The sequence below is a fragment of the Bufo gargarizans genome, chromosome 11 (assembly GCF_014858855.1).
Source record: "Bufo gargarizans isolate SCDJY-AF-19 chromosome 11, ASM1485885v1, whole genome shotgun sequence".
NCBI lineage: Eukaryota > Metazoa > Chordata > Amphibia > Anura > Bufonidae > Bufo > Bufo gargarizans.
In genome coordinates this window covers 19,707,301-19,779,389 of record NC_058090.1, presented here as the reverse complement: position 1 = coordinate 19,779,389, position 72,089 = coordinate 19,707,301, and the positions used below count along the sequence as shown (strand labels likewise).

Sequence of the window (72,089 nt, the reverse complement as noted above, 5' to 3'; positions counted from 1 at the left end):
TTAGTGTAATACAGGCATGCTCAATCTGCGGCCCTCCAGCTGTTGTAAAACTACAACTCCCACAATGCCCTGCAGTAGGCTGTTCGGGCATGCTGGGAGTTGAAGGTTGAGCATGCCTGGTGTAATACCTCAGTCTGCCACTAGCAGCCCTGGACTCTGACGGACCTTCTCCCCCACTTTGCCCCCAGGATCCGCAGCTACCAGGGGGTTCTGTTACTCAGCCTCTGTAACAATCCAGATTTTGGACCTGGTTTCAGTAAAAACTGTCTCCCAGGTGAATATTTCAGTAACAGGAATCTGAGTTTGGGACACATGGTTTGGTGCGGGGCTCCGACATGGAGGTCTACCCCCAAGACCCTAATAATTCTTGCACACCTCTGTAATTCAGCAGGTGCAGTGAATATATCAGTGACATCTAGAGGCGACGCCAGGAACTACACCCTGTCAAAATAAATCATAGTTATTCCTGCCTCCTTCAGGGGAGGCTGTGAAACATGTAGGGATCCAAACGATTACTCCACGTAACATGGCAGCTTGGAGAGAGCAGAGCGGGCTCCGACTTCTAAGCCGCCACATAATGGCTTGTTTTTAATTGAGGAAGCCTGGAAAAAAGCAAAAAAAACTCATCAGCGCAATATGTTGATGTTTATGTCTCTCCAGAAAGGCAGCGACATTTCCCTCTCGCTTCCATTCAGACGCCATTTGACAATCTGCAACGTATTACAGAGCGGAGGACGCGAGGAGCATTAATGCCTTCGCTGCCTCTCCACCAATTTAGGTAATTCATTATAGCAGGATGGAACAATAAACGGCGATGACGTCACCGCCGAGACGCAGAACGCCTCTTTGATCTGAGCTAATTGTCACCAGAGTCTCCGGCTGCATTGAACTTGTCACTGGGGACGTTTCTAGAAGGTTTGGAGTCTTGAAGAATTAGTAAAATTCCAGACCTAAGACATTATAATGGAACATTTCTAAAATGCTTCAATATTTTCAAGATCTCTGCTTGCTGTTAGTGATTCAAAGCATTCCTGTTTGCATCCAAATCTCTCTCCTGTCCTGATAGTTTGGTACAGTGTATCAGTGCAGGCAAAATTTATCAATCTGGAATCTGGGTAAACATTTGTATCACTGAAACCTAAACACTACTACAAAGTTTCAAAATGTCTCTTATTAAATGATTACATTTTATTTACATAAGACTGGACACCGGCCCTTTAAATATTTGGGAATTAGGGGTATGCATCCACATGGAAAATATGTTGGAACAAAAATTAAAACAAAACAATAAAAACTCTTCAGCTTCAGGGGGTAAAGTCTGGTCCCTGCGCCTCTATTGTTCTCTATGACGACATCTAAGAAATGTTCTGGTTTTGTAGATTTGTTCGGTGACTATATATGGAAATCCCGTCCCTTTAATTCATATTTGCTGTACGTGCACCATGTCTTAGAGGGAGCAGACATGCAGCACGAGGACTGAGCACAATCTCCCCAAAGAGGCGACCACTTAGCTTATTGATGTCATTTTCTGTATTTGTTTTAGATTCTGTCTCTCACATTTGAAGTGAACCTACGGTAAAAATCACAGAGCTCTCCATTCTATGTAGGTGGACAACTTGCAAAATCGCCAGTGTATCAATTACGTATTTTCCCAACTGAAAGGGGCTCTTTTGTTCTGGTTTCGCTGCCTGCACAATAGCTACGCCAGGGGTCAGCAGACTCAGCAACCTTCGGCACTCCTGATGCTGTGAAACTACAACTCCCAGCATTCCCACTTGTTCAGCTGTTCTTGTAACTTCCATAGAATGAAGCATTCTGGGAATTGTAGTTTGAGCATAGCTGCAGTGCCAGAGGTTGCCGATCCCTGAGCGGTGCCACTGCATGTGCATCACATCTGGTAATTAAGACTCCACTGCATCTACTATAAAAAAAATGAAGCAAGTTCGTAAATAGTCTTCAAATTCTATTAATTTGGGTACACAGCTCCTGTGCAGACCTATGTGTCATCATGGTCACATAGTACAAGCAAACCCTGTGTAGTCTGATCCAGCAGCCTGAACCCCTCCAGGTACACAAAGCAGCCTGAACATTCCCAGATACATAGAGCAGCCTGAACCCCTCCAAATACAGAAAGCATCCTGAACCTCTCCAGATACATAGAGAAGCCTGAACTCCTCCAGATACATAGAGCAGCCTGAACCCCTCCAAATACACAGAGCAGCCTGAACCCCTCCAGATACGAAGGGCAGCCTGAACCCCTCCAGATACAAAGGGCAGCCTGAACCTCTCTAGATACAAATAATAGCCTGAACCCCTCCAGATACAAATAATAGCCTGAACATCTCCAGATACATAGAATAGCCTGAACCCCTCCAGATATATAAAGCAGCCTGGACCTCTCCAGATACACAGAGCAGCCTGGACCTCTCCAGATACAAAGAGCAGCCTAAACCCCTCCAGATACACGGAGCATCCTGAACCTCTTCAGATACACAGAGCAGCCTGAACCTCTCCATATACAAAAATACGCCTGAACCCCTTCAGATACACAGAGCAGCCTGAACCCCTCCAGATAGATGGAGCATCATGAACCTCTCCAGATACACAGAGGAGCCTGAGCCCCTCCAAATACACAGAGCAGTCTGATTCCCTCCAGATATAAAGAGCAGCATGAACATCTCCAGATACATAGAATAGCCAGAACCCCTCCAGCCTGAACTCCTCCAGATATATAGAGCAGCCTGAATCCCTCTAGATACACAGAACAGCTTGAACCTCTCCAGATACATAGAGCAGCCTTAACCCCTCTGAATACAAAGAGCAGCCTGAACCCCTCCAGATACACAGAGCAGCCTGAACCTCTCCAGATACACGGAGCAGCCTGAACCCCTCCAAATACACAGACCAGCCTGAACTCCTCCAGATACACAGAGCAGACTGAACCCCTCCAGATACACGGAGCAGCCTGAACCTCTCCAGATACACGGAGCAGCCTGAACCTCTCCAGATACACGGAGCAGCCTGAACCTCTCCAGATACACGGAGCAGCCTGAACCCCTCCAAATACACAGACCAGCCTGAACCTCTCCAGATACACGGAGCAGCCTGAACCCCTCCAGATACACAGAGCAGCCTGAACCTCTCCAGATACACAGAACAGCCTGAACCCCTCCAGATACACGGAGCAGCCTGAACCCCTCCAAATACACAGACCAGCCTGAACCTCTCCAGATACACAGAGCAGCCTGAACCCCTCCAGATACACGGAGCAGCCTGAACCCCTCCAGATACACAGACCAGCCTGAACCTCTCCAGATACACGGAGCAGCCTGAACCCCTCCAGATACACAGACCAGCCTGAACCTCTCCAGATACACGGAGCAGCCTGAACCCCTCCAGATACACAGACCAGCCTGAACCTCTCCAGATACACGGAGCAGCCTGAACCCCTCCAGATACACAGAGCATCCTGAACCCCTCCAAATACACAGACCAGCCTGAACCTCTCCAGATACACAGAACAGCCTGAACCCCTCCAGATACACGGAGCAGCCTGAACCCCTCCAGATACACAGAGCATCCTGAACCTCTCCAGATATATAGAGCAGCCTGAATCTCTCCAGGTATAAATACTGTATATGCAGGCTGGGGTTGCTTAGAGAGCCATTATTATGTGTTATCTGTGGTGTTACATGGGACTGCGGGCAGCCTCTTCTGCATTCTGCATATATGTCCTTGGGTCAGGCTTGACCTTCAGTTGGGACTCTGTATCCACACTGGTATTTTGGGCCTTTATTACATGAATATCTGGATGCGAATCGCTGGAACAGACCGCAGCTCCGCAGCATACCTGCCGCACACACAGCTGCACACGTGAAAGTGACCTCATCCATCCAGACAGGAGCCGTTAGTGAAACATATCATTAGCTGCTCTCCTTCCCCATGACCCCCCCTCAGGTCACAAGTAATTTAAATCCAGCCTGGTGACCCCTGTACTCCCTGCAGCTTACACCTGTGCCCAGAAAACACTGAGCAGCGCAGGATTATACACAGCTGCTGGATGGCTTGTAACTGCCGGCAATGTTCTGCATGTTTTATCTGGTGCAATGCTCTGCAGATTCGGTGTATGTGGTGCAATGTTTTGCAAGCTCAATATATCTGATTTAATCTTCTGCAGATTTTGTATATGTGGTGCAATGCTCTTCAGATGCACTTAAACAATACTCTGCAGATTCTGTGTTTGTGGTGCAATGTTCTTCATGTTCTGTATATCATTGCGTTCTGCATGTTTTATATATCTGGTGCAATGCTCTGCAAATTCTTTGTATGTGGTGCAATGTTCTACATGTACAATATATCTGATCAATGTTCTGCAGATTTTGTATATGTGGTGCAATGTTCTTCATGTTCTGTATATCGGATGCAATGTTCTGAAGATTCTGTATATCTGGTGCAATGTTCTGCATGTTCTTTATCTGTGGAGCAATGTTCTGCAAATGTGTATCTCATGCAGTTATCTGCAGCTCTGTATATCTGATGCAATGTTCTGCAGGTCCTGTATTTATGTTCTCTTACAGATTAACACTTTGTCTTGATTGATACTTTGTTGCTCTTTGTTCCTGTAGTTGGTGATGAATCTCTTCTTCATGTCACTTGATAATATCTCAGCAGTATGCGGCAGCAGGAACCAAGCGTCCGGGGCTCCCAGCGCCAACCTCCCGGGGAATGGTGGAAGAAGCAGGAGGCATTGAATGCGGCAGAGGGAGGAGGCATCGGGGTTCATGATGGTCCCCGAATACTCTATGATTGCCAGAAGAGCTGCGGCTCCTGTCCCTCTATGAGCTTTATCTGCAGCTGGCAAGAAGAGATGGCGCTCGGCTACGCGCTTCAATCCCCTCATCTTAGAAACTGATGGGGGTCTCAGTACTCGGATCTCCAACTATTGAAACTTCTGATGTCTCTATGAAATGTCAAAGGTGTCTTCATTGTGCAATCACATATTAAAATCAATCAGTAGCGCTACAATAACTCTGAGTACCCTTAAAGGGGTCGTCTGACTTCAGCAAATGGCATTTATCATGTAGAGAAAGTTTCTGCAAGGCCCTTACTAATGTATTGGGGTTCTCCAAGAATGAATCCAGCAAGGGAGGCAATATAAAGAATCATAATACATTAGTAAGGGCCTTGTATAAACGGTCTCTACATGATAAATGCCATTTGCTGCAGTCAGATGACCCCTTTAAACCGGCAATGCAGTTAGATTCAGGTCAGGCAAACTGGAAGATGTCTAGGAGACTACAACCATCTAATGGGTCTGAGGCCTTCCTGACTCTGCCTCAAGGTGAAGAATCAGCCACTTGGATTTTAAATTTCAGCATGTATGATCTTTCTGTTTGCCATCACCGCCAGAGGTGTCTGTAGGGGACAGAATAGTATGGTGGGGGGGGGGGGGGCAGTGGGGTCTGGAGGGAGGCAGTGGGGTCTGGAGGAGGGCAGAGGGGTCTGAGGGAGGGCAGAGGAGTCTGGAGGAGGGCAGAGGGGTCTGGAGGAGGGCAGAGGGGTCTGAGGGAGGGCAGAGGAGTCTGGAGGAGGGCAGAGGGGTCTGGAGGAGGGCAGAGGGGTCTGGAGGAGGGCAAAGGGGTCTGGAGGAGGGCAGAGGGGTCTGGAGGAGGGCAGAGGGGTCTGGAGGAGGCAAGGGTCTGGAGGATGGCAGAGGGGTCTGGAGGAGGGCAGAGGGGTCTGGAGGAGGGCAGAGGGGTCTGGAGGAGGACAGAGGGGTCTGGAGGAGGACAGAGGGGTCTGGAGGAGGACAGAGGGGTCTGGAGGAGGGCAAAGGGGTCTGGAGGAGGGCAGTGGGGTCTGGAGGAGGGCAAAGGGGTCTGGAGGAGGACAGAGGGGTCTGGAGGAGGACAGAGGGGTCTGGAGGAGGGCAGAGGGGTCTGGAGGAGGGCAGAGGGGTCTGGAGGAGGACAGAGGGGTCTGGAGGAGGGCAGAGGAGTCTGGAGGAGGGCAAAGGGGTCTGGAGGAGGGCAGAGGGGATCAATGGAGTCTGGAGGAGGGCAGAGGTGTCTGTAAGAGGGCAGTGGAGTATGGAGGGAGGCAGAGTAGTCTGAGGGAGGGCAGAGGGGTCTGGAGGAGGGCAGAGGGGTCTGGAGGAGGGCAGAGGGGTCTGGAGGAGGGCAGAGGGGTCTGGAGAGGGCAGAGGGGTCAGTGGAGTCTGGAGGAGGTCAGAGGGGTCTGTAAGTGGGCAGTGGAGTATGGAAGGGGGCAGAGTAGTCTGAGGGAGGGCAGAGGGGTCTGGAGAGGGCAGAGGGGTCAGTGGAGTCTGGAGGGGGGCAGAGGGGTCTGGAGGAGGACAGTGCAGTCCGGAGGAGGGTAGAGGAGTCTCTAGGAGGGCAGATGAGGACAGTGGGATCTGGAGGAGGGCAGAGGAGTCTGGCGGAGGGCAGAGGAGGTCAATGGAGTCTGGAGGAGATGAAGAGGCCTGGAAGAAACAGAAAAGTCTGGAGGGGACAGAATAGTCTGGTAGGGTACAGAGGAGTGTGGAAGGGAAAAGTCTTGAGGAGAAGGCAGAGAAGTCTGGAGGCTACAGCACTGACCTAACCTCCTATCTGACTGATATGAGCCTCTCCAGTGCTACAAGATACAGCTCGGGACGGGTTACTGGCCCTTTAAGATATTCTGCTGTATCGCGCACTTACCTCCTGATAAGTCTGCACCACATTTATATCATTTACACTTTGCTGTTACTTGATAATTTTTACACAAGAGGAAACTTTTAATAACCTGTAAAGAAATGGAAGAGACGGTAGACGCGGTGTCCGGGGGGCGATCCTCTAATTGGATGTAATTTATCTGGGAGTATAGAGAGCAGACGGCTTCTCGGAGGGACGGACGCCCCCACCCCCATCATCTCGCTGCTCTTTTGTCGGGGTTAACCTCACGCCTCCTCTGGATGGAGCGCTGCAATTCTCTGCTGCACAATTATAAGTAAAGCCGCCGCCACGTCCAATATTACACTCCAAGGCCCCTTATTAACGATGACTTGGAGAAATTCAGGGACAAGGAGCAACTCATTAGAAAGTTTCCATTTTGTATCTTCACATTAAATTTGAAGGCCGAAGTGTAAAAAGGATCGGCGGCTACGAGCACGCCGATCAATACCCTGTTTATAGGGCTGCGGAGGAGATTTCAAGAGCAGCGGTCACCTCTCCCGACATGTCCGTTATAATAACTACTGGCATTCCCCATATAATAATCACGGTAAAGTATTTTCATGACTATCTTGCCTTATTCCTCTATTATTCCTAATAGAAGTTATGAATGAATTGCCAGCAGTCTGCCGTACAGTCCCAGTTGGAAGTGTGTTCCTGCCCAGTCTGACACCATCCGGTCAGTGCTCCCAGTATGCTGGGACTCCCCCCGACTGGGAACACCCAGACGGATCTGTATTGCTGACAATTCTTTTAGTAGGAATAACCAAGGAATGGCTGAACATAGGAGTCATAATACTGTATGCTCCAGACCTGTTAGTACATAGGGGATGCAAGCAGCTACCTAAACAGACATGTCAGGAATGACGACGGCTGAATTAATGATCACCCAGCTTTTCCGGAATCGGATAGCACGAAGACGCACTCCTTTTCTTGGCGTGACTTTCTTTTCTTGCTCTGGGAGTAATTTGAGAGCGTCTGGAAAGCTGGATGATTTAGGCGGCATCTCCCGGGAGCGCAGTCGCCGCACGACGTGATTTGTTGCTGCAGCAAAGTCTTTCCATTTTATATCAGCAATTATAACAGTTTAGGGAAGTGAGAGGAGAAGAGACTCGTAGACCGTACGCAGCCCCCATCCTGCAACCGTCCCCGCTCGCTGCGTATGCCAGATGGTGGATTACCCGGCTGTATGCACGGCGGTACAGAAACGGAATTAAAACAATACATCCTGATACAGCTGCTTCATACAGGACCTCCTGGAGCGTCGGGGGAGCTGCACGTGCCTTATACTGATGAGGGGCGCAGATTATTAGTCAAGTACCCCCCCCCCCCCCAATAATGCAGAAGGCATCAGATGATTGGTTCAGAGCCCAGAATGCAAATCACTACAGCAAACTGTGCAGATAACAGACAAGCAGGAAATACTGGGGGATTTCAGCTCTGAAGCTGCAGTATTATGTATGTGACTCTAAGGTATAATACAGGATGTAACTCAGGATCAGTACAGGATAAGTAATGTAATGTATGTACACAGTGACTGCACCAGCAGAATAGTGAGTGCAGCTCTGGAGTATAATACAGGATGTAACTCAGGGTCAGTACAGGATAAGTAATGTATGTACACAGTGACTGCACCAGCAGAATAGTGAGTGCAGCTCTGGAGTATAATACAGGATGTAACTCAGGATCAGTACAGGATATGTAATGTATGTACACAGTGACTGCACCAGCAGAATAGTGAGTGCAGCTCTGGAGTATAATACAGGATGTAACTCAGGATCAGTACAGGATAAGTAATGTATGTACACAGTGACTGCACCAGCAGAATAGTGAGTGCAGCTCTGGAGTATAATACAGGATGTAACTCAGGATCAGTACAGGATAAGTAATGTATGTACACAGTGACTGCACCAGCAGAATAGTGAGTGCAGCTCTGGAGTCTAATACAGGATGTAACTCAGGATCAGTACAGGATAAGTAATGTATGTACACAGTGACTGCACCAGCAGAATAGTGAGTGCAGCTCTGGAGTATAATACAGGATGTAACTCAGGATCAGTACAGGATATGTAATGTATGTACACAGTGACTGCACCAGCAGAATAGTGAGTGCAGCTCTGGAGTATAATACAGGATGTAACTCAGGATCAGTACAGGATATGTAATGTATGTACACAGTGACTGCACCAGCAGAATAGTGAGTGCAGCTCTGGAGTATAATACAGGATGTAACTCAGGATCAGTACAGGATAAGTAATGTATGTACACAGTGACTCCACCAGCAGAATAGTGAGTGCAGCTCTGGAGTATAATACAGGATGTAACTCAGGATCAGTACAGGATAAGTAATGTATGTACACAGTGACTGCACCAGCAGAATAGTGAGTGCAGCTCTGGAGTATAAAACAGGATGTAACTCAGGATCAGTACAGGATAAGTAATGTATGTACACAGTGACTGCACCAGCAGAATAGTGAGTGCAGCTCTGGAGTCTAATACAGGATGTAACTCAGGATCAGTACAGGATAAGTAATGTATGTACACAGTGACTGCACCAGCAGAATAGTGAGTGCAGCTCTGGAGTCTAATACAGGATGTAACTCAGGATCAGTACAGGATAAGTAATGTATGTACACAGTGACTACACCAGCAGAATAGTGAGTGCAGCTCTGGAGTATAATACAGGATGTAACTCAGGATCAGTACAGGATAAGTAATGTATGTACACAGTGACTGCACCAGCAGAATAGTGAGTGCAGCTCTGGAGTATAATACAGGATATAACTCAGGATCAGTACAGGATAAGTAATGTATGTACACAGTGACTGCACCAGCAGAATAGTGAGTGCAGCTCTGGAGTATAATACAGGATGTAACTCAGGATCAGTACAGGATAAGTAATGTATGTACACAGTGACTGCACCAGCAGAATAGTGAGTGCAGCTCTGGAGTATAATACAGGATGTAACTCAGGATCAGTACAGGATAAGTAATGTATGTACACAGTGACTGCACCAGCAGAATAGTGAGTGCAGCTCTGGAGTATAATACAGGATGTAACTCGGGGTCAGTACAGGATAAGTAATGTATGTACACAGTGACTCCACCAGCAGAATAGTGAGTGCAGCTCTGGAGTATAATACAGGATGTAACTCGGGGTCAGTACAGGATAAGTAATGTATGTACACCGTGACTGCACCAGCAGAATAGTGAGTGCAGCTCTGGAGTATAATACAGGATGTAACTCGGGGTCAGTACAAGATAAGTAATGCATGCACACAGTGACTGCACCAGCAGAATAGTGAGTGCAGCTCTGGAGTATAATACAGGATCAGTACAGGATAAGTAATGTAATGTATGTACACAGTGACTGCACCAGCAGAATAGTGAGTGCAGCTCTGGAGTATAACACAGGATGTAACTCAGGATCAGTACAGGGCACCCTAAGGCTACATGTACATGACAGTTAAAAATGGCTGTCTGACGGACATTTTTAGTCTATGGGGCTATTCACATTGACGTTTTTTTTTTTTTTAACAGCCAGTGAATAGCGTCCGTCAATAAATAGGACATGTCTTATTTTTGGCTGTTTCCATGGCCAGACGGACTCAATAGAAACCAATTAGACAGTTTTTAACGGCCGCTAAACGGGTACAATATAACAATATGGCCTTTTAGGGGTTACATCTTAATTTTTTAAATGCTCACCTCATCCACCTGCAGCGGCAGTCACTCCTCTCTTGACTGAAATGGATCTGCGCTTAGCGTGATGACATCACCACGCGCTCATGCTGGGAGCGACTGCCTCTGTGCGTGCAGGTGGATGAGGTATTTTTTATTTTGGCTCAAGCAAAACATTATAGCTGGGGGCCACTATGGGGGCCATTATTGCAAATGGGGGTCACTATGAGGAACAGTACTACTGGGGGGCCATTATGTGTACGGAGGGCACTGCGGGGGTTTGGGATCTTTATTAAAATAAAAAATATGAAATTCATCAGGTTTTCATGGCCATTAAGAAATTAGACAAATGGTTGAAAAATGGCTATGAAAAAAACTGTGTCCCCGTTTCTAACAGATGTCAGTAATGTTTTTGTTCCTGGTCTAACTGATGAAACCTACGGCACGGGTGCCAGAAGCAGCACTCTGAACCCTCTCTGTGGGCACCCGCACCGTGGAGTCTGTGGTGTGCCAATATGCCTTAGGCCTCATGCACACAAACTTTTTTTCTTACTGTTTTTTTTTGCAGACCGTATGTGGAACCATTCATTTCAATGGGTCCTCCAAAAAAAAACAGAAGTTACTCCGTGTGCATTCCATTTCCATATGTCCGTATTTCCGTTCCGAAAAAAAAAATAGAACAGGTCCTATTTTTTCCGCATTATGGACAAGGATAGTGCTGTTCTATTAGGGGCCAGCTGTTCTGTTCCGCAAAATACGGAATGCACATGGACATCATCCATATTTTTTGCACATTTTCTAACCACAAAATACATACGGTCTTGTGCACGAGGCTTTAGACTTTTCCTGCCATTCATTGGCACAGGCGGTGCACCATGTACGGCACAGGCGGCGCACCATGTACGGCACAGGCGGCGCACCATGTACGGCACAGGCGGCGCACCATGTACGGCACAGGCGGCGCACCATGTACGGCACAGGCAGCGAACTGAATGTAGGCAGTCTATTACAGCTAAATGATAAGGTACATAGAAGGTATACTATACTGGACTGTAGTATTCAGGTTACATGGCCGTGTTGGCACTTTGCGATAAATAAGTGGGTATTGGTTGCAGTTTGGGCACTCGGCCTCTAATGGTTTGTCACCACTGCCCTGGGGAGAATAAGGTAAACGCAGTCCAGCCGTTGGCCGGGATTCCGCAGGAGGGGGGCTCAGCCTGCAGCTCTGTTTATTTACATTCATGTCTGTGATACATTTTGTGGGGATTTTTGTTTACTGTTATGAAACGTTACATTAGTAACATTCTAAAGCAAATCCTTCCTTCAGTGATAGATACTTTGTATAGCGCCATCTACAGGGAAGGCTTTATACGTTATCACTCTGCGCAGGACACGCAGCCTGTGGACAGGTCTGGCCACGTTTTCTGATCCTGGAGTTAAATCCATTTGCTGTTTTTGTCTTCGGAGTCTGCCATGGGTCTTTTTTTACTTCAATATGATGGGCGCCTCATAGAACCTGAAGGACCCCGTTAAAGGTTAATGGACTCCATACTGGTGTCAGTCGTGGGGCAGATGTGAACAGATCAGGTATCAGCACAATCCTCGCAGATGGGAACGGAGATCCTCCCCGAGTCACATCCGATATTTCTTCACAGAAAATACAATAATCTGTGAGTGACGCAGAATTCCCTGCAGGCAAAAGCATTGAATGTGACCACAGAAATCTCCCTCGTCTCTAATGTAAACCGTGCAGCAAGAAATCACGTAACGCCTGTGGCCTCGTATGAACGCCGCCATATCCACTGCGATCTACCTGCACAGGAAGAACCGGAGGAGACACGAAGAGGGCAGAACACACAAGGTCAGGTACAATACAAGCGAGCAGTTCTGCATCGCTGTCAACCCCAAATATCCAGTGATCAGCAGCCTTGTACACCCTTTATTATCCTGAACTATGCCTATATTAGGCTTATTTCAGGCGCAGATTGCGGCGCAATGGTTGATTTATACTCTAGTCCCATCCAAAGCTGCAGGTACTATTCTGGGGTTACTTCCCCCACTCCACTTACATCCAGAGTGACACACACACTTCTGGTGCTTCATCATCTCGTAGTGCAGTCGTTTCCAGAGCTGCATTCATAATTCTTCTGTAACATGAAGTCACATTCAGAGCTGAAATCATAATTCTCCTGACATATGTCTTGCAGTCCAGTAACATTCAGAGCAGCATTCATAATTCTTCTGTTACATAATCTCATTCTCCTGCTGATGACAGCCTGTGATCAGAAATGCCGCTCTATATCAGTGCAGCCGAGCTCCTGTAATGAACTGGTCACTGGTATGATGCATTATGGGAGATTTCTACACCAAACACTACATCTCTCACAATGTATTAAAGCAGAGCATGCTCTGTACAGATATGGAGCTGGGATCTGTGAGGTCCTGCAGCTGAGAGGAAACTACAGGAATTCTGACTGCAGCTCTGGATGTGACTGGAGAATAACTCAAGACTAGTGAAATTCGATCTCCATTTCAGGGAAAACTTGATTCTCTGTGAAGCTGAATTTTCTCATGCTTCATGGTAATGAATCAATTTTACCTGAAATGGTGTAAGAAACTAAATACATCATACTTCCCTCATCCATTTGAGTGTGAAGAGCCGTCTGCCACCATCTTGACTGAAGATCCTGCATGAAATCCCGTGCGCGGTGACGTATGACATGATGAAGTCGTCACGGGCCACGCCAGATTTTGTGCTAGATCTTCAATCAAGATGGCAGCGGCCGACTCTTTGTGATCAGATGGATGGGGGTAAGTATGATTTTATAAATGGTTTTATTTGTTTTTCACTGGATTGTGGCCATTGCACCCACTGCTTACAAAGAAATGCGCTTCGTCACAAAGCTAATTTCTAAATTTTTTAGTAAAATTTGGCGAAGCAGCCAAATCGAATTTTCCAATACTTCACTCATCTCTAGTCAAGACCAGTAAAGTATTAAAGTGACTCCTTATTATATAGAATTTGGGATGCTATGGGGGGGGTATCACCCCTTGCTGCATGTACAATGACTTGACCCCTGACATCCGTAAGTAGTAATGTGCGCCGCCATCAACAAAATCAAAGACAAGCGCTGCGGTGATATCATGGCAAACGGGTTCTTATTGTACAACCCTGTACAGTACTTCAGCAAATTGAAAGATTTAAAAAGCAAAGAGTTACAAAACTGTTTGCAATGAACTGGAAATAGAAAAGATAGCACTTTGTTATATAGTACACCGTATAAATTACACAGCATCCGATGCCCAAACGCACCGCGCTAACATTTATCAAATGTAAATGGGGCTTCTGGGTCTGCCTTCTGTTTTACGAGTGCGTCCATCCGGTCCGGCGACTGGGCCGTAGCCCCGGGCGTCGCGCTATCACGTGTGGCAGTGCTCCAGATCTGGAACGCTGCTGTTGTTGCAGTACCTCAGGTTATTGGGGATGTGACAGTCTGTGTAAGTGATGCCCCCATTTGGGGCGTAAATGGGCTGCAGTCTGAAACCTCCTTTAAGGAGCTGGTCATTGTTTAAGGAGACGATCTGGAAGCTGGTTTCCGTCATCTCCAGGATTGAGTTGTCCTTCTTTGTCCCCGCCTCGCAGTAGTCGTCTTTCCGGCGCCCGCGGTTGTATTTCCATTTCTGAGATGTGTAGCGACCCTTTTTGTGCATATGCCAGCAGAAGATGCTGAGGAGAACTACAAGTACAAAAATGACTGCCCCCCCAATGAGCCCGGCCAGCAGAAATGGCGAGCCCATGCCCTGGGTGGTGGTCTGCTCGTGGCTGGCGGGACTGTTGCTGCCATTGTTGAGCAGGGAAGCTTTGGTGGTGGCCTCAGCACAGACAGTCTCTTCTCCTGCTTGGTAGTTATTAAAAGCGTCCAAGGGAACCAAACAAATCCTGTAGGTGGACTTGGGTTCTAGGTTCAATAAACTCAAGTGTTGCTTCTCCCCGCTCACTATGCGCTCATGCACAACCCCCTCCACCAAGCTGTGCCCCATCTTGACCCACGTCAGCTTGTAGGACACCACACTAACAAAGTACAACCAGCTGACCTGGACGCTCGTGTCATTTATAAAACGGATGGAGAGCTGGATGGGTGAGCGTTCTTGGATGGGTGGGGTGACCTTCTCTAGGACCACTATTTTTGGCTCAGGCACGGTCGTGGGTACTAGTGATGGGGTCGGTGTTGGGACTGTAGGAGCTGTAGTAGTTGGGGTAGGCATGAAGACAGTTGGGGGAAGGGTGGTCAGAGCCATAGTCGGAGGAGGTTGGGTAACAGGAAGTAAGCCAGGAGTGGTGGTTGGACAAGAGAGAAGATTGACATTGAGCTCTCTGACGGCCATCCCCCGGAAATACTCTGGGCCCTGGCACATGAAAGCACGGACATTAATAGCAGCTGGAAGAGCTTTAAGCCACTCGGTCACCCATCGGATGCTGCAGTCACAGAACCAGGGGTTGTTTCGTGCAGTCAACTGTTTCAAGTTCGTTAAGTTATCAAAGACTCCCTTGACCAACACTTGGAGCCGGTTGTTTGAAATATCCAATCTCTCGAGCTTGTGCAGTTTGGCAAACGCTGACACGGGTATGTGGTTGATTTGGTTGTCCTGGAGGTTCAACTTTACCAAATAGGTGCCCTGGAGATCGGTGGGAGGACTGGTGAGGGAGTTGCGTACCACGGAAAACTCCTTCAATTTGGGTAAATGGCTGAAGGTGCCATCAGAAATCCCTTTGTTGGTCAGGAGATTGCCATCAAGAATCAGTCGTTCCAAGCTGGTCAGGTTCTGGAAGGCTTGGTCTGAAATGCGAGCAATGCGGTTCTCATCCAGCCGTAACTCTTGTAGACCTAAGGGAAGTCCAACCGGCACACTGCTCAGGTGGTTCTTGGACAGGAAGAGCAGTTTTAGGCTGATGGCTTCCCGGAAGGCTCCATCCTCCACGCCGACGGTGGAGATGGAGTTATCGTCTAAATGCAGCTCCTCCAGTTTTAACAGCTGAGCCAGTGCCACCGCGGAGATGGTCTGGATGTTGTTCTCCTGAAGGTGAACTACTTTGACATTCTTGGGGAGGTTCATGGGGAACTCGTCCAGTTGGTTGCCGTACAGGTAGACTGTGTGCACCGACTGGACGTTGTGTAGTTCTGCGGGGAATCCAGCATTGTTAATTTGGTTGTTGTGGAGGTAGAGCACTGTTACACCCTCCGGAATCCCAAGAGGCACTGAGGTCAAACTCCGCTCGTTACAGTAGACAAAGTTCCGGTCGCATCGGCACACGGTGGGGCAGGCCCTGGAGAGCGTCATCTGCATGGATAGCCCAAGTGCAAAAACAATCCACGACTTCAAAAACGACACCCAGTCCATGGGCCAAAGTACAGTCCACAGGCCCATTTCTGGTTTGGAGAAAATAAAAGGCCTTTGCTAAAACTAGAGGTGCAAAAGCAAAGAAGGAGGAGTGCAAATCTCAGCATTTAATGTGCTTGTGTCCGGCTAAAGGTGCAGGGATGCTCCACCTCTGCCGGCCATTGATGGGGACCACCCTGGAATTATCTTTTCCTTCCCAGGGATGAAGCTGGTGACACTGAGCAGGATTTGGCGCAGAGCTTCTCCTGAAGGCGAGACGTCGGCCTCTTCTTACTGGAAGGTCCTTTCTCGATGGAAGTTCTGCTCCAGCCTCCAACATCTGGACCTGAAAGAAGGAAAACACGTCAGGAACACTAAGTAATTGGATTACAAACACCCAACATCCTGACACTGGCACCATATGCACATCACCATACAGGGGGCCAGTCACTGGAGTCCATTACATCAGATACCTCTACCCCCAACCCCCAGACCTCTGACATCATCCCTCCCCTGACCTGTTATAATCTCAAGGCTGCTGGCCCTTTAAGACCATAACCGGAGCAGCTTAGAAGCCGATCTCCAGAGAGGACAATGTGGTGGAACAGGTCAGTGAATCCGCCCGGGTGGGCGCTGCAGGGACAGAGAGATCTCCTAATTGTTCTAGATAAGAGATAGTTCTACTCAGAAGGATATTAACATCATTGTAAAAAGGAATTACAGAGCCCATCCCGGGTGTCAAATGGATTATCCGCAATTTTGGATTTAAAATTTTTTCTTTTTTTTACCCCATATTAACACAAAGAAGAAAAGTAAAATGATGGAATTCAAGTAAAAAAAAAAAAAATTAACTCTGCACATCTATATCTCATATCTGTCTATGACAGAAGAGGATGAAGATATTATGACCTCAGAAGAAGATTAGGTCAGCACCCTGTGATACATTGTTACAACATGTATCCATTTGGCCCCGCCCCCTGCGCTGGAGTCCAGGGGCAGAGACAGTTGTCAGTCAGGTCTGCTCCGGGAAACAGATTACAGATTCTACACTTTCTAAGGCTACTTTCACACTTGCGGCAGTGTGATCCGGGGGCAGTTCAGTCGTCAGAACTGCCCGCCGGATCCGCGATCTGGATGTGAGACGCATCCAGATGCGGATCAGTCTCACAAATGCATTGCAATAACTGATCCGTCGCTCCGCTTGTCATGTGGACAGACGGATCCGTCTTGTATCTTTTTTCACAGTTTTACCGGTCTGCGCATGCCGGTATTTTGAATGCCGGATCCGGCACTAATACAATCCTATGGGGGAAAATGCCGGATCCAGCATTCAGGATGGCTTCAGTTTTTTTTCGCCGGAGATAAAACCGTAGCATGCTACGGTTTTATCTTTTGCCTGATCAGTCAAAATGATTGAAGACATCCTGATGCATCCTGAACGGATCGCTCTCCATTCAGAATGCATGGGGATCTGCCTGATCAGTTCTTTTCCGGTATAGGGCCCCTGTGACGAAACTCCGTGCCGGAAAAGAATAACGCTAGTGTGAAAGTGCCCTTATTTGACATAAACTGATCAGCTGCCTCTGACAAACTCAGCACTGCTATACCACAGGTCATTTACAAAGCAATAGCTGGAAGAAAAGTTGCAAGATCACATTTTGCTATTTTGTAACACACTTGTAACAATATTTTTTCGCATGGGTGTTTTTGCGCTGTGTTCGACGCTTGGGAATATCCAGGAGGTGACGGTAAGAGACCTGAGCTTATGTTAGGCGCCTTCACCATCAGACCCCCAATGTGTGTCCCCCGCTCAATCCTGCTGAACCTGAACGACCAGCTGTACTGCACCTAAGTCAGGTCTGATCCGACAAACACAGCTCTTCTGCATATAACTATTTAACCCCTGTTGCTCCTGCATGAATCCCCCTCTACACTAAAGTCTTCTGACATTTTTAATACTATTCAGGTCAGTAGATGGCGCCATCACATCAACCTCTATGCGCTACTTCACGTCAGCTTTATGTTAGGGGGAAGCCTCAGGACCAGCCATAGTCATGTTTAAAGGGCAAGTGAAGCTGCACCCAAATTGCAGGTGTCCGGAGCTGGAAGAGACGATGCAGGAGAAGCATCTTTGCTCCTTAAGGCAAGGTCTACACGACGACATTTGTCGCGCAACATTTTTATAATGGCAGTCTATGGTGTCGCACTGCAACATACTGCGACGCCACAGTCGCCGAAAATCCATTCGAGATCGATTTTTCGGGCGACTGTCGCGTCGCAGTATGTTGCATGTTGCAGTGCGACACCATAAACGTCCCGCGACAAATGTTGCAGTGTAGTTGTGCCCTATCTGTCGTGCGACAAAATGTCGTCGTGTAGACCTAGCCTAACTCATTGACTGAGCAGAGCTGTACAGGCAGCTGGGTGGCAGAGTTATGTGTGCATAGTATGGCGGCATTATTAGTACCTGATGGTGGGGTATCTCCATAGCTCTGGACACCCCTCCGGTGGGGGACCCAGGGCACCATCCAGATATTACCGGCCTAGTGCAGCAGAGGTGGCAGAGCGTCACCCAAGCACCGACGTCCTTCAGAGTTTTTAACTTGCACGTCTTCCATCTCTAATCTGCAAATTGCTGTCTGTGTCAGAGCTGAATCCATTACACCAGGAGCCCGGATCAATCCCAGAGCCATTAACACGGCCAATTAATATTCACTGCCATTATCAGCCCAATATGAAGGCGTCCGCCCAATCACCGGGCCAGCACTGTGGCAGGAGTGCTTGTAGTGATGTAGCAGCACTGAGTCTGTCATTGGAGACTTTGTGCGTCGTGTACTGAGACCGTTATCGGAGCTGGCAGCCCCCAGCACAGAGAGAACATTGCAACCAGAATGGGCGAGCCACATGACAAACTCACTGCTCCTGCTGTGAACACTCAGTACTGCTATATCTGACAAACCCAGCATTGCACATTTGCTGCTTTTGACATATACCCCTAAGCTATAGCATAGTCAGCACTGCTGCATCTGACATTCAAGAAAGTTTGCATGTAGCACCCTTAGCACTGCTGCATCTGGCACACCCTTCTAAGATGTAGTATATTCAGCTCTGCTGCATCTGACATACATACCCAAGCGATGCTACTCTCAGCTCTGCTGCATATGACATACATACCTAAGCGATGCTACTCTCAGCTCTGCTGCATCTGACATACATACCTAAGCTATGCTACTCTCAGCTCTGCTGCATCTGACATACATACCTAAGCTATGCTACTCTCAGCTCTGCTGCATCTGACATACATACCTAAGCTATGCTACTCTCAGCTCTGCTGCATATGACATACATACCTAAGCTATGCTACTCTCAGCTCTGCTGCATATGACAAACCTAAGCTATGCTACTCTCAGCTCTGCTGCATATGACATACATACCTAAGCTATGCTACTCTCAGCTCTGCTGCATATGACATACATACCTAAGCTATGCTACTCTCAGCTCTGCTGCATCTGACATTTAGCTACACATGGCATCTTCAGCAATGTCTTACAGCACTGGACACACTCGGCTCTGCTACATGCGTCACGTGTCGCTCACCGAGGACAGCTTGGCTTCAATTACTGCGGATGACGTGACTCTGCATAAAGAGATCCTCTAACTGGATTATGGTCCTAACTCAATTGTGACAGTCACAGTTTATCCCTCTTAACGCTGCGCTCCGTGTCTGCTCGCGCCGTCTTGTTTTCGAATCTTCTCCTCGTCGTGTGAATTGAATCTCAATGGGGTCTGAGATGTCGTAGAACAGCTGCTCCTGCGGCCCGGCACCTCAGCTTAACCCATTCAGCGCTGGGCGATGAGGAGGGGGCATACTCCGCAGACAGAGAATGGCGCAGCTGCCTCCATTGTCATCTTTTAGCAAAGACTGTGAAATGTTTGCAGCACTTGACAAGTTTATAGCGATCGTCTACGGCAGCGTGTTATTACAGCCCGCACCAGCCAATCACATGCCGCCGCCGCTCGGCGGTGATTATATGGAAATGTCCCGGGTGTAAAACAGAAGAACACGAAAAACACCCAAAATGCCAGAGGAATCCGGATGGCGTCACTTCTGAAGAACTGCGGCTATGGCGGTCTATTACGTATTTTATGATTACGCAGCAAAATGACCGCCGCAGCTTACCAGGATTATCCCAAGTTCTCAAAAAATGGACGCCAGGAGCGTTCGGCTTCATTCCAGGATTTATAGCGTGGCCCCGGGGTGACTTGTCTGACACTTTTATAGCTGACCCCCAATATTTCAGGATTCCTGGCAAACACTGCCCCTAGTGGCCACATGACAGCGGTGCAACCAGATGAGGGAGAAGACTTGGCCATCAGGGTACAGCAAAGAGTTCCACTTAGGGTTAACCCTTAGAAAGCCATTTCTGAAGCCACAGGGAGACTATTAGCATCACTAGAGCCTCATAATGCCTCATGCCTCATAGTGCCTCATGCCTCATAGTGCCTCATGCTTCATAGTGCCTCATGCTTCATAGTACCGCGTGCATCATAGTGCCTCATAGTACCTCATGCCTCATAGTACCTCATGCCTCATAGTACCTCATGCTTCATAGTGCCTCATGGAGCCTAATAAGGTGGCCGCAGGTTTGCATTACATATCTATTTGCCCATGAAAAGGAAAGCCGGAACTCCAGCTGCTATGAAACTACAACTCCCAGCATGCACACTTGCTTGGCTGTTTTTGGAATTCTCACAGATGTGACTAGAGCATGCTGGGATTTGTAGTTACACAACAGAGGCTGCTGACGCCGGCAGGGTTGAACAGGCCCACCAGGGTACCAGAGGACGTTCCGGGGGGCCCAGGCCCTTGGAGCCATCACTCACCTCTGTCAGACTTGGTTGATGATAAGGGGTTTGAATTTTAGGTATCACAGTCCGAAACTGGACCCCGGGGCCACTGCCATTACCACCCAGCTTTTCCAGACCCTTGAATGGTAACTGGCCGGGACTATAGAACAGTGGTATGGCGGCTCTACAGCAGAGGACGAGGATTTTGAGGCGGATGATCAGATATGTTAATATCCGCCTGTCACCCCTGGATATAGTGACACGCCGCGGAGACGACACGGAGGCGACACTTCCGTCATCGCTCTCAGGAACACATAAGCCGGGAGAAGATGAAGTATGCAGGGCTGACAACACCCCACTAAAGCCCTTAATAGCAGGGGTGGGGGCAGGGAGCTCCGGCTGACACCTCTGGACCAGGGTTCACACAGATCTGCAGGAGCCCCATACAGAGGAGCAGCTAAAGTCCCCGGGGCCCCAAAGCAAAATCAGTGCCGGGGTCCCCCGACCCTCATGTCACATCTACAGCGCACTCGGGTTTCTGGCTGTAACCTCTACATTCCCTATAGTGGGGTCACCGGCCCCGTGCAGCATGTGAATGGTGCAGAATAATATGCTGGAAAATATCAAAACCTGCTCCGTATCGTCAGCGCACCCCTCCGTATCCCCAGCGCACCCCTCCGTATCCCCAGCGCACCCCTCCGTATCCCCAGCGCACCCCCTCCGTATCCCCAGCGCACCCCCTCCGTATCCCCAGCGCACCCCCTCCGTATCCCCAGCGCACCCCCTCCGTATCCCCAGCGCACCCCTCCGTATCCCCAGCGCACCCCTCCGTATCCCCAGCGCACCCCTCCGTATCCCCAGCGCACCCCCTCCGTATCCTCAGCGCACCCCCTCCGTATCCCCAGCGCACCCCTCCGTATCCCCAGCGCACCCCTCCGTATCCCCAGCGCACCCCTCCGTATCCTCAGCGCACCCCTCCGTATCGTCAGTGCATCCCTCCGTATCGTCAGTATAGCCCTCCGCATCGTCAGTGCATGCCTCCGTATCGTCAGTATAGCCCTCCGCATAGTCAGTGCATGCCTCCGTATCGTCAGTATAGCCCTCCGCATCGTCAGTGCATGCCTCCGTATAGTCAGTATAGCCCTCCGCATCGTCAGTGCATCCCTCCGTATCGTCAGTATAGCCCTCCGTATCGTCAGTATAGCCCTCCGCATCGTCAGTGCATCCCTCCGTATCGTCAGTATAGCCCTCCGTATCGTCAGTATAGCCCTCCGCATCGTCAGTATAGCCCTCCGCATCGTCAGTATAGCCCTCCGCATCGTCAGTATAGCCCTCCGCATCGTCAGTATAGCCCTCCGCATTGTCAGTGCATCCCTCCGCATCGTCAGTATAGCCCTCCGCATTGTCAGTGCATCCCTCCGTATCGTCAGTATAGCCCTCCGCATCGTCAGTATAGACCTCCGCATCGTCAGTATAGACCTCCGCATCGTCAGTGCATGCCTCCGTATCGTCAGTATAGCCCTCCGCATCGTCAGTATAGCCCTCCGCATCGTCAGTATAGCCCTCCGCATCGTCAGTATAGCCCTCCGCATCGTCAGTATAGCCCTCCGCATCGTCAGTATAGCCCTCCGCATCGTCAGTATAGCCCTCCGCATCGTCAGTATAGCCCTCCGTATCGTCAGTATAGCCCTCCGTATCGTCAGTATAGCCCTCCGCATCGTCAGTGCATGCCTCCGTATCGTCAGTATAGCCCTCCGCATCGTCAGTGCATCCCTCCGTATCGTCAGTATAGCCCTCCGCATCGTCAGTGCATCCCTCCGTATCGTCAGTATAGCCCTCCGCATCGTCAGTATAGCCCTCCGCATAGTCAGTGCATCCCTCCGTATCGGCAGTATATAAAAACTTTTTGACCAAAATATAAAGAATTCCCGCCGGCTCTGCCCCCTTTTGCTCTCTACGGGTAAGACAAGAGAATAGAATCAGGCTCGTGTACGTCACCTGGCAGAGGATTGTGTCCTCGGTGCAGTTAGCAGCAAAAGTGCAAGATTTCAGTTTTTTTTTTTTTTTTACTTTTCCCTGGAATAATTATTTTGGATGTGGGTATAAAGATGCAATGTGGTAAACCCATGACTGGCGCCTCATGTAAGACTGCAGGAGATCAGGTCATCCAGAGTCAAAATATATTAAATAAAAGTAAAAACGAGTAATAATCAATGGAATGCACCGGCTCTGACACCGCCCGGGGCTGAGCCCTCCTGCCCATAGTCTGAATATTGTAGGCACTGTCCCTTTAACAGTGCGGAGACTCCTCCATACGCTGTGAATCTGCTGAGCGGGCACTTCCCAAGAGTCAGGAAAAGGAAGCTCTCAGTGCCCGTGTCGGGTTCGGTGCCCAGACCGCTGGTAACCATAGCGCTTCCACCCAGAGAAGGTGAATGGCGGAGGCCTATTAAGGAGCGCTTGCGGTTTTGCTTACACGCTCATAAAGCTCCCGTTCTCCCTCCCAATCTACATTTGGAAGCAAATTCCATCCCTGCTTAATAAACAGAGGTCATTAAAAGCTCGGCTTAGAAAATCAGAATTGTCTGTAAGCACCGCCGAGCGCTTTAAGCAACCGCGCAGACAAATGCAATAAGATTTTTATGGCTCCGGCGCTGAATGCAGAATGACAATTTGGATATCACAAGGGCTTTCTGACATTGTAGGGAGAATACAGTCGGAGAGCGATCCTACGGTGTACTCGGATATCTGCCCCAATATACATGTGATATCTGCCCCAATATACATGTGATATCTGCCCCAATATACATGTAATATCTGTGCTCCGATATCTGCCCCAATGTACATGTAATATCTGTGTTCTGATATCTGCCCCAATATACATGTAATATCTGTGCTCTAATATCTGCTCTAATATATATGTAATATCTGTACTCTGATATCTGCTCTAATATATATGTAATATCTGTACTCTGATATCTGCTCTAATATATATGTAATATCTGTGCTCTAATATCTGCTCTAATATATATGTAATATCTGTCCCAATATACATGTAATATCTGTGCTCCAATATCTTCCCCAATATACATGTAATACCTGTGCTCCGATATCTTCCCCAATATACATGTAATATCTGTGCTCCGATATCTGCCCCAATATACAAGTAATATCTGTGCTCTGATATCTGACCCAATATACATGTGATATCTGCCCCAATATACATGTAATACCTGTGCTCCGATATCTGCCCCAATATACATGTAATATCTGTGCTCCGATATCTGCCCCAATATACATGTAATATCTGCCCCAATATACATGTAATATCTGTGCTCTGATATCTTCCCCAATATACATGTAATATCTGTGCTCTGATATCTGACCCAATATACATGTGATATCTGCCCCAATATACATGTAATATCTGTGCTCTGATATCTTCCCCAATATACATGTAATATCTGTGCTCTGATATCTGACCCAATATACATGTAATATCTGTGCTCTGATATCTTCCCTAATATACCGTACATGTAATATCTGTGCTCCGATATTAGCCCCAATATACATGTAATATCTGTGCTCTGATATCTGCTCTAATGTACATGTAATATCTGTGCTCTGATATCTGCTCTAATATACATGTGATATCTGTGCTCTGATATCTGCCCCAATATACCGTACATGTAATATCTGTGCTCTGATATCTGCCCCAATATACATGTAATATCTGTGCTCTGATATCTTCCCCAATATACATGTGATATCTGTGCTCTGATATCTGCCCCAATATACCGTACATGTAATATCTGTGCTCTGATATCTGCCCCAATATACATGCAATATCTGTGCTCCGATATCTGCCCCAATATACATGTAATATCTGTGCTCCGATATCTGCCCCAATATACATGTAATATCTGTGCTCCGATATCTGCTCTAATATATATGTAATATCTGTGCTCTGATATCTTCCCCAATATACATGTAATATCTGTGCTCTGATATCTGCTCTAATATATATGTAATATCTGTGCTCTGATATCTTCCCCAATATACATGTAATATCTGTGCTCCGATATCTGCCCCAATATACATGTAATATCTGTGCTCCGATATCTGCCCCAATATACATGTAATATCTGTGCTCCGATATCTGCTCTAATATATATGTAATATCTGTGCTCTGATATCTTCCCCAATATACATGTAATATCTGTGCTCTGATATCTGCTCTAATATATATGTAATATCTGTGCTCTGATATCTGCCCCAATATACATGTAATATCTGTGCTCCGATATCTGCCCCAATATACATGTAATATCTGTGCTCCGATATCTGCTCTAATATATATGTAATATCTGTGCTCTGATATCTTCCCCAATATACATGTAATATCTGTGCTCTGATATCTGCCCCAATATACATGTAATATCTGTGCTCTGATATCTGCTCTAATATATATGTAATATCTGTGCTCTGATATCTTCCCCAATATACCGTACATGTAATATCTGTGCTCCGATATTAGCCCCAATATACATGTAATATCTGTGCTCTGATATCTTCCCCAATATACATGTAATATCTGTGCTCCGATATCTGCCCCAATATACATGTGATATCTGTGCTCTGATATCTGCCCTAGTATATGTATCGTATAATATCAGCACTCTGCTCTACTGTTAGGCTACTTTCACACTAGCGTTAATATTTTTCGGTATTGGGATCCGGCAGAAGATCTCAATACTGGAGAAAACGCTTCCGTTTTGTCCCCATTCATTGTCAATGGGGACAAAACATAACTGAACAAAATGCTCCAAAATACATTCCGTTCCGTTCCCATACCGGAGAGCAGCGTGCTGCAGTTTGCTTTCCGTCCTGGGATGTGGAGCAAGACGGATCCGTCATGACCCCAGTGGCGTCCCGGGGTGGCGGGGTGGTCCGACCCGGGTGCTGGCTCTCAGGGGGTGCAATGAGCTCTTCCATCAATGCAGATGGAAGCGTTCATTGCTGTAGGGTTGACGTTCCCACATACTGCGGTGGGGCATCGGAGCGCATAGTTTCCTGCCCCGCCGCCAATCACCCCCATAGGCTTCAGGCCTAGTAGGCCTGAGGCCTATGCAGTAGTGAAATCCCAGCGCAGGTGTGCGCGCCTTCCTTTGTGAGCAAGCGCAGGCGAGTACGGTATTCAGCATTTATTTTTTTATTTTTTTATGTGCCAAATTTGGGGGACATGGGGGGGGAAATATCATGGTGGGATACTGTGTGGCGGAAATTTTTTATATGGGGCACTGTGGGGGAAATTACTGTGTGGGGGCAAATTACTATATGGGGCAGCATGGGGGCCTTGCTATTGGGGGGCACTGTAGGGGCCATTCTATTATTTCTGTGGACACTATACAGGGATTATTACCTGGAGCACAATATAGGGTGTTATTATTACTGGGGGTCTCTAGGGGACATTATAGCTGCTGTGGACACTATAGGGACATTTGGGGTAATTTATCAAACTGGTGTAAACTAGAACTGGCTTAGTTGCCCATAGCAGCCAATCAGATTCCACCTTTCATATTTGGCAGCTCTTTTAGAAATCCAGTTCTACTTTACACCAGTTTTATAAATGACCCCAATTATGTCTCCTGGGGTCACTATTTTTTTAGCAGTACAGTACCTGGGGCATTGGGGGGCACAACGGGCACAGTATTGGGGGTGGCAGCAGGATGACACTGTGGGGACACCAGGACGGGGAGGTTGATGGAAAAATTGAGAAATCTAATGTGTCTGTGTTACAAACTGTAGAGACGAGATGCGGCTGAAAGAATCTGTCATGGCGGTCTGGGACAAACGGAGGAGAAGAGGAAAGAGAAGGTCTACATGACAGGAGATGTCCCTGGATGTAAGAGCTATGTGGTCAAGAATTGGAAGGGGGGGGTGGGGTGCCAGCAAAAGGACCTTCCCCGGGTGCCAAACACCCTAGGCACGACACTGCATCTCCCACAATGCAAGTCAATGGGGACGGATCTGTTTTCTCTGACCCAATCTAACACAATAGATAACGGATCCGTCCCCCATTGACTTTCAATGGAGTCCATGACGGATCCTTCTTGGCAATGTTACAGATAATACAACCGGACCCGTTCATAACTGATGCAGACGGTTGTATCATCAGTAACTGAAGCATTTTTGCTGGATCCGGCAGGGTCTTATAATATTTGTGCTCTAATATCATCCCACATATCTGTGCTGTGATATCTGCTGTATTATACATATACTATAATATCTGCGCTGTGATATCTGCTGTATTATACATATACTATAATATCTGCGCTGTGATATCTGCTGTATTATACATATACTGTAATATCCGTGCTGTGATATCTGCTATATTATACATATACTGTAATATCTGCGCTGTGATATCTGCTGTATTATACATATACTGTAATATCCGTGCGCTATCTGCTGTATTATACATATACTGTAATATCCGTGCGCTGATATCTGCTGTATTATACATATACTGTAATATCCTTGCGCTGATATCTGGGCTGTATTATACATATACTGTAATATCTGTGCTGTGATATCTGCTGTATTATACATATACTGTAATATCCGTGCTGTTATATCTGCTGTATTATATATATACTGTAATATCCGTGCGCTGATATCTGCTGTATTATACATATACTGTAATATCTGTGCTGTGATATCTGCTGTATTATATATATACTGTAATATCCGTGCGCTAATATCTGCTGTATTATACATATACTGTAATATCTGTGCTGTTATATCTGCTGTATTATATATATAGTGTAATATCCGTGCGCTGATATCTGCTGTATTATACATATACTGTAATATCTGTGCTATGATATCTGCTGTATTATACATATACTGTAATATCCGTGCGCTGATATCTGCTGTATTATACATATACTGTAATATCCCTGCGCTGATATCTGCTGTATTATACATATACTGTAATATCTGTGCTGTGATATCTGCTGTATTATACATATACTGTAATATCCGTGCTGTGATATCTGCTGTATTATACATATACTGTAATATCCGTGCGCTGAAATCTGCTGTATTATACATATACTATAATATCTGTGCTTGGATATCTGCTGTATTATACATATACTGTAATATCCGTGCTGTGATATCTGTGCTGTGATATCTGCTGTATTATACATATACTGTAATATCCTTGCGCTGATATCTGTGCTGTATTATACATATACTGTAATATCTGTGCTGTGATATCTGCTGTATTATACATATACTGTAATATCCGTGCGCTGATATCTGCTGTATTATACATATACTATAATATCTGTGCTTGGATATCTGCTGTATTATACATATACTGTAATATCCGTGCTGTGATATCTGTGCTGTGATATCTGCTGTATTATACATATACTGTAATATCCTTGCGCTGATATCTGTGCTGTATTATACATATACTGTAATATCTGTGCTGTGATATCTGCTGTATTATACATATACTGTAATATCTGTGCTGTGATATCTGCTGTATTATATATATACTGTAATATCCGTGCGCTGATATCTGCTGTATTATACATATACTGTAATATCCATGCGCTGATATCTGCTGTATTATACATATACTGTAATATCCCTGCGCTGATATCTGCTGTATTATACATATACTGTAATATCCGTGCTGTGATATCTGCTGTATTATACATATACTGTAATATCCGTGCTGTGATATCTGCTGTATTATACATATACTGTAATATCCGTGCGCTGAAATCTGCTGTATTATACATATACTATAATATCCGTGCGCTGATATCTGCTGTATTATACATATACTATAATATCTGTGCTTGGATATCTGCTGTATTATACATATACTGTAATATCCGTGCTGTGATATCTGTGCTGTGATATCTGCTGTATTATACATATACTGTAATATCCTTGCGCTGATATCTGTGCTGTATTATACATATACTGTAATATCTGTGCTGTGATATCTGCTGTATTATACATATACTATAATATCCGTGCTGTGATATCTGCTGTATAATACATATACTGTAATATCCGTGCTGTGATATCTGTGCTGTGATATCTGCTGTATTATACATATACTGTAATATCCTTGCGCTGATATCTGTGCTGTATTATACATATACTGTAATATCTGTGCTGTGATATCTGCTGTATTATACATATACTATAATATCTGTGCTGTGATATCTGCTGTATTATACATATACTGTAATATCTGCTGTATTATACATATACTGTAATATCCGTGCTGTGATATCTGCTGTATTATACATATACTGTAATATCTGTGCTGTGATATCGGCTGTATTATACATATACTGTAATATCTGTGCGCTGACATCTGCTGTATTATACATATACTGTAATATCCGTGCTGTGATATCTGCTGTATTATACATATACTGTAATATCTGTGCTGTGATATCTGCTGTATTATACATATACTGTAATATCCGTGCTGTGATATCTGCTGTATTATACATATACTGTAATATCTGTGCTGTGATATCGGCTGTATTATACATATACTGTAATATCCGTGCTGTTATATCTGCTGTATTATATATATACTGTAATATCTGTGCTGTGATATCGGCTGTATTATACATATACTGTAATATCTGTGCGCTGACATCTGCTGTATTATACATATACTGTAATATCTGTGCGCTGACATCTGCTGTATTATACATATACTGTAATATCCGTGCGCTGACATCTGCTGTATTATACATATACTATAATATCTGTGCTGTGATATCTGCTGTATTATACATATACTGTAATATCCGTGCTGTTATATCTGCTGTATTATATATATACTGTAATATCCGTGCGCTGATATCTGCTGTATTATACATATAATGTAATATCTGCTGTATTATACATATAATGTAATATCCGTGCTGTGATATCGGCTGTATTATACATATACTGTAATATCCGTGCCGTGATATCTGCTGTATTATACATATACTGTAATATCCCTGCGCTGATATCTGCTGTATTATACATATACTGTAATATCCCTGCGCTGATATCTGCTGTATTATACATATACTGTAATATCCGTGCCGTGATATCTGCTGTATTATACATATACTATAATATCTGCGCTGTGATATCTGCTGTATTATACATATACTGTAATATCCCTGCGCTGATATCTGCTGTATTATACATATACTGTAATATCCGTGCTGTGATATCTGCTGTATTATACATATACTATAATATCTGCGCTGTGATATCTGCTGTATTATACATATACTGTAATATCCCTGCGCTGATATCTGCTGTATTATACATATACTGTAATATCCGTGCCGTGATATCTGCTGTATTATACATATACTGTAATATCCGTGCCGTGATATCTGCTGTATTATACATATACTGTAATATCCGTGCGCTGATATCTGCTGTATTATACATATACTGTAATATCCGTGCTGTGATATCTGCTGTATTATACATATACTGTAATATCCGTGCTGTGATATCTGTTGTATCTTTAAGTAATATGAGATGAGCGCGGCGGTGGCCTGCAGCTTTGTATATAGTATATACCCCGTATACCGCGGATCCTATACAAGTCTATGTACTTCACAGCGTGGCCCCTCCTCGGGGTGATACAGAAACTCACACCTGACGTAACACACAATATTTCGGATGAAACTGTATCCGTGTGGAATCTCTCGCTGCAGCCTTCACAGCGGCGTCACAGTTACACATCGGGTTAACCCTCTCCATGCCGGAATCTATTATCCAAACAGGGCGCAATGAGGACAGAACAATCCCGACGACTATCACTTACAAGCATTAACACCTCTCGATTATCAGAATAATGATCAGCTTATAATGGGCGCCCAGAGCTGCATTCACAATTCTGCTGCGTCCTTGGTTTACCTATACCTCTGTCAGGCCTGAAACCTCAGCTGAAAGGGTAATGGTCTTCGGCGCTCCCACAATGCACTGCTTTATCATCACTGGAAACCAGCAGAATTACGAATTCAGCTCTGGATGTCACTGGTATATATATATATGACATGATGTAAATCAGGATCAAGATAAAATATGTAAATTATTCACAGTTTTGTGGAGTATACGGAGGGTTATACTGCCAAATGGTGTAAGTAGGAGAACCGGAATACAGCAGATACCTGCGCCCCATCTGATCCGGAGCCTAAACGTATCCGTGCGCGGCTGGAGGACGCTTATCGCCTCCGTGTCACACACTTTCCATTAGTTATAGATAAATCGCTGGGGTGTCTGATTTTTTCCAGGCCGCGGTGATGCCTCCTTTCGCCTGCAGGTGTCACTAGCGCTCCCGGGCTCACACCAGGCATTACTATGGGGCTCGGCCCTGGGATGGACGAACCTGTTCTCAAACCTGTTCTGTTTTCGTGTCACCTGGAATATTCTATTACCGGCAGAATTTCTGCGCGTTCTTCTAAGACCAGGAGGGACGACGCATCGGACGGTGCTGACCGCAGACCCCCAACTGACAGTGAGCGCTGCCGCCGGTCATTATAGGGTCTGCATCCAAAATGCTTGGACCATCCGCTGATCCCCATGAATCCAGCGTCAAATCGATTTCATGTAATGAAAAAATTATTATTTTAGTTTAAAACATTTTATAACTGCGACGACTATTTTCCCACAGGGAGGATGATTATTTTCGGATTTGGGGCGGTGTACAAGGCGCTGATAGTCAGAGGGTAAGGACTTGTTCACACTGTCACCATTAGGCCTCGTCCACAAGTCCGTTTTTTTACTGACGCATGATTTTCTCTTTTTTTTTTTTTTTACGGACAGCATACTGATCCACTTATTTTAATATGTTTGTCCACATTCCTGTGATTTTCTGCGGTCCATGTCCACAAAAAATTCACGGATGCATGCACTACTTTCATCCGTGCCGTGGACTGCACACATCCAATAAAGTCTATGGCTCTGTGAAAGTCACGGAGAAAACACGGATGGCATACGTGGTGCGTCCGTTTTTCACGGTAGCCAGATAGAAAATGCTGCTAAAATTTTCATCTGTGCAACGTCCGTGGATTAAGGCCTCTTGCGGTCCGCAAAAAATGGATCCGCAAAAAATACGCATGACGTCCATGTGCATTCCATTTTTTGCAAAACGGAACAGCTGGCCCCTGATAGAACAGTAGTTCCCTGTCCGTTATGCGGACAATAATAGGACATGTTCTATCTTTGAACGGAAAAACAAATATGGAAACGGAAGGCATACGGAGTACCTTCCGTTTTTTTTTTTTTGCAGAACCATTGAAATGAATGGTTCCGTATACAGAATGAAAAAAACATAACGTAAACGGAAAAAAAAAAATGTTCGTGTGAAAGAGGCTACGTGCACACGACAGTATGTGTTTTGCGGTCTGCAAATTGCAGATTCGCAAAAAAAAAACAGATGACACCCGTATGCCATCCGTTTTTTCTTTGCGGATAAATTGTAACAATGCCTAAAACGGACAAGAATAGGACATGTTCTATTTTTTTTGCGGGGCTGCGGTACGGACATACGGATGCGGACAACACACGGCGTGCTGTCCACATTTTTTGCGGACCCATTAAAAATGAATGGGTCTGCGTCCTATCCGCAAAAAAAACCCAGAACGGACACGGAAACAAAACACGTTCATGTGCATGTAGCCTAAGGATGAGACGCGGAAAGTAAAAGCCGACGACCAACCACAGATCGTTCACGGACGTCTTCACGGATTATATAAGGGCGTTTTAATTCACGTATGTCATACTGACACGGAGGTGCCGACGAGGCCTTACTTGGTGCTTTTACAGGGAGCTCAGGTATTTAAAGCGACAGTACACTAAAACTCACATGTCTATGGGCAGCTTTCCAGAGGCTCCTCCGGCGGCCATTGTTCTCGGAGCCTGGAAAGCGCTTCCTGGCGGAATGCGAGTCCACGCCTTGATTAATTAGCAGATATGGCCGCCGGCTATGACCCGCAGCACCTGACAATGGCAGCTGACAGGCGTCTGTCTGATGAAGATTTAGCAGGATTACAGGGACAATTGGGAGCGGAGTTTCTCAGCATTCAGAGCTGTCAGCGGCGGTATCACACATCAGATATTAATGTGATAGACTCCAGCAGGTAATTACAGCGGGCAGAAGCACTCAGAGATCCGCCATCCCGCGCCATCGCCCGGATATTTCTGACCTCTCCTCGCCATGACACGAGTGCAGAAGAGATTTCAACTTTTTATACAACTTCCTGGGATTGAGCCGAGCAGAGGAGACGCACGACCCGAACGCCGCTCTATGCGTGCTGGCGCAAAGGAAAGATGGCGGAGGCCGCCTGCAGCCCGGGGCTTGTGGATGGTATAGGGCGTGTTCACATGTGGCTGACTGGCTGCAGAAATCTCTATGAAAGCCAATAAAGTGTAGGCATCATATAAAATATCTGTATAAAGCTTTATGACTATAGACCACACGGGGGCGCTGTAAGACGCGTCTGCAATCACATCAGGTGCTCAGAGGGGTCGCCATCGACATCCAGACACTTCGGACTGCAGCAAACAGCAGCACAGCGTGCACAGGGACTGCGCGACATTTCCGTTTCTTCCCGTAGTGCAGCCGGTGTCACTGGTCGTCTAGGATATACCACACAGAAGTCTAGGGGTGCGGGAGGTGGGAATTCCACAGCACGTCTTTGTCCTATCCTATGTCCTGGCACAATATCATCCAGATGGGCTCAGCAGTGCAGAGAAGTGGTGAAGGACCTGCGTGATGTCATCATGTGATCAGAGCAGGAAGGGACAGCTGAGTAGTGCAGAGAAGTGGTGAAGGACCCGTGTGATGTCATCATGTGAATAGTGCAGGAAGAGACAGCTGAGCAGTGCAGAGGAGAAGTGGTGAAGGGCCCGTGTGATGTCATGTGAATAGTGCAGAGGAGAAGTGGTGAAGGACCTGTGTGAGGTCATCATTATGTGAATAGTGCAGGAAGAGACAGCGCTCAGCAGTGCAGAGGAGAAGTGGTGAAGGGCCCGTGTGATGTCATCATTATGTGAATAGTGCAGGAAGAGACAGCGCTCAGCAGTGCAGAGGAGAAGTGGTGAAGGACCTGTGTGATGTCACAAAGGAGAAAGGGCTCAGCAATGCAGGGAAGTGGAGCTCCTGTGCTATGAGGAGAGTGGCTTCTATTCCTCTATAAGTTGTCCTGTGACATAGTCCAGTGATAGCCCATAGAAATGCTGAGAGTTGTAGTTCCCCCTCTTTTGAAAAGGGCATACATAACCACTACTGGTGTGTACACATTATTGGGCCCCTCTAAATAATGTAGTGTATACTTATTAACTAAACACACACCATACAATATACACACACCACGCACACATATATCATATACACACACCATGCACACCTACAGTACAGACCAAAAGTTTGGACACACCTTCTCATTCAAAGAGTTTTCTTTATTTTCAGGACTATGAACATTGTAGATTCACACTGAAGGCATCAAAACTATGAATTATCACATGTGGAATTATATACATAACAAAAAAGTGTGAAACAACTGAAAATATGTCATATTCTAGGTTCTTCACAGTAGCCACCTTTTGCTTTGATTACTGCTTTGCACACTCTTGGCATTCTCTTGATGAGCTTCCAGAGGTAGTCACCTGAAATGGTCTTCACTTCACAGGTGTGCCCTGTCAGGTGTAATAAGTGGGATTTCTTGCCTTATAAATGGGGTTGGGACCATCAGTTGCGTTGTGGAGAAGTCAGGTGGATACACAGCTGATAGTCCTACTGAATAGACTGTTAGAATTTGTATTATGGCAAGAAAAAAGCAGCTAAGTAAAGAAAAACGAGTGGCCATCATTACTTTAAGAAATGAAGGTCAGTCAGTCCGAAAAATTGGGAAAACTTTGAAAGTGTCCCCAAGTGCAGTCACAAAAACCATCAAGCGCTACAAAGAAACTGGCTCACATGCGGACCGCCCCAGGAAAGGAAGACCAAGAGTCACCTCTGCTGCGGAGGAGAAGTTCATCCGAGTCACCAGCCTCAGAAATCGCAGGTTAACAGCAGCTCAGATTAGAGACCAGGTCAATGCCACCCAGAGTTCTAGCAGCAGACACATCTCTAGAACAACTGTTAGAGGAGACTGTGTGAATCAGGCCTTCATGGTAGAAGATCTGCTAGGAAACCACTGCTAAGGACAGGCAACAAGCAGAAGAGACTTGTTTGGGCTAAAGAACACAAGGAATGGACATTAGACCAGTGGAAATCTGTGCTTTGGTCTGATGAGTCCAAATTTGAGATCTTTGGTTCCAACCACCGTGTCTTTGTGCGACGCAGAAAAGGTGAACGGATGGACTCTACATGCCTGGTTCCCACCGTGAAGCATGGAGGAGGAGGTGTGATGGTGTGGGGGGGGCTTTGCTGGTGACACTGTTGGGGATTTATTCAAAATTGAAGGCATACTGAACCAGCATGGCTACCACAGCATCTTGCAGCGGCATGCTATTCCATCCGGTTTGCGTTTAGTTGGACCATCATTTATTTTTCAACAGGACAATGACCCCAAACACACCTCCAGGCTGTGTAAGGGCTATTTGACCATGAAGGAGAGTGATGGGGTGCTGCGCCAGATGACCTGGCCTCCACAGTCACCGGACCTGAACCCAATCGAGATGGTTTGGGGTGAGCTGGACCGCAGAGTGAAGGCAAAAGGGCCAACAAGTGCTAAGCATCTCTGGGAACTCCTTCAAGACTGTTGGAAGACCATTTCAGGTGACTACCTCTGGAAGCTCATCAAGAGAATGCCAAGAGTGTGCAAAGCAGTAATCAAAGCAAAAGGTGGCTACTGTGAAGAACCTAGAATATGACATATTTTCAGTTGTTTCACACTTTTTTGTTATGTATATAATTCCACATGTGATAATTCATAGTTTTGATGCCTTCAGTGTGAATCTACAATTGTCATAGTCATGAAAATAAAGAAAACTCTTTGAATGAGAAGGTGCGTCCAAACTTTTGGTCTGTACTGTATATACACACACACATTACACGCACACGTATGCAGACTTCTATATTTACATGCACTATGTATACTTACAGGCACCTACATGACACATACCTCCACATCCTGGCTTACACCGGTCAGCGCAGGGATAAAATAGCCGCTCAGCTGTCCCTCCGCCGACAGCTGAACGTCTCCTCAGTTTGCAGCCTCCGGGGGTCACTTCTTGTGTCTACATTAAGACTTCAGCGACTGCAGCTCAGACCCCAACAGGAACACTCAGGACGGGCCCAAGACATGGCGGCCCCCATACCAACCCCCCTGCAGAATACACCTCAACATCTACCACTAGCAACATCTCCTCCAGCCCCCTCCATGCTAGTCTGGAAAGACAGCAGAGACCCCGGGGCCTATAGACCTTCCTTACACTGTGGGAGACCCCTACCTGAATGGAGTAGACTATATCCCTCCACTAACCATACTCCCATCATCGCACAGTCCGATGACATCAGCAGTTCCAGCCCAGGGCTCCAGATAATAGTGAAGAAAAACAAAAACAAAACACAAGTTCACAAACAAGTGCAATAAATTCTCTCTCTGCATTAAGACAGAGGCCCTCTCCTCTCATCAGATGCTACACTTTACACTACAGCTCTGCTCCATTAAAGCATAGATAAGATCATTGACTCCACCTTTGCTGCATTGTCTATAGCAGGCATCCTCAACCTGCGGCCCTCCAGCTGTTGTAAAACTACAACTCCCACAATGCCCTGCTGAGGGCTGATACCTGTAGGCTGTTCGGGCATGCTGGGAGTTACACTGCGGCTCTGCTTGTTCAGATTGGCGGCTGTGTATTAGCACGAGCTCAGCAGTCAGTCAGTACACGGAAAGATGATTACAGGACAGGAAGATTATAAACTGAACAAAGATTCCAGTGCAAGGAAGATGATCAGGAAACTGCAGTAGGAGGGAGGGGCGTGGCACCGGAGTCCCCTGGTCCCCGGGCACCGGAGTCCCCTGGTCCCCGGGCACCGGAGTCCCCTGGTCCCCGGGCACCGGAGTCCCCTGGTCCCCGGCATGTGAATGTTGTGTCAGGTGAGCACTCCCAATGTACAGAGAGAAGATGGGGGGGGGTCAGAGAGCAGGGAGCGGAGGGGGCGATGGGGGCGATCTGGATCCCCCGTACAATGGGCCTGTAATGCTGCCGCTTGTATTGTCTCGTATATTCTGCCGCACAATGGAAAGCAAAGCCGAGGAGCAGTTAGCAAATTGCTCCTCTCCAGAAGAATTATTCTGCACAATGGAGGCAGCCGTCGTCTTTTATGAGGGAAGATGTGGAGGAAAATAAGTCTTTGGGTAATTTGAAAAGCGCCTTTTATTGAGCCCCGAGAGCGTCTGATGGAGAGGGGCTCATCCTCACGTATCTATGGAAGGTGGCGGATACATTATCCGTCTGTGGAGTAGGAGAGGGATCAGCAGCCTCCAACACTACAGCTATTGTGAAACTACAACTCCCAGTATGTTCCATTAATGTCTATGGAAAATCCAAATAGAGTATGCATGCTAGGAGTTGTAGTACCCCCGGAGCTGCCATACTAGAGATTGCTGAATTTCTTGAAATTAATTTTGGATCCGATTGGCTGAATCTTTACATAAAGTTTAATTCAGGAATCCTAACCTGAATCAAATATGCACCACCTGCCCTGATGTTTGGTGTAAACACTCTCTGCTCTCCTTCGGCTTAGATTTTTTCCGAGAAGACTCTAGAGGGAAAGAGAAAGAGATTGAGAGACAGCCTAGTATACTACTCTGGGTTTCTGGGCAACATATGCCTTATCTGGGGGGGTACTTTTTCTTTGACTGGCTTACGATACTCATCGTGCATACACAGCGCCCTCCATAGGGAGAAATAGTACCCCAACCAAGGCCTCTCAGGCACGCCAAGTAAAGTTTCTTTGTTCAGCTCTGCTAAAGGGTAGGTACCCACAAACATTTGGGTTCCTCGTATGAGGCAGTTTTCCTTTCCTTTAGGAAAGGTGACTATCTTGCATGTCTCTTTTCCAGAGAAGCATTATGTGGGGATGGAAGCATAGCAATAGATAAAAGATCTTATTATGAAAAACTGAACAGTTTGAGGCTACCAGCAGGGAAAATCTTATTATGTAAAAGTACATGTTTGAGGCTACCACCAAAAACTCAGTGAATAAAGAAAATAGGGGAAAATTTCTCTAAGAAGCACAAGGAAATATGTATAAATATACATACCAAAGATGGGTAAATCGATTTGGAATTCATCCTGAAATGTTAAAAAATGGGATGCTAACAAACCCAAATGTTTTGCAATTCATTTCAGGCAAATCAAGAGAGAGATCCTCACGTGAAAAGCATGTGCAATTCAGCTTTCTTTCTGAAAGAATTAAAAACTACAGTGTAGCCTTCCAATCATTACTCAGCCTTTAAACAGGCTTTCTAGCATAACTAGAAAAATAGCTAAGCCAGCCTCACATCTGCAAATAGCTCTTCCGAGACAAAAAGCCCATTATCAGAGCAAAGCAGTTAGAATTCGCTATTCTATCGGAGAGGCCTTGGGGAGATCCCTGGGTGAGTACTAAGAGTATAAATTCCAAACTTGTAAAATCCATTTGCTCATCCTTATGTTCCCTGTATCCTAAGTCTTGGGATACAAGAAGTGGACATGTAACCACCTTTCCACCCCATCCCAATTTATAACCTTTATAAACTTTTGGACTGGGGGTGAACACGGCATCTACCCCTGGGGGTGAACACGGCATCTACCCCTGGGGGTGAACACGGCATATACCCCTGGGGGTGAATATACCACATACCCCTATGGGTGAATATACCACATACCCCTTGTGCTGAATACAGCATATACTCCCCTTGGGGTGAATACAGCAAATACCTCTTCATGGTGATCGTCTGGGTGTTCCGTTTTAAGTGATGTCATCACAATAACCGTGGTGATGTCACTGTCCCTGTGTGAGGTCAGTCTTATCACCTGCCTGCTCAGCACAGATGATATTTTCGGGATACAGTTTATGGATCGAGCATTTTTCCTCCGTATTTTCTCCCGACTGATGCTTTTCAGTGGACTCTCCCCTAAAGAACAAGCCCAGGAGGGGGCGCAGTCCTCACATCCCTTCATTATATCGCTGGGGCTTTGGTAAACAGACTCAGTAATCGTTTTTAAGAATTCAAAAAGAAAAGGAAAGTCTGGAGTCCGGGGGCGGAAAGGAGGACATGAAAACTAAGACTAAGACAGCATTCATCAGCAGCTGCTCGGCACCTATTCTAATGCCTTACAGATGTGACCAGGACCGGCGTCTGTAATGTGCGGTGGATACACAGCGGGGAAATGTGCTCCACACGGAGAGGGCGGCCTGACAACAAGGAGAAGAAAGGAAAGGAGAAGATGGAAAAGGGAATAAGGAAAGGATGGCAAGATGAAGAAGAGAAGGAAGATGAAGAGGAAGGAGATGAAGAAGAAGTGGAGGAAGAAGATGGAAAAAGAAACAAGGAAAGGAAGAAGATGATGAAGACGAAAAAAGGACGAGAAGAAGGATGAAGAGGAAGGAAAGGAAGAAGAAGAAGAAGTGGAGAAAGAGGAAGGGAGGAGGCGAAAGAAATATGTAAAGAGTGGAAGCAGAGAAGAAGGAATGAAATTAAAAGAAAGGAATAAGACAAGAGTAGTGAAAGTAAGCAGAGAGGAAGAAAGGAAAGATGGAAAAAGGAAGAATGAGGGCAAGAAAAGAAGGAACAAAGGAAGTAAGGAAAAAGAAGAAGAGAAGAAAAGAGGAAGATGTAAACGGCATAGAGGAAGAAGAAGAAGGTGAAGAAAAGATGGAAGGCGAAAGAAAAGATGAGACAGTAGAGGGCAGGAAGAAAAGCACAGAGAAAGAAAGGAAGAAAGAAAAGAAGGAGACAGTAGAGGGCAGGAAGAAAAGCACAGAGGAAGAAAGGAAGAAAGAAAAGAAGGAGAAGAGAAACAAGGAGAAAAAAAAAGTAAAGACAGGATGAAAACAAAAAGCGAGGAAGAAAAGAAAAGCAGGAAATAATAAAAATATAAAGATAGAAGTATAAAAAAGACCAAAACCAGAAGAACACAATGAAGTTACAAAGGAAAAAAGAAAGAACAAAGAAAGAAAGAATAATAATAAGAAAAGATGGGCAGGAGGAATAAAGGAAAGAAGATGAAAACGAAAGGGGAAAGGATAAAGAGAGACGGGAAAGAAGAAAATGTAAAGATAAAAGAGGAGATGAAGAATGGGGGAAAAAACTGAAGTAAAAGAGTCAGAAGCAGGGGCGTAACTACCATAGCGGCAGACCATGCGACTGCTATGGGGCCCAGGGCAAGAGGGGGCCCAGTTGGGATCATCTCCTCTTCTACTGGGGGTGAAAACTTGGTCAGGACTCTTCCCGCTAAAGGAACAATTTTTAGCAAATGGGGCAGTGGAAAAATGGCCCGAAGATCATTGAAAAGGGTTTAGGCAGAAACACCTCTGTCCTGTGTGGGGGCCCTGGTTTGATCCTTGCTATGGGGCCCTTACTTCTCTATGTACGCCACTGGTCAGAAGACAAGGAAGAGAAACAGGAAGAAGGTACAGAGGAGGAAAAAGAGGAAAGAATGATGATGAAGAATGTGAAGCTAAAGAAAAGACCAAGACGATAGAACAGGTGTCTGTAGGGAGGAAGAAGAGAGAAACAAAAAAGATAACAAAGGAGGAAGAACCAGAATAGGGAGAAGAAGTGGAAGAAGACCTGGGAGCAGCTTCGGCGGGGACACCCAGGACGCAGGAGTAGCCTTAGGGAGGGTGCCCGGCCGGGACCTCTGAGCAGCCTTTGGGTGGGGCACCCAGGACGCAGGAGTAGCCTTAGGGAGGGTGCCCGGCCAGGACCTCTAAGCAGCCTTTGGGGGGGGGGGCCACCCAGGACGCAGGAGTAGCCTTAGGGAGGGTGCCCGGCCGGGACCTCTGAGCAGCCTTTGGGGAGGGGGGGGCACCTAGGACGCAGGAGTAGCCTTAGGGAGGGTGCCCGGCCGGGACCTCTGAGCAGCCTTTGGGGGGGGCACCCAGGACGCAGGAGTAGCCTTAGGGAGGGTGCCCGGCCAGGACCTCTAAGCAGCCTTTGGGGGGGGGGCACCCAGGACGCAGGAGTAGCCTTAGGGAGGGTGCCCGGCCGGGACCTCTGAGCAGCCTTTGGGGAGGGGGGGGGGCACCCAGGACGCAGGAGTAGCCTTAGGGAGGGTGCCCGGCCGGGACCTCTGAGCAGCCTTTGGGGAGGGGGGGGGCACCCAGGACGCAGGAGTAGCCTTAGGGAGGGTGCCCGGCCGGGACCTCTGAGCAGCCTTTGGGTGGGGCACCCAAGACGCAGGAGTAGCCTTAGGGAGGGTGCCCGGCCGGGACCTCTGAGCAGCCTTTGGGTGGGGCACCCAGGACGCAGGAGTAGCCTTAGGGAGGGTGCCCGGCACAGGACCTCTGAGCAGCCTTTGGGGGGGGGCACCCAGGACGCAGGAGTAGCCTTAGGGAGGGTGCCCGGCCAGGACCTCTGAGCAGCCTTTGTGGGGGGGGGGGGGCACCCAGGACGCAGGAGTAGCCTTAGGGAGGGTGCCCGGCCGGGACCTCTGAGCAGCCTTTGGGTGGGGCACCCAGGACGCAGGAGTAGCCTTAGGGAGGGTGCCCGGCCGGGACCTCTGAGCAGCCTTTGGGTGGGGCACCCAGGACGCAGGAGTAGCCTTAGGGAGGGTGCCCGGCCAGGACCTCTGAGCAGCCTTTGGGGGGGGGCACCCAGGACGCAGGAGTAGCCTTAGGGAGGGTGCCCGGCCAGGACCTCTGAGCAGCCTTAAAGGGGTGCCTAGGACCTGGGAGCAGCCTTAGCGGGTGCCCATGACCTCTGATCAGCCTTAGGGGGGCGCCCGGGACCAGGAAGGGTTAATGGAGGGCACATTAAGAGACATCACCACCTCTCGCATCCACAGAGCGGCCAATAGTGAGCAGAGCGCGGCACTGAATTATTTATCTCCATTACCACCGAGCGCCGGGAACTTACGATTGTTCTTTAATTCCAACAGAAGTCAAATTATTCTCCTAATCTGGATCTGAAAGTGTCTGAGAACCGTCTGCCCCAAAGGATCCAGTAATTGGAGAGAGCAGATGTAGGCGGAAAGAGCGGAGCCTCAGAGCTGCAATCCTCATCACAAACACGTTTACCACAAATTACATCCGTGTAATCTCACATTTACATGATCAATGTCTTAAAGAGACAGCGCCATACCGGGTCGGTCCCTATGGTGTCAATTACTGAGCAAGACGCCTACTGTAGCTTCTCCAAAACTGAACCACCCTGCAACCTCGACATTTATACGGCGCCTCCTGCAACATTTACTCAAACCACTGGAGCCAGATCAGCAATGTGCTGCAGGCTTGTAGCTGTAAAACTGGTTACAGAGGGTCCTGAAACTGGTCAACTCCTAGCAGGACCTAGGACACCAGCAGAGGTAGTCTTTGAAGGGGCGTGGTCATAGCCGTTCCACATGACCCCACTGTGCTTTGCAGCAGCACCCGTATACTGCACGTGACCGCTGCAGCCAATCACTGGTCTCGTACAGTGTACAGCTGAGGCTGGTGACTGGCTGCAGCGGTCACATGGGAGGGGTATCTGAACAGACGGGATTGGGAGGGGCATATAACTTTTATTTATTTTTTATAATTTTTTTTTAATCTGACAACCAAATATATTTGAAAGCAGCTTTGTATGTGACTAGAGGAAAAGACAAAACTGTTACAGGAATTTATCGGTTACAGATAAAAAACAGGAATTGAACTCGAAGTAGAAACAAGTAACCATATTCCTCACGTCCCTCAGTGAAATATGCTGCGCCTGAGCGCCACGCGGAATGAAGGAGCCGCTGACGGCGCAGCCACAGAAGAAAGCAAAGACAAATTTCTGATTCTTCTCTAATTATCCAAGGAAAGCTCCAAAAATGCTGCAAGAAGGTTCAAGAACTAGAGCAACCTCACTGCACCACAAGATCATTGCTAGTCAGCCTCCCCTACTCTTTCAGCTCTGTGTCAGTCCTTACTGCAGTGCTTGGATTCTATTCATGAGCCAGGATGTTCTTAGTAGCAATGCAGCACCTGTGGCTGTGATTCATGGGTAGAGAAGGTTGGAAGCCGCTGAATTCTCAGACGGTGACGTGTTTTGTGCTGGAGACAATTTAGGGTTTATCAGATGAGCGCTGATGTGACAGTGACAGCCGGACACAGGGAGAAGCTCCGTGCCCGATGGGTGTAATGAGCAGGTGCTGATGGATGCGCAGTCAGTAAGTGGTGCTCTCCGCACCCATTCACACCGCAGTAAGGTTCCACTGTCGCCTGCGCTGACGGACGCCTCTTGTCGCTGGGCCCTGGAGCATTTCCCAGCACAGAGCCGCGCTGCGCTCTCATCTCCACCTGTTTCGCTCTCTTGTCCTCATCCTCTTACCTCTCAGGTTGCAGATTCTGACTGACTGACCCTAAATCTACGCACGGCTTAACAGCAAAATAGTGACTGCAGCTCTGCATGTGATTAGAGTAAGAAAAGCTATAACAGCAGGATGGTGACCGCAGCTGTGGATGTGATTGGAGTATAAAACAATGTAAAGGCAGAATAATGACTGCAGCTGTGGATGTGATTGGAGTAGAAGACATGGTGCAGCAGCAGAAAAAGAGCATCCAACCCTCTCATCATTACATCTCTAAATCTGAAGGCCCGAGATGTCAGACCAGAGACATGGAAACCAGAAATCAGAGACAACTCCCAGAATCAGTGGAACTACAAGTCCCAGCATAACCTCCCCCTATGGACAGAAGTCAGAGCAAACATTTAAAGAGCACCTATTGATTAATAAGAGAGAAATAAATCCCATAAAACATTGCATCCTTCTCTTCTGCTCTGACTTTCCTTAGTTCTATCTGTTTCTGGGAAAGCTGGGTACCAGGCACCACGGCCACCATTACAGCTCTCACACATGGGCTGTGCTCAGCTTTTCCATAGCCCTGAATGGCAGATCTCTCGCCACATCTCCTGCCAACATGGATTATCACCTGTGATTTCTGCCCGGGTGTCATGTGACATTGCTTATAATTTGTTACAATGTATCAGTCTGGAGTCCAGGGTGTTTACCTCAGAGAGGATTGTCCAGACTGGATACTATTGTATCAACCCCTAAGCCATAGGCGCCCCCCTAGGTTATTCCTTGCCCACCCGCATGCTTGATTCCCCTTTAAAAAGCTGTCCGCCGCCGTCGCTGGTACAGCGGCGATCTGTCAGTTTTGCCAAACTGAACGTACTGCCCATGCTGCCCACCCGCTTCAATACGGGCTCCTCGGCAGTCGGCAGCCAAGTGAATCTTGCCCCGCCCACCTCAGCTGCTATTGGCTGGCAGGGAGAGGGCAGCACTGCCATTGGCTGGCAGGGTATTTCCGCCCAGCAGGGCCTGCAGAGGCAGAAAAGAACGCGGCTTGGGGATTTAACATCAGGAAACCATCATGTCCCCCCGCAGACCGCGATACTCTCGGATTTTGTAATCTTATTTATATATACAGATTTCGTTTTTTTCCGTTGTATGACTAAGTGATGAAAATTATTAGTGCCCCCCCATTTTTGACCGTGGGATCTTATGTGCCCCCCTATATATTGTTCCTAGAGTCGCCACTGCCCTCAGCTGTGAGAAGAGTCGGGACAGGTTTCCAGCCTCTGCACAAGAGCGTTCCCAATCACTGACACCAAGCAGGGATCTTGAAATGGCGAGAGATTAAAGCACAAGCCTTATTTGCGGCCTATAATGTGTTCACTATAATGTGTACGTTGCCACAATGGTCAGGTTACAGCAATGGTTAACTGATGGCTCCGCCCCCCGCGGCTGCATGCTGTGGAGCCTTCACAGATACGGCATCGAAAAACGTGCATGGACCACGGTTATAAATTGTGGCAGTGATCGACGCGTGGGGTGTTCACTGCACCCAAAATATTTCTGACCACAAACAGAGCAAAAAATGGCGCACAAGCTGGCGACATAATACCTGGAGCGGTAACCTAGCAACAGTGAGACCGAACGCGAGCGATCTCCTCCGTGTCTATCATTAAGCGACGGTCCTTGGGAGATGTCCACGCAGAGGTCTCGGCTGAGGAAGAGTACGATGGGCCCAGTGACCGGAGAGGTCACCTACAACACCCGCGGGGGTCCCGGGAGAAGTCCTGGCGGCGACTAAGCCGTATTTCAGCTTGGATCCTCTGAGCCGCCCGTAATGAAAGGAAATTACCCCAAACTGACAGAGATTAAAGAGTTAAAAACAGAAGTGATTTCAGCTCCTGAAGAAACGATGCTGAGGCCTCCCGGGGTTAGGGGAGTATTAAAGGGGTATTCTGAGTGTGGGGTCCGACTTCTGGTACCACCGCCAATTACCAAGCACAGCGCCGTCCACTGGATAGTGGCCGTGTTTAGTATTGCGCCTATTTACTTGAATGGGGCTGAGCTGCGTCTAGGCCACGTAGCCGACGAACGTGATGTTACCGACACGGAAGACTCACTAGAGCCATTTTCTTGTGCAGATTTGATGCGGTTTTGCCGCTGATCTCACCCTTCAACCACAACCATAGTTGACATCCTGCGGATTTGGAAATTTGATCGACAGGTCAATTTCCGCACAGAAAAATCCGTGTACGTGAGATTTGTCTGCGCTCAAACACTTTGCTCGCACTTTACAACGCCAAGGCTTTTTCAGACAGGAACCTGCACTGAAATGCCGCACGTATTCCGCAACGTGCGCAGGTGGCCCTATACTTCTCAAGCTGAGGGTTTGCTACAATTGTAGCGAGGCCACACGTGTCACCACAGATACTGATGGGGATCTGGGCCACGTGCTGTCAGTAGTGCAGCCTCAGGTTTTCCGGCCGCCTTCTTTCATTGTGTTTTTCAGGGAGGAGGAGAAATGTTATTAGTGCCATAAGCGGCTGGCGTGACCCCGACCCCGGGGGGCCAGAAATACCCGGCGGATTCCAGGAGCTGAGAGCAGTTTACGAGCGATTCCAGAGACGAGCGATAAAATCTGACAGTAGAATAAAGCGTCAGCGCGGTGACCGCACGAAGGTCGTTTACTTGCCGCGCCATTCCCGGACATCAGGGAGTATATAACGGCGAGCAGCTGTAAACGGGTATAAATACTGGAAGCCGAGGAAATGTGTGACCGCAATCTTATCATGGAGCGAGATATATGGGGCGGAAATAGAAGAAATCAAAGATGGCGGCTTCTGGGAAGATTGTGCGAGACCGGACTGCGGAGAGGGAGAAATCTGCAGAATGTGTGATAGTGTCTGCTGAGCTGTGTATCTAATCCTATCCTGTGTGATACTGTCTGCCGAGCTGTGTATCTAATCCTATCCTGTGTGATACTGTCTGCTGAGCTGTGTATCTAATCCTCTCCTGTGTGATACTGTCTGCTGAGCTGTGTACCTAATCCTATCCTGTGTGATACTGTCTGCTGAGCTGTGTATCTAATCCTATCCTGTGTGATACCGTCTGCTGAGCTGTGTACCTAATCCTCTCCTGTGTGATACTGTCTGCTGAGCTGTGTATCTAATCCTGTCCTGTGTGATACCGTCTGCTGAGCTGTGTATCTAATCCTCTCCTGTGTGATACTGTCTGCTGAGCCGTGTATCTAATCCTATCCTGTGTGATACTGTCTGCTGAGCTGTGTATCTAATCCTACCCTGTGTGATACTGTCTGCTGAGCTGTGTATCTAATCCTCTCCTGTGTGATACTGTCTGCTGAGCCGTGTATCTAATCCTATCCTGTGTGATACTGTCTGCTGAGCTGTGTATCTAATCCTATCCTGTGTGATACTGTCTGCTGAGCTGTGTATCTAATCCTATCCTGTGTGATACTGTCTGCTGAGCTGTGTATCTAATCCTGTCCTGTGTGATACTGTCTGCTGAGCTGTGTATCTAATCCTATCCTGTGTGATACTGTCTGCTGAGCTGTGTATCTAATCCTATCCTGTGTGATACTGTCTGCTGAGCTGTGTATCTAATCCTCTCCTGTGTGATACTGTCTGCTGAGCTGTGTATCTAATCCTCTCCTGTGTGATACTGTCTGCTGAGCTGTGTATCTAATCCTCTCCTGTGTGATACAGTCTGCTGAGCTGTGTATCTAATCCTATCCTGTGTGATACTGCCTGCCGAGCTGTGTATCTAATCCTATCCTGTGTGATACTGTCTGCTGAGCCGTGTATCTAATCCTATCCTGTGTGATACAGTCTGCTGAGCTGTGTATCTAATCCTGTCCTGTGTGATACTGTCTGCTGAGCTGTGTATCTAATCCTATCCTGTGTGATACTGCCTGCTGAGCTGTGTATCTAATCCTATAATGTGTGATATGGTCTGATGAGATGGTGTATCCAAGTCGATCATGTGTGATACGGTCAGCAGTATCTAAGCCAATCAGGTACAATCTTGGAGCACCACGAAGCACTGTGTTCCCCATCATGAGCTGCTGTATCTAAGCCCATCATGTGTGATACCCCCGGGCTGCAGTCGGCTGCCTCCTTTTCTGATGCACAGATGAGCCCCTTTAACGTGACAGGGCGCTTGGCGCGGTCGGTGCGGGTACTGGGCAGCAGATGAAGGCGCGGGCTTATCGCGCTGCTGGAATGCTTTTAGCTGGGCATTAGTATAATGTAAGGCTCCTGTGGCCCCTCGTGCCTGCGTCTGGGGCACATTGATTTCAGCCCAGATACGAGGCGGCTATTGACGAGCCTCAAAACAGAGAATGAGACGCTTTGTGTTCTCCGGTCACCGACACGTTCCGCAGATCCGCGGAAAAAGCTTAGTCTCCGATGTTACATCTGTGTATGATGGGCATTTACAACCCAGATGGACGTTCTGCCTTGTTGTTAGAGATTGGGCCTCGTCTCGTCAGTTACTGGGCCCCTGCTGCCAGCCACACCTCAGTAATCACCAGGGGCCCCTGCTGCCAGCCACACCTCAGTAATCACCAAGGGCCCCCACTGCCAGCCACACCTCAGTAATCACCAAGGGCCCCCACTGCCAGTCTCACCTCAGTAATCACCAGGGGCCCCTGCTGCCAGCCACACCTCAGTAATCACCAGGGGCCCCTGCTGCCAGCCACACCTCAGTAATCACCAAGGGCCCCCACTGCCGGTCTCACCTCAGTAATCACCAAGGGCCCCCACTGCCAGCCACACCTCAGTAATCACCAAGGGCCCCCACTGCCGGTCTCACCTCAGTAATCACCAAGGGCCCCCACTGCCGGTCTCACCTCAGTAATCCCCGGGGCCCCTGTGGTCAGGCTCACCTCAGCAGTCTCCGGGGCCCCTGTGGCCAGGCTCACCTCAGCAGTCTCCGGGGCCCCTGTGGCCAGGCTCACCTCAGCAGTCTCCGGGGCCCGGGCTGCTGGATTTACTATCACACACCAGAGGAAACGATGAGTCTGCAGCGAGGAGATAACGGGGCCTGTACCTGAGGGACGCGCAGGAAACTAAACATCCCAAAAATGTTCCCTGTGTAGAAGTAAAAGGGCTCAATCACATGACCATATGTATTTAGCTGTCTGCAAAATACGGATCCGCAAATAAATAAAATAAAGTAACGGACATGGACAAAAAATATGTTCGTGTTCATGTGCCCTAAGAAATATCCTACCATTTTGTGTCTACAGATCCTATGCAGAGCTATGCGTCTCCATGGTAACAGACTACAAACCAACCCTGCAGTCACGTGTTACTCCCCTCCATCTGCCTCCTCTTCTTCTGTTTCTAGGACACTAAGAACGCACCTGACTGGCAGTTTTTGGGAAGGGGGATGAATATAATGGAAGTGCCCCCTGTAGTAACATTACCAGGGAAGTATCAGTGCCCGCAGGTCACTTGGCATCCAGGGAATGTGCCCGGGGATTGGTGCACACTTGTAATGAGATCATGCAATGCACCATATGGGATAAGACGTCACCATTAGGGAGGAGCGAACTTTATGTATCAAGTTCTGTGTACAAGGTTCGGGTTCTCTAAGAATTCTATCATGGATTCCGCTATCACCCACCATATACGTTATGGTCCGTGGCAGCGGAATCCATAACCCGAACCTTGTCGCCGAACGTGAAACACAAAGTTGGCTCATCCCTAGTCACCATAAAACACTATACAATAATTCACATCCCCATCTAACCCCTGCAGGTGCCCAATTAATACCAGCCGTACCCGTTACCCTGCCCCCCTATGCCCTGATGACCTCACAATTCCCAGTACCACAAATCTGAAGGGCATCACAGTGTTAATAGCAGCTGCGGCGGAGGACGGGCGAATACAGAGAAGATGCTGATTATATTTAGTGTAGGAGGAATAAGAGGAAGTATCAGAGAAAAATACAAAAGTGGCATATAAGCCTGAAGTGACAGTGTGGGGGAGGGGCAGCTGGGGGCACCAGAACATGGGTGACACCCGACAGGGCACGGCGACTGTTTATACAATGTTACTAATATTTATACAATGTTACTATTGTTTATATATTGTTCCTCTTGTTTATAGAATCTTCCTCTAATAAAACATTGTATCCATTATGCCCAGTAAATCCCAGTCCAGTTGATTACAACTGGATCATGCAGAGGTTTACAGCCATTATCAGACAGCGACCAACCTCAGGAGAGAAGAGAGAATGACTGGAGTTTATGGAGATCCCAATAATCATGAATCCACTGCCTGGCCCTCTCCACGTGGCAGTGCCACCTAATCCCACCAAAAATCATCTCATCCGGGCAGCTCAGCCATCCAGATACTTAGTGCATGGACATCTTCATGTATGGGTTAGGGTTACCTCTGTCTTAACATCCCCCCCCCCCCCCAACTGCAGTCACCACTAGGGGGAGCCCTCAGCATACACATTTATATAGCTCCCACAAATACAAGGAGCTACTGAGCGCCCCCCTGTGGTGGCTGCAGATTATCATGTGACAGACAGTGAGAAGGGAAGCAGAAGATTTGGAGCTCTGTGATAGAAAATAGGAAGCTCTATAGACACAAGCAAGCCCCTCCCACAGTGGTGAAGAGACACAAGCAAGCCCCTCCCACAGTGGTGAAGAGACACAAGCAAGCCCCTCCCACAGTGGTGAAGAGACACCACCTGACACCGCCTGAGCCCTCCTAACAGCCGGCCAGTGGAAGTTTTTGGGGATGTATTTTGTGGTGGACTGCGATATTTGGCTCTGTTGGGGTGCTATAATGTATAACATGGTATTGCTCGCCCTGCCTATTTGTGTTGGCTCTACCTTCCATCAATTTCAACCCAACTACAAAATGGGGCCTCTTTTGGTATTTTTTCCAGGGCCACGTTAAGTTCCCAGTCCGCCCCTGTCTGGGAGCAATGGGGGCATTGCCGTTATACCCGTCTCTCTCTGCAATTGCAGCGCCCTCTGTACTTTGATTGACAGGGTCAGGCAGTACAAATGTCATCATGTCTGGTCCTGTCAAAGTGCAGAGGGCGCTGCAGGAGGACTGTATGGAGGGGCAGGAGGACTGTATGGAGGGGCAGGAGGGCTGTATGGAGGGGCAGGAGGGCTGTATGGAGGGGCAGGAGGGCTGTATGGAGGGGCAGGAGGGCTGTATGGAGGGGCAGGGGGACTGTATGGAGGGGCAGGAGGGCTGTATGGAGGGGCAGGGGGACTGTATGGAGGGGCAGGGGGACTGTATGGAGGGGCAGGAGGACTGTATGGAGGGGCAGGAGGGCTGTATGGAGGGGCAGGAGGGCTGTATGGAGGGGCAGGAGGGCTGTATGGAGGGGCAGGAGGAATGTTTGGGGGCAGCAGAGGTTCTGTATAGGGAAGAGAGGTTGGGCACAGAAACTGTATGGTGGGGAGCAGCAGAAGGATTGCATGGGAGAGAGTCATTGTGGGGGGACAGGAATTGTATGGGGGAGGCAGCGGTATTGTATGAAGCAGTATAGAGACTGGGGCGGGGGGGGCAGATAGTTTTGGGGGACCAGAGCAGAATGTGGAGTCCTCCCGTCAGGGGCGGCTTGCTCCTCTGCCTGCGTTTCATCCGCTCTTCCCTCCGGCGTATCTGCGGGGAGTCTCTTTGTTTAGTCTGCATTAACGGTTTGTTCTGCTTGCTGCGGCGGCAGAGGATAAATTATCGGTAAATAATTCAGGAGCCTGAAGGAACTCACTAAATCGACAATATTATCCGTGTCTTCAGTGAGCACCTAGAGATGACACCAGAAATCTGCAGCTCATTACACCTCACAGACAACCCTGACACGGCCCCAGATCACCTGCTGCTTGTAGGGGCCCCTGGGGAGCTGCACAGGTCACATAGAGGCCACGTCGGCCAGTTTCAGATACCCACTTGTGTAATAAGGAGGCTAGCCTCCTAACAGCTGCACTAATAATGGAGAAGTGACCTGGTTCATCCTCCACCAAGTACTTAATGACAGGGAGGACCACTAATCCGGGATAAGACTCATTTACAGGAAGAAAACGCCTATCTGGCACCCGTGTGGCCTTCATGAAAGGTTCTGTGTTGCTGGATTCCAGGACTTTGATACATTGTTTCCATTCTATTCAAAGAACAGTTCTCAATGTGACCAAAAGGGGGAGACAGTGAGTCGAGCTCTGCAGATGATGAGACTATGAGTCTGTGTGCTGGAATAACTGGAGACACGGGGCTGGTGACTCACAGAGGCTTCGTCTTGCTCCACATGCAAAATAATGGCAAAAATGACTAAAAATAGCCGAACGGGAGGGAAAGTCCTGTGTCAGCAATCCACACCCTCCCCGCGCCGTCGCGTAATCACTTATTACATCATTAGGAGCAGTCTCCTCAGTGAAGTGGCAAACTCTGATTACAGGGATCGGCATCATATGTCCATCTGCCCAGCGGCTTATTAATGACATCACAGCCCCACCACTTGTGTCCCCAGACCTCCTGATAGAGTGTGAGCCCTATCAGGATTGCAACTGCTATGGGGCCCCTGGTGAGAGAGAAGGCCTTCTGCCTCTGGACATAAAAAAACATGCATTTTCCAGAAGCCACCAGGAGAGGGAGCTCAGTGCAAAGAGATTTAATTGAGTTCAAGGGTAGCTGTATACATTCCTATGCGCTGAGCTCCCCCTAGTGGTGGCTGCAGGCAGGTGGTTTTATAATAGACTGCAGAGGACAGATTTATCTGTGTGTGTGTGTAATTTTATATAAATATCTGTTATCTAGCTATCCTACCCTAGATAACAGAGCTGCAAAATATTTTTATAATAATAATAATAATATTATTATTATTATTATTATTAATAATAATAATAAGAATTATTATCATTAGTATATTAGAGTAATTATTATTCTTAAAAGTATTATAGTATATTGTGCTATATTATCAAGTATTTTATTATAATTAGGTTATTCATTATTTTTGTATTTTTACATTGTAATATACTTTCCTTCTGTTTATCAGTCATGAACTTCAGGAAACCCATTTTCAGTTATCCTATTGGGGGATTCTGGGAGTCGGCCCCTCATTCAAGTCCTTCATCAATCAGCCAGAGAAAACTGTCTATAAAGAGCGTCTCCCCCCCTGGAGGACCCCGGAGACCCCGCATTGCACAGACAAGCCATTGATTTCAGCGAGGTAATGTTGTGTAATGCTTTATTTCACCTGTGGTGGCGCTGCAGGTAAGTTGAACATTTCCTGCCAGGTTTTATCACAGATCGCGACAGATCGGTGGGGTCCCCACGGCAGGACGTCCTGTGGTCAGCTTAACTCTTAACTAGACCTTCAACCAAAAAAAAACAAAAAACTCTTAGGCCTCATGCACACGACCGTTGTTTTGGTCCACATCCGAGCCACAGTTTTTGCGGCTCGGGTGCGGACCCATTTACTTTAATGGGGCCACAACAGAATTGGACAGCACTCCGTGTGTTTTCTGCATCCATTGCTCCGTTCCGTGATCCGCAAAAATAATATAACCTGTCCTATTCTTGTCCGTTTTGTGGACAAAAATAGGCAATTATATCAATGGCTGTCCGTGCCGTTCCACCATCCGTGTTTTGTGAATGCGCAATTTGTGGACCGCAAAACACACAACGGTCATGTGCATGAGGCCTTAAGTAAATAAAACGGTCATGTTGTGTTGTAGCTACGGAGGGGCACAGAGATTATAGACAAATCCAGGACCCAAAGAGAGCGCTGAGGATGCCAGTACTAGATGCCACCTATAAAGTTATCCATTGCTGAACAGGGTGCCATACTGCGCCCACACTGTTGCCACTTCCCTTCCCCCACAAGTGAAGGGGGCAGAGGCCTGGATCTGAGGGCGGTGTGGCCCCATCATTCCTGTATAGAGAAGCCTGCTGATGACGACCACCCCATGGAGGTTTGTAGAGGTCCATGGAGGCTGCAGTCCTCTAGGGTGAGGTGGGCATGGGTTAAGGAGGGCAGCGAGTCCGGCTGTACATATAACGACTGACCATAGAGACATCACATTTATTCACAAGACCTCACGGATTATTTATGGGCCTGGAGTCATCCCCATGTCTCTGGTGGACCTATTATCTAACGTTACAGGAGGATGCGAAGCCGCGCGTCACACCAGAATCAGGACATTAATAAGGTGGACCCATCACAGAGGGACATTTATAGGACACTATAATATTCACGAGAATGTGGCATCACTGAGGTATGAGGCATCAGAGACACAACATGGACAGGATGAACGTATCCTCATAATGATGTTACTAACCGTCGTTAACGGTAAATCATTCCTATTAATATATGGGGCCGAGAGGAATGGACGTCACAATAATTATAACTTCTATAAACTGCAGCAAATCAGAGAAAAATATTAAAAAATTATAAAAAATTAAAATAAATAAAAAATAAAATCACAAATTCCAAAAGACAACCAAAAACACTATTTTAGTGAAGGATGCACAAAAGGTGCAGAACGACAAATGACCCCCGACATACACCCGAGGAGCCAACGCCTATGGAGGGATCTCTGCTCCGCCAGATCCTGCAGCTCAGGGGTCGATACAATGTGAGCAATATTATGTGGTACTATATTACATGATGTTGTTAATGTATATTATATTATGTTATATATTATATTACGGTGCATTATGTTACATTATCGCATTGTGTAAGATTTCTACGTTATTACATGATCTTTCCCTATTACATTACTATATACGGTATAGCATTACATATTATACTATGTTATATTGCAGTTTATTACATCTTATTACTATCACGTTTCTCCCTCTCGTGTGAGTTTTGCCTCCTGTTTCGCTCGGCCGCTCCCGTGCTTTCCCCTCTAGGACATGGACACAGCTCAGGCCTCCCCTCAACGTGACAAGTTACATCAATCCTGTATAATTGAAGCCTTTACACGGCTCCTCCTCACCCACTTTTTGGTGACTTTTTAACATGGTTTTTTTTTGGGGGATTTTTTTTGTTTTGAAACTTATGGAAAATGTGTGAAATAAACTTCCCTAGCATGCGGCTTTGTGGAAAACAGATGACTAAAGTAGTAAAACAATAAAATACATTATAATAAAGTTTGCGCCTTTCCTAATCATAATGAAGGTTAAGCAGCTTTGTTCTCAAACAGGGAAACAGTCAGTACAGAAGGAAACATTTACTACAGAGGTACTACAGTACAGGACAGTGTCTGCTAGTATCTATGTTTTCGGAAGGTTTTATTTAAGGGGGGGCAAATTTACTAAATGCACCACAATTCTGGCAAAATTTGCACCATGTCGCTTATATTTTTTAGACACTTTTTGCGCCTCGCTTTACAAGGGGGCAATGGTTTAGCAGGAAAATTTAGCCTCAAAATTGTATCGGAAAGTGAGCCTTTTTTGCAGCTTTTTTGATAAAAAAAAAAAAAAATTGCCACCTCCAGATGTTATATGGAATTCTATGAAAATATTAAACTTGGGACAAAGGCATTTTTTTAAAATCTATGCAATGCGTTTTGTTTTGTTTTTTTGTTTGTTTTTTGTTCAATAGAGTTTTTCTGAAATTGCAGCACGCTCTGGTCTTGGCTTTTCCCCCTCATTTTCTGGTGTTTTCGTACCACAGACACATTTTATTTATTTATTTTGAAAACAGTGCCAACGTGTCGCATTTTTATTGCCATTTTTTTTTACCAATTTATTTTCCTCAGCTCTCTACAGAGGAAGTGACATTACCAGGGGGCATTTCTGAGGCGATGCGTCATCCTGCCTGAATATCTAAAATACATACAAGTTACAAATGTATCTAATTATCACCTGTTCTCAGAAATGTAACAACAATAATAAAACTTCCTGTCATAGCCGCCTGTTTGCAGGACCACAGGGTCCCAGCACTGACTGTCAGGGCAGCCACTGGCCGCTTGTGCCACCTCCTATATGTGACTGGAGTATCTTCAGGCCATTGTATAGGGGCCTAGACTAATAACTGGGAGTCAATCCCTGGTAATAACAGAGCACACACAATGAAGCGGATGATGAGGGTGATAAATCTATTATACACATTGACTATATTTATAGGGGCTCCTCGGTCTCCATCCAGGCAGGGACCCCATTCCCCTCCACATTCTCCTGCAGCTAAAGAATATTGCAAAGATTTTCTAAAAATTGTCCAATTAGTAAAGTGAATCTTGTGTTTTCTCTGCCAAATTGCAATGATGTGGACGTGTAAAGTTACTGTCATTATATTCTCCATGTATAATGTGCGATTTGTCCAGGTTTATGGAGGATATAAATCCCGCTCCCCGAGCTGGCTTCATGGCTCCCACTAACAATGGCTGCACAGTTCTTACAGATAGAGGTCAGTAATGAACTGAATGTGAATCAACTCTGCACAAACTGCTCAGTCAGGGCAATCCTGGGGGGAGCGAGTGGGAAGGTGAGGGGTCCCCAGTCATGTAGGGTGCCTCCAGCTGGGGCCATAGGATCCCCCACACATCACACAGGGTCACTTCTAGGAGGTGAAGTCCTGGAGCTTCTCCCCTCAGGACCCCCAGATCTCAGGGGCAAGGATGTAGAAGACCCTCCTAGACATCAGCCAGCAGGGACAGACCCCCGTCTGTGGGGAGAAGGGGCCCTCATGGTTATACGTCACTCACAGACTACTACTCCCATATAGAATAGGGGTTGTAATGAGTAAATATGATTGGATGTCAGGGCCAGGAGGCCACAGTCATGCCTCATACCTCAGCCTCATACCTCAGCCATTTACAGGGCTACTACTAGTCTTCTTACTAACGCCTCACTCATCTGGGTTTATTGGCCGTCTACAGGAATGCAATGTGCTGCAGGGTCAGAGGAGATGTTCTGCATCTACCTGTCTACTTTCTGTGGATTGTTAACCCCTCCTTGCACTCACACGTGTGCACAGGGATCAGCTCGGGGATAATATGGATTAAAGGTTTGCTGGGAGATGGAGGCAGCTCCTGTCCTGAGCCTCATAACCTGTAATAGCCTCATCTAGTCAATTTGTACCACTTAACCATAATGGAAGAATTGCCTCAACCCCATCAGTTAATGAGCCTGCTGTCAGCGCCTGTAAAGAGCCATATGCTGCTCCATCGTGGATGTGGCAGTGCCCAAAAACTGCCACAGCTCAGAGTACCAGGGCAGAGGAAGAGGGAAGACCTGGCATCACCAGGCACCTTGTCAGCAGCACCCTGGGCTGTGAGGGCAGCAGTGGAGCTAGAGACCCAGACATGGGGCAGGGTGGCATCACTGCAGTGAGATGGGTGACTGAGCCCCTTGGTCACTGTACACTATGGTGATGAGGATGAAGGGTTCTCTTTATTCTACATCTGGTTCCTCCTGGTCACTCATCCCATGAAGCTGACATGTTTGCCACCACTGAATGACATTTGGGAATAAAGGGGTTAATCGGGATCTGGGGAGCAGCTCTCATATACTGGGGGTCTCTTAGACAGTCAGACCCTTCAGATGCTGGTGGTCTCTGTGCCCCACAATCCAGTCCTTGCTCCATCATGTACGGGGAAGATGATTGTTCTGTGGGGGGGAAACCGCACTACAGGCAGCGTCTGAACAGGTGTCACCTTCACAGCTAATGTCCCCCCAAACCTCCCTGTGAGGATAATCAGGATTAACCCTGTAAGTACCTTCTAATGCAGAGACTGATCCCCTATATCCCTTCGCTAAATAACTGATCCCCTATAGATCCTTCCACAATCGATCAGATTCTACTGGATTTCCTTCACAGATCCGACCCTGTATTGTGGCTCCTATAGGATATTGTCGCCTATGGATCCCCCACAGATCCGATCCCCTATAGATCCCAGGTCTGGTCGGCTTATAGAGTTCCCTAAAGAAGCCATACATGAGAGAAGCCCCTCCATAGATCCGACCACCTCAAACCATGTCACCCCTGCATCCGACAGAAAGACCCCAATAGCCCCCTATACCGGCAGCTCTATGACCCAGGGCAGGTAAGAGTTAATCTGTGGCTGTCACTGGTCACATATAGAAGGTCCCTCAAGAGCCAGAAATCACCTATAGATCAAGTCACCAGTGACCGACAACTACGGGACCTGACACCTCTAGACTGGTGGCCCCCCGGGCTCTGTGTGCTGGGGCCCCCCGGGCTCTGTGTGCTGGGGCCCCCCCGGTGCCCCTCTTACCTGGGCTCCTGCTCTCCTCTCCTACTTCTCATCATGGACCGGGGTCTTCTCTCTGCATCCAAAATAACCCAGAAATCCAGCCCGTGTCGGGGGTCCCGCGGCTGCTCAATCCAGGGGTGCGGGTGTGAGCGCCGGGCCGGCGGCAGGGGGTCGGTGCCCGGCGGACTCCTGCGGCTCCTCTCCGACCCCCTCAGGAGGGTGAAGCATCTTCCAGCCCGCGCCCGGTGCCCACTCTCCAGTATCCCAGTAATCCCAATGGCGAGTCCCGCCGGCGCCCTGATCGGACTCCTGAGCGCCCGGAGCTGTGGAGGAGTCCGGTGCCGAGAGCTCCTGACAGGGGATGTGAGCGGAGCCGCCGCCTGCCTGAGTGTGACCGCCGCTCTGCCTCCGGAGCCTGCCTCCTGCTCGCGGGGCGGGGCCATGCAAATGAGCGCAGGCAGTGACTCCGGGGTCCTGCCTGCCCCTCGTGCAGACAGCGGCGACGGCGGAGTGGTGAGCGCAGCCTTGCCCGAGAGTGCACCCGGCAGGGGGTGTGCCCTGCACCTGGGCTCTGTCCTGCACCCGACAGGGGGGGTGCCCTGCACCTGGGCTCTGTCCTGCACCCGGCAGGGGGGGTGCCCTGCACCTGGGCTCTGTCCTGCACCCGGCAGGGGGGTGTGCCCTGCACCTGGGCTCTGTCCTGCACCCGGCAGGGGGTGTGTCCTGCACCTGGGCTCTGTCCTGCACCCGGCAGGAGGTGTGCCCTGCACCTGGGCTCTGTCCTACACCCGGCAGAGGGTGTGCCCTGCACCTGGGCCCTGTCCTGCACCCGACAGGGGGTGTGCCCTGCACCTGAGCTCTGTCCCGCACCTGGCAGAGGGTGTGCCCTGCACCTGGGCTCTGTCCTGCACCTGGCAGAGGGTGTGCCCTGCACCTGAGCTCTGTCCTGCACCCGGCAGGGGTGTGCCCTACACCTGGGCTCTGTCCCGCACCCGGCAGGGGGTGTGCCCTGCACCTGGGCTCTGTCCCGCACCCGGCAGGGGGTGTGCCCTGCACCTGGGCTCTGTCCCGCACCCGGCAGGGGGGGTGCCCTGCACCTGGGCTCTGTCCTGCACCAGGCAGGGGGGGTGCCCTGCACCTGAGCTCTGTCCTGCACTCATCAGTGGGCAAGACCACGCTCAAACCCATCCTAGCTGGACACTTGGTGGATGAAGATCGTCGCTGTCCCTAAAAGCTAACAATCCAATCAGCAGAGAATAGGTTAAGCAGGTTGGAAGGCAGAGGCGGAATAAGGACAGAAGTGGGTGAGAAAACTGGAGGGACCCTAAGATTATTGGGGTCTGTGTGACCTGGGGGTGCATATACTGCCGGCTGCACAATGCGTACATGGTGGGGGGCACAGCTCTCTGCTCAGATCCCAGCAGCTGAACCCCCCTCATCACCAGTACACAGGACCCCCCTCCTCACCAGTACACAGGACCCCCTCCTCCTCACCAGTACAGAGGACCCCCCTCCTCCTCACCAGTACAGAGGACCCCCCCTCCTCACCAGTACACAGGACCCCCTCCTCCTCACCCGTACAGAGGCCCTCCCTCCTCACCAGTACAGAGGACCCCCTCCTCACCACTACAGAGGACCCCCCCCCCCTTCTCACCAGTACAGAGGACCCCCCTCTCACCAGTACAGAGGGGAACAGTCACCTATAACCTAAGGTGACCCTGCGGTGGTCACACTTCACACTTCGTTAACCCTTCCCCTGCTGATCCTGACACCAGATCCACCTGACTCCCTGTGCAGTGAAGGGCAGAATACAATGTAACACTATAATTATTTCCAGAAGCCAAAAATGAGATGTTCCCAAATCACTGAGATTTCCAGCAGTCATTAGGCACTGCTGGGACCTGTAGTGGGACCCTGTATAGACACTATGGAGAGGGGTGACATATGGGGGGCAGGTTGATGATAAGTGGTCACCACATACCAGGAGAAATGTCCCAATATTCCAGGGAGCAGAATAGGACAGTATGGAGAGAGCAGAGGAAGAGCCCCCCAGGAATGGCCACCATTGTGACTGCTGGGGGGGGGGTAATGAGTTTGTAATCACTGTACAATAATTAGGTCATTAGACGTTTTTGGAAAGTATTCAGCACTAGATGTATAATCTCAGTCTCCTAATAACACTGTATTACAAGTCAGTTACATTGTATCAGATTATGTACATAATGGACATTTACATCACAGGTCAGTTACATAATGGACAGTTACATTGTATCAGCGATCAGTTTCATTGTATCACAGGAGGGTAATTGTTTATTTATTAACACCTGAAGACAATACACACAGCGGGTCATATCCCGACATCTTCCTGACGTAGAAGGTCTATATTCCTGGAGGAAATTCCTGGCTGCCCCCCCCCCCCCCGGCCCCTGGGGCCCCTGGGGCCCCTGCTGCTCATCAATCACCCTGACTACCCCCTCCTTTTGCAGGCAGCAGGTGATGTCCCCCGTGTGAATGGGCCTCACATCACCTCTCCCTGGCAGAGGATTGATGTCCTGGACAGGCAGAGAATGTGTCTTTAAAAGCCTTTCTCCAGATTACAGGGAAGTGAATGATATTATCGGCTGCAATGAATCACTCAGGGGTGACAGCTCTGAGCCCAGGGGGTGGACAGGTATGTATCTGAGGCCCATAGGCAGCCATGTCGGTGTCCTCATAGATTGTGCTATTACATCCCAGCGTCATGCATGCAGGGCATTAGAGTGCAAGCTCCTGGGCTCTGTCACCTGGTGGACATCAGGTCCCTGCAGATCACATAATCCATTGTAAATGATAAAAAAAACATCATCTTATTATGGGATCAAATTGATGGCTCATTTTCTTCATAGATCTGATTGGAGGAAGAGGAGGAGGTATTGACCTGGTCATCAGTCATGGTCTATTGGTCCTAATGTGACATTGTCCAAGCCATGTATGACAGTTGTCTGTTCTGCCCAGGGGCTGCAGACAACCATCTTGTCACTTGACACTCTTCTGCATGGCTCTGGTCCTATAACTGCAGAGCACAGCATCTCATCCCCACCACATACAGTAATGTCAGAGGCTTTCATGCAGCAGCCCTGAGAAGTGAGGGTGCAGTACCGCTACTTTACCACAGGTGGCGCTCCAGTACAGGGAGAGTTTTTCCTGCCTGCAGAAATCCTGCCTTTTCCATTTTAACCACTTTTCTGCTAAGTTTGTGTTCAGCTAATTGATTTCAGGTCTGTCTGGTTCTAATATTTCCAAGTGTTAACCGCTTGATGTCCCTAGAAAACACGTGTGGCCTCCAGTGGCCGGTTTATTTGTCTGGGGGCTTTCTACCACATTATTGGGGCACGGCCACATGGTCAGGTTTCTGCATGCAGTTTCGGAAGCCAAGGCCTGGAAAAGAGAAGTATCTGTCCTGTGTGCGTTCTCTGCTGTTAGTCACTCCTGATTGTGGCTTCCAGAACTGCATGCAGAAACCCGACCGTGTGGCCGTGGCCGTGGAGTACAGAATATGCAGAATGCAGATAATGACCTGAAGAGCTAGCAATCTGATTGTCGCGCAGTGGTACGCTCCGGGCTGCAGTAGGATTTCATGGATGAATTAGGCAGTGATTGCTTGCAGACAGTCCCATGTCCCGGCGTCTGTCCTGGAAAACACAATCTGTGCAAACAATAAATCTGCAGCGACGCACGCGTTACTCCACGTCTGTCAGAGCTACACCAGGACTGGGACCATTTACAGGAGGCAGATGGCATGGGCCCCATACATTCCAGGAGCCATATTTACCCCAGGGCAGCACCCTCCTATGGGGAAAGGCCAGGCGTTGTCCAAGGAAATGAAGGAAAAGCTCTGCAACTTAACAGACCGTGTCTGTCCCACCATTTCCAAGATCTCTGCTTGCTTTCAGCGGTTCAAATGATTCTTGTTTACAGAGTCTGGAAAGCTGTACAGAAAGAATTCTTCTCACCGATGCTACATTTTCACCTAGTCTAGACAAGGGGACCTAAACATGGGACCCATGGGCTGCATGTGGTCCCTGAGGCAATTATCTGTGGCCTCTGAGGGTGGCAGCAGTTTACAGTGGGCCACAGAAGCCTATGGTTCCTGTTCCTACAGTTCAGCCCCATGGACCACTAGGCCTGAAGCCTTTGAGGCATTAGAATGGAGCAGGAGGTCATGATGACATCATCGCAACATGGGTGCACTAATACAGTATAGAGCACTACAGAGAGCATTATAATACAGGGGGCACTACAGGGGGTTATAACTACAGGGGGCACTACAGGGGCACTAATACAGTATAGAGCACTACAGAGAGCATTATACTACAGGGGGTTATAACTACAGGGGGCACTACAAGGGGTTATAACTACAGGGGGCACTACAGGGGGTTATAACTACAGGGGGTTATAACTACAGGTGGCACTATAGGGTGCACTAATACAGTAGGGGGCACTACAGGGGGTTATAACTACAGGGGGCACTAATACAGTATAGAGCACTGCAGAGAGCATTATAATACAGCGGGCACTACAGGGGGTTATAACTACAGGGGGTACTATAGGGGGCACCAATACAGGATAGAGCACTACAGAGAGCATTATAATACAGCGGGCACTACAGGGGGTTATAACTACAGGGGGCACTATTACAGTATAGCGCACTACAGAGAGCATTATAATACAGCGGGCACTACAGGGGGTTATAACTATAGGGGGCACTAATACAGTATAGAACACTACAGAGAGCATTATAATACAGGGGGCACTACAGGGGGTTATAACTACAGGGGGCACTATTACAGTATAGCGCACTACAGTGAGCATTATAATACAGGGGGCACTACAGGGGGTTATAACTACAGGGGGCACTATAGGGGGCACTAATACAGTATAGAGCACTACAGAGAGCATTATAATACAGGGGGCACTACAGGGGGTTATAACTATAGGGGGCACTAATACAGTATAGCGCACTACCGAGAGCATTATAATACAGGAGGCACTACAGGGGGTTATAACTACAGGGGGCACTATAGGGTGCACTAATACAGTATAAAGCACTGCAGAGAGCATTATACTACAGGGGGCACTACAGGGGGTTATAACTACAGGGGGCACTATAGGGTGCACTAATACAGTATAGAGCACTACAGAGAGCATTATAATACAGGGGGCACTACAGGGGGTTATAACTACAGGGGACACTATAGGGGGCACTAATACAGTATAGCGCACTACAGAGAGCATTATACTACAGGGGGCACTACAGGGGGTTATAACTACAGGGGGCACTATAGGGTGCACTAATACAGTATAGCGCACTACAGAGAGCATTATAATACAGGGGGCACTACAGGGGGTTATAACTACAGGGGGCACTATAGGGGGCACTAATACAGTATAGAGCACTACAGAGAGCATTATAATACAGGGGGCACTACAGGGGGTTATAACTATAGGGGGCACTAATACAGTATAGCGCACTACCGAGAGCATTATAATACAGGGGGCACTACAGGGGGTTATAACTACAGGGGGCACTATAGGGTGCACTAATACAGTATAAAGCACTGCAGAGAGCATTATACTACAGGGGGCACTACAGGGGGTTATAACTACAGGGGGCACTATAGGGTGCACTAATACAGTATAGAGCACTACAGAGAGCATTATAATACAGGGGGCACTACAGGGGGTTATAACTACAGGGGACACTATAGGGGGCACTAATACAGTATAGCGCACTACAGAGAGCATTATACTACAGGGGGCACTACAGGGGGTTATAACTACAGGGGGCACTATAGGGTGCACTAATACAGTATAGTGCACTACAGAGAGCATTATAATACAGGGGGCACTACAGGGGGTTATAACTACAGGGGGCACTATAGGGTGCACTAATACAGTATAGCGCACTACAGCGAGCATTATAATACAGGGGGTTATAACTATAGGAGGGCATTACAACTACAAGGGGCACTATAGGGGGATTTTTAAATACTGGGGCCACTATAGGGGTCCTTATTACTACTGTGGGCTCTACAGAGGGCACTACAGGGGGTTATAACTACAGGGGGCACTAATACAGTATAGAGCACTACAGAGAGCATTATAATACAGCGGGCACTACAGGGGGTTATAACTACAGGGGGTACTATAGGGTGCACTAATACAGTATAGAGCACTACAGAGAGCATTATAATACAGGGGGCACTACAGGGGGTTATAACTACAGGGGGCACTATTACAGTATAGCGCACTACAGAGAGCATTATAATACAGCGGGCACTACAGGGGGTTATAACTACAAGGGGCACTATAGGGGGCACTAATACAGTATAGAGCACTACAGAGAGCATTATAATACAGGGGGCACTACAGGGGGTTATAACTACAGGGGGCACTATTACAGTATAGCGCACTACAGAGAGCATTATAATACAGGGGGCACTACAGGGGGTTATAACTACAGGGGGCACTATAGGGGGCACTAATACAGTATAGAGCACTACAGAGAGCATTATAATACAGGGGGCACTATAGGGGGACTAATACAGTATAAAGCACTACAGAGAACATTATAATACAGGGGGCACTACAGGGGGTTATAACTACAGGGGACACTATAGGGGGCACTAATACAGTATAGCGCACTACAGAGAGCATTATAATACAGGGGGCACTACAGGGGGTTATAACTACAGGGGGCACTATAGGGTGCACTAATACAGTACAAAGCACTGCAGAGAGCATTATACTACAGGGGGCACTATAGGGTGCACTAATACAGTATAGTGCACTACAGAGAGCATTATAATACAGGGGGCACTACAGGGGGTTATAACTACAGGGGGCACTATAGGGTGCACTAATACAGTATAGCGCACTACAGCGAGCATTATAATACAGGGGGTTATAACTATAGGAGGGCATTACAACTAGAAGGGGCACTATAGGGGGATTTTTAAATACTGGGGCCACTATAGGGGACCTTATTACTACTGTGGGCTCTATAGAGGTGCCGTATAGATCATCCTTATTTCTACTGGGGACACTATGGTGGAATATTACTACTGGGGGTAAAGTGGGGGCATTATTATTGAGCACAATGTAGCGGGCATTGCTGCAGTCTGGAAGCACTATTACTGTGGGGAGACTATCTGTACAGCACTATTATATTTGCAGTATATTATTTGGGGGCACTGAGCACAGTATTGGGGGTAGCAGCAGGATGACGATGTTGGGGCACCGGGAAGGGGAGCCTAAGATGTCTGTGTGCCAAACTCTGCAGAGATGAGACGTGGCTGAATGAAATCATCCTGGGTAAATGGAGAAGATGAGGAAAGAGAGCGTCTACATCAGAAGAGACATCGCTGGGTGTAAGCGGTGCAGGACGTGCCGCTGTCTTCTGTTACCAGTCATTTTGTATTGGATCGTATTTGAAGTGAATGTGGCCCTTCTGTGTGGCCCATATATCCGGACGAGTTTGAGACCCCTGGTCTAGAGATAAACAGCCGGGGCTGATACATTTATCTGTCCTGATACATTGTACATAAAATGTGCTACTTTACCAGCAGGACAGGAGAGGGGCTCAAAGCTTCAGGTCATTTCTTCACTCTTGGTCGGTTCCCGAGCTCCAACACCAGTGAATCCCGAATAAAATATAATATCCAATGCTTATTACATCTTCCCTTAACATGTACAGACAGGGCCCTAGCTTCTGTGTGCCATGCATAATACTGGCGTCTAGTTTTTGGGCCCCTCAGGCACTAGGACCCAGGTCTGACTGCACCCTCTCCACACCTCATATAGCTATGACCCTTCTGCAGCCTTCTTACGGGGTACATACAGGGGCCCCCTCAGGTGCCAGGACCTGGGGTAACTGCTATCTCTGCACCCCCTATAGTTACCGCAGTATCCATTCACTGACAGTGAGCAGACATCCTGAAAATGGTGAGCGATTGAAAGTCTGAGAGAAAGTCACAGAACCTTTCATTACAGGAGTGCGCGTTTGTGAGCGGGATCTGCCCATAGGGTAAGTACCACCATGTCCATCACCACCCAAATCACTTTCCATCGTGATCTTTAACGCTTCTCTCCATTTGCACGATGCCTCACTGTGATCTCAGCTCTGAGGGTTCTTCTCGTCCACACACAATGGCTCTTGTTCAGTCTTCAGGAATTCACAGCTGGGGAACAGAGAGCGAAAACACTTGTGTCAATGATGTGCGGTCACCAAAGGCGGCTCATTATCCTAAGAACATATACACTCAGCAAAGACAACACTCTACTGTGTGAACGCACACAAACCATCGCCTCCGCTCACAACCAGAGCTGCACACAAGGCTCCTCAACTACAGCTAAACCCATCAGGTAATGACCCCCATTGTCTGCAGAGCAAATAACACTCAGGCTCCGTCAACAGCTCCTGTCTTAATCAACGCCCGGTGCTGGATCCCCCAGTGGCTTCGTTCACATCTCTGTTCCGGCAGAGCATTTCCAGATCTTCTGCTTCACCGCATTGAAATACTGTATCCGTCTCTCCGGAGTCATCCAGAAAAACGGATCTGGTATTTACTTATTTTTTTGCATTTTTAAAGGTCTGCACATGCGGAAAACCGGATCCGTTTTGCCGAAACACTTAATGCCGGATCCGGCACTAATACATTTCAATGGAAATTAATGCCGGACACGGCATTCTGGCAAATGTTCATGATTTTTGGCCGGAGAGAAAACTGCATGCTGCGGTATTTTCTCCATCCAAAAAACGTAAGAGGAACTGATGCATCCTGAACGGATCGCTCTCCATTCAGAATAGATTAGGATAAAACTGATTCGTTTTTTCCAGTATTGAGCCCCTAGGACAGAACTTAATAGCGGAAAAGGAAAACGCTGGTGTGAAGTGCCCTAAATGCCGTTGCATGCAGTAATTTTTTGTCCGGCCGACAGCGGGCATTGGCGCCTGATCTCCGAAACGGAGATGTGAATGCAGCCGTACCTGTAATGCAGGGGAGAAATGCAAGCATCCAAGTAATTGTAGGGGATGCTATTGCTGCTCGGCCCCTTTTTGACCTGTTGCACCCCCATTATTAGGATTATTAGAAGGATTTGTAGCTTCGCTGTTTCCTGGTTTGATGTCACTGCCGAGGAGGATGGAGAGTACAGCCATGGGGTTTGTACAAGGCCCAGGGACTGAAGACAGACCCCACTACAGTATAGGCCGACCTACTATAGATACACGTGAGTGGCATATTATGATAACTGAGCGGAGATGTATGACAGTGGAGGGGTCGTCACACTGTACAGGTGAAGACTGATGGGATCTATATGGATTCTATATGGCATGATGTCATCCCACTACATCCCACATGAGTCCAGGTGTGGTGTGAACATCTGGGACTATAGGCTTCTGTTATGTCTCTGCTCTAAGGTTGAAGGAACCAGCCATCACCAGATAAAGTAGGTGCCCCCTCCAGAGTGGCAGTCCTCCCGCCTGCCTCCGATTCACACACAGATTAACTTCACCGAGGAAATATTCTGAGCTCGGGATCCCTGCAGTGCGATTGTACGGAGAAGGAGGCGAATCAGGGAAAAACATGACAATATTTATACAAGTGATGAGAAGAGATACAATGTAACTTTATATATTTATACAAGTGATGAGAAGAGAAACAATGTAACTTTATATCACGATCTTCAGAAGAGACTTCATGTAGAGTCAGTCTACAGATCTCCAATGGCGATCACTATGATCATGTGTTTTAATTATCCCCCTAAAGATCACCCACCGAACCAGCCATTTCTGAGTTATTCTGTGGCGACAACCACTCAGGACTGCCATCACAATGCCTGTAGAGGTTGTCACCCAGTTACTTTCCTCTACATGCTACTATGTGTCAGTGCAGTTCTGTCATTATATTCATGGTCCAGGAAGGAAACAATCAACAGTGCGCTAGATGCCACGTGTTTCTGAGCATTCGTTTATGGAAAGAAACTCAAAACACTTCCGTTTTGCTGCAATAAAAAAAATAAAATAAAAAATTCTGTAGAAAAATGGCTTCCTTCAATGAAAACCTACGGAGGTTGTGATATTTCATCCTGGAGTTTACATGAATAACACATTAAGGCCTCCGTTTATGTCCCAATTTTTGCATTCCGTATACGAACCGTATATGGAACCATTCAATTCAATGGATCTGCAAAAAACAATAGAAGGTGCTCTGTATGCCTTCCGTATTTCTGTTCCATTCAAACATAGAACGTGTCCTATTATTGCCCACAAATCACGTTCCGATGCTCCATTCAAGTCAATGGGTCCGCCAAAAAAAAACTGAAGGCATACGGAATGCATCTGTATCCGTTTCCGTTTTTGAGGAACCATCTATTGAAAATTTTATGTCCAGCCCAAATTTTTTTATGTACTTACTGTTTAAACATTATTATATGCTTCCACTTCCATTAGCGATCCGCAAAAAACGGATCCCAAACGGAAAAATGGAATGGCAAAATGTAACGGAAACAAAACTGAGCAACGGATTCGTGAAAAAAAGACTGCAAAATACTGAAAAAGCCATACGGTCGTGAGAGAAGCCAGGGCAGTTTTCAGGAACAGGATATTTGCTACAATGTACGGCCCCTCGCACACGATGGTATGGCTTTTTTTTCAGTATTTTGCAGTCCGCAAAAAATGGATCCGCAATAAATACGGATGACGTCCGTGTGAATTCCGTTTTTTGCGGAACGGAACAGCCGGCCCTGATAGAACAGTACTATCCTTGTCCGTTATGCGGACAATAACAGGACATGTTCTCTCTCTGAACAGAACAGAAAAACGGAAATACAGAAACGGAAGGCATACGGAGTACCTTCTGTTTTTTTTTGCGGATCCATTGAAATTAATGGTTCCGTATACAGTCCGTATATGGAACGCAAAAAAAGGAACATAGACGAAAAAAAAATATGTTTGTGTGCAAGAGGCCTGACAGACTGCAGTAAAGTACGCGCTTGGTGCGCTACATGCGAACGTCCCCTGAGGAGCTGAGCCTCTCTGCGTTCCCTGGTTATAAATAGATAGATGACAGCATATCAGGCCCGTCCCCTGCCCCCGCTGAGCCCCTTCCCCGCTTCCTCCCCGGCTGCATTTATCCAGGTAAAGTCATGTAAAGTTGTGAAACCGGAGATTCTGCTGCAGGAATGAATCAAGCTAGGATTACCGCCCGCCTCAGTCACAAGGTATTACGGATATTTTATATTATCTGTAAATTCCTCATCATCATCATCGAGAGAGAATCATCTCATCAGCTCAGGATCAACATCTACAAGTCACCCGGGATCTGGGGAAGCAAAAGGCGAGAAACTGAACAATGTCGGAACAGACACTGAACCGGCGCTGGAACTGAGTCCAGAATGTGAAATTAACCAGACTCATACATTTACCTGCACTGATACATTGTAACAAACTATCAGAACTAGGCAGTCCTGTGAGAGAAACAGCCTAGACTCTATACTGATATGCTAAACTCTACTGATACATTGTAACAAACTATCAGAACTAGGCAGTCCTGTGAGAGAAACAGCCTAGACTCTATACTGATATGCTAATCTGCACTGATACATTGTAACAAACTATCAGAACTAGGCAGTCCTGTGAGAGAAACAGCCTAGACTCTATACTGATATGCTAAACTCTACTGATACATTGTAACAAACTTTCAGAACAGGAAGGAGATTTGTGTCGCTGTGTTTAGCTCACAGGGAATTGTCCAGACTGATACATTGTAACAAACCCATTTGATCCCAACTGCTGAAGGCTCTTGGGCAGATAATGTGGCGTGGGCCCTCAACTAGTGATGAGCGAACTTCTGTTTTAAGTTCGGCGTCTAAAGTTCGGCTTCCGGTTAGCGGAGAATCCCGATATGGTTCCCGATATGGATTCCGACTTCCGTTGTGGTCCGTGGTAGCGGAATCAATAATGGCCGATTATTGATTCCGCTACCACGGACCACAACGGAAGTCGGAATCCATATCGGGAACCATATCGGGATTCTCCGCTAACAGGAAGCCGAACTTTAGACGCCGAACTTAAAACAGAAGTTCGCTCATCACTACCCTCAACCCACCTCTGGGACAGACCCCACACCAGTCCTATCACAACCACATGTAGAAGACGTGGCCACGGATGCAGACAGAACATCTCCAAGCCCCTGACTCCTATGAATGAGAACATCTTCTCCACCTCTTCTTGGGCGGAGAAGCACCACAGCCACCAGAAGTAGTGGATGGTGAGGGCCCGGAGGGCCAGGCCCCTGAGCATGTGCCCATTGTCCCCTCCCTATAAACTAGGGAGTAAGAGGACTCGGTTAGGACAGGTGTTCATCCTCTGGATGTGACTGATGAATGTTGCCAGCAAGCAGAGATCTTGATCTTATTGCATTTACAGAAGATCTTCAGGTTTCTGGATTTGCAGTCTTGTTTCTTCTGGCTGCCAGTAGATTGCAGTCGTCTTTCCTGATAGGTTCTGGGGTGTGAGGTTCTTGGGGCCCGGTGGACCCCTCATGACATGTAGGTTCTTGTTATTTCTTGCTCTGCCCTCGTGCAGCGGCGCGCACGGGTTTCCTGCGGCCGCCTTCACACGTGCCTTCTATTCTTAGCGGCCTCCATTCTTTTAGCTCTATTTTTACATTTTTCGAAAAGCTAAAAAATCTCTGATTTCCTGAAGCCTCAAAAATAAACCCCCGATTCCTGCGCGACCGTCTCCAGTGAAGGATCCATTGTCTCTTATATAAACAGCGCTGACAGCAAAAATAATCCAGCGGCGGCGTGCGCGGCTTTCTCCATTCACCTCTAAGGGGCTTCTGAAAATAACTGATCCGGAGCTCCTCTCTATTAGGCCTCTTTCACACGACCGTATGGCTTTTTCAGCGTTTTGCGGTCCGTTTTTTCACTGATCCGCTGTTCCAGTTATCATCCGTTTGTTTCCATTGTGTTTCTGTTCCGTTTTACAGTAATTACGTAGAAAAAATTGGGCTGGGCATAACATTTTCAATAGATGGTTCCGGATGCATTTCCGTATGTGTTCCGTTTTTTTTGCGGACCCATTGATATGAATGAAGCCATGGAACGTGATTTGCAGGCAATAATAGGACATGTTCTATCTTTCAATGTAACGGAAATACGGAAACAGAATGCATATGGAGTAAATTCCGTTTTTTTGCGGAACCATTGAAATGAATGTTTCCGTATACAGACCGTATATGGAAAGAAAAAACGGCCCGTAAACGAAAAAAAAAGGTCCATAAACAGAAATGAAAACGGTCATGTGAAAGAGGCCTTAGGCTACATGCACACGAACGTTGTTTGTTTCCGTGTTGCTGTCCGCATCAGTATATTCGTTCCGTTGCCCTGTAAAAAAATACTGCATGTCCTATTTTTTTCTAGTTTGCGGACAAGGATAGGCATTATTACAATGGATCCGCAAAAAAAAACGGATCCGCAAACATTATTTGGTTTTTTTGCGGACCGCAAAACACATACGGTCGTGTGCATGTAGCCTTAGTGAATGGAGAAGACTGTGAATGCGCTGCATGCTCTCCATTTATGATGGGGTCCCATTCTTATTCCATAGGTGGGACCAGAACCTACCAGACCGTCATGGCATATCCTAGCGACATGCTCAGCGGGAACGTATCCGCTTGCCATCTTGCCTGAGCTGCTACCAGCATTTAGAGATATGTGCATAGGTCCCCTGGACCATAGGAACCTGTAGTCTGGCGGGTACTGATTGACTTTCTGTGGGAGAGTTTTGTGGGCATGCTCTGTGCCCTGCAGAGGTTATTGTGCAGGGAGGGGGAGGGGGAAATTGTGACCATCTCCTACTGACTTCTATAGGAAAGTCTGCACGGTGGTTTCTTGCTTCCCAGCCCTGGTGCCTGTTGGGCCCATCCCCCACCCCCCCCCCCCCCCCCCCCAGACCCATCTCCCGGAGGCCTCGACTACAGAACCTCAGCCATAACCGGACCAGTAGAAAACACTGTCACAGCCCGCCACCATTATGCAGATTCCTGTCTGCGCTGGAGACGGATCCGAGGATCCATGACATGGACAGTGATCGCCCGCTCCTGAGATGGACAGTGATCGCCCGCTCCTGAGATGGACAGTGATCGCCCGCTCCTGAGATGGACAGTGATCGCCCGCTCCTGAGATGGACAGTGATCGCCCGCTCCTGAGATGGACAGTGATCGCCCGCTCCTGAGATGGACAGTGATCGCCCGCTCCTGAGATGGACAGTGATCGCCCGCTCCTGAGATGGACAGTGATCGCCCGCTCCTGAGATGGACAGTGATCGCCCGCTCCTGAGATGGACAGTGATCGCCCGCTCCTGAGATGGACAGTGATCGCCCGCTCCTGAGATGGACAGTGATCGCCCGCTCCTGAGATCGGGGAATGGACGCCAGATCTTCTCCCGGGGTCACAGTTCAGGTTCGGATGTGCCCTGATCTCACATGAAACCCCTCTCCTAATATTCTCTTCTTGTGTTCCGAAGGCTCGGGTTCCAGCACATTAAACACACCGCCACATTGTGCCTACCACCATATCATCCACACTGCCACATCATACATATCTCTGTATTATACTCATATCACATCATACATAATGCTATATTGTACACACCGCCATATTGTACA

General features: G+C 47.8%; 1 protein-coding gene across 1 annotated transcript; it reads right to left on the bottom strand.

The window, feature by feature from the left end:
- Positions 1–13,511: 13,511 nt before the first annotated feature.
- On the bottom strand, positions 13,512–57,783 carry FLRT2 (fibronectin leucine rich transmembrane protein 2). The gene is made up of 2 exons (XM_044271710.1): positions 57,397–57,783; positions 13,512–16,119 (listed from the first exon to the last, which is right to left on the bottom strand). Exon 2 carries the CDS (start codon positions 15,819–15,821, stop codon positions 13,815–13,817), a length of 2,007 nt encoding a protein of 668 aa, XP_044127645.1. The 5' UTR covers positions 15,822–16,119; positions 57,397–57,783; the 3' UTR covers positions 13,512–13,814.
- Positions 57,784–72,089: the final 14,306 nt, after the last annotated feature.

Coding starts and splice junctions, on each gene's coding strand:
- FLRT2 (XM_044271710.1), bottom strand. CDS start 15,821: ATGGGCCTGTGGACTGTACTTTGGCCCATGGACTGGGTGTCGTTTTTG.